This window comes from Haliotis cracherodii, unplaced genomic scaffold (assembly GCF_022045235.1).
Source record: "Haliotis cracherodii isolate W230 unplaced genomic scaffold, xgHalCrac1.p SCAF_22, whole genome shotgun sequence".
Classification (NCBI taxonomy): domain Eukaryota; kingdom Metazoa; phylum Mollusca; class Gastropoda; order Lepetellida; family Haliotidae; genus Haliotis; species Haliotis cracherodii.
Window position 1 is genome coordinate 1,459,847 of NW_027266278.1, and position 54,004 is coordinate 1,513,850.

The 54,004-nt window shown below is 42.5% G+C and overlaps 3 protein-coding genes across 3 annotated transcripts; all 3 read left to right on the forward strand.

The window, feature by feature from the left end:
* The first annotated feature begins 648 nt into the window (after positions 1-648).
* On the forward strand, positions 649-4,433 carry LOC139471359 (carbohydrate sulfotransferase 11-like). Its single transcript, XM_071253679.1, has 4 exons — positions 649-689; positions 1,344-1,441; positions 2,651-2,706; positions 3,162-4,433. Exons 1-4 carry the CDS (start codon positions 658-660, stop codon positions 4,326-4,328), a joined length of 1,353 nt encoding a protein of 450 aa, XP_071109780.1. The 5' UTR covers positions 649-657; the 3' UTR covers positions 4,329-4,433.
* Positions 4,434-8,360: 3,927 nt separating this feature from the next.
* LOC139471425 (carbohydrate sulfotransferase 10-like) lies at positions 8,361-21,143 on the forward strand. Its single transcript, XM_071253789.1, has 4 exons — positions 8,361-8,602; positions 9,664-9,774; positions 17,315-17,352; positions 20,034-21,143. Exons 1-4 carry the CDS (start codon positions 8,593-8,595, stop codon positions 21,141-21,143), a joined length of 1,269 nt encoding a protein of 422 aa, XP_071109890.1. The 5' UTR covers positions 8,361-8,592.
* An 8,894-nt stretch (positions 21,144-30,037) lies between these two features.
* LOC139471426 (ras-related protein Rap-2a-like) lies at positions 30,038-30,661 on the forward strand. The gene has a single exon (XM_071253790.1). It carries the CDS (start codon positions 30,038-30,040, stop codon positions 30,659-30,661), a length of 624 nt encoding a protein of 207 aa, XP_071109891.1.
* Positions 30,662-54,004: the final 23,343 nt, after the last annotated feature.

A 54,004-nucleotide genomic window follows, 5' to 3' on the forward strand; every position in this document is an offset into this window, starting at 1 on the left:
CTACACTAACGACGCCATGAAGACTGACGACAACTCTGTCACAGCTGGTTCCTTGTGTACGTTGTATCGTTGTATCGATACTATGGATCATTCTACTGGACGTTGTGACACGAACCCATCTGATATACATGCAGGTATGCGATCAAACCTCTTGATAACAGATCTGACAATTTTGCAAAAACAGTAATGTATAACTTTCTTTTAACATCCGTCGATCCCCATTTTCACAACATTAATATTGAAAATATTTATTTAAGAAATGCATTTCTCGAATCGTTACAGCTAACCATTTCAGTGTAGATATTATAAGCGGTCCACACGGAAGGGAAGTAACTCTTTGACTCGTCATTCAAACAAATGAACAAAACAATCTTCTTTTATTTCTGTTTCTTTTTTCATATTTCATGCCACCGGTCATTATGTTAAGAAAGCGCAGAAATATGATCCACAAGATATTTTTACAAGAAATCCACAAACTAAATTAGGTGACAACTAATGAAACAGCTTTGTCCTTCTAGCTGATTCGGTTAATAAATCACCAGCCACACGTCAAAAAGGCACCTAATAGGGCATGTGTACCAGGATTCGATATCAGCTTTAGTCGGCAACAGCTTCAGGTCATTGATCCCCAGCCTGAGGCCCCGGATGGCCAACTTCATGTCTACACTAGGGTGTCCTGTTCACTCCAGGTAAGTAAGAATGGGTGTGTTAGAGAAACGTCAAATCAAGCAAGCATCTCTTCATCAGCAAGCATCTGTTCATCAGCTGTATGGGGGTTTGCATCATATGAATGTAGGTATAAACAGGCTGTACAGGAACTAATGACAACTGTGAAATTTGGTGGTTTGATCATTATGTTTTTGTTTGATCATTGTGAATCCATGTTTCTGTTAAGAACGCCTCGAACACAGCCATGTGTATATCACTCTCCGGTCCAGGAGACGGCGGGGGTATTTCATCATGCCTTCATTGTTTATAATCAACTGTTCTCTACTGGTCGACCCGTCAGATTTATTTGTTTGTTTGTTGTATTAACGCTGCACTCAGCAATATTCCAGCTATGTGACGTCGGTATGTAAATAATCGAATCTGGACCAGACAATCAAGTGATTGACGCAATTGGGATACGATGACATGCATCAACCATGTCAGCGAGCCTGACCACCCGATCGGCTGGTCAGGCTCGCTGACTTGGTTGATGCATGTCATCGTATCCCAATTGCGTAGATCGATGCTCTTCATGTCAATCACTGGATTGTCTGGTCCAGACTCGATTATTTACAGATCGCCTTCAATAGCTGGAAATATAACTCATATATTGTTGCCCTATGATGTCCCCACAGAATGAGACGAGGTCGAAGGTTACAGCGTCTTTCCCAACTCATCATCTTCCTCTGCTTCATCTCCTCCATGACTGTAGTCTACGTCGCCATGACAACAAGTAAGAAGTAACCTTAAACCTCATACAAGCGCGGACAGAGCCTTTTGGAAAAAAAGGGATGGGTGCATTTTTTTTGCATCAATTAGTCACAAGTGCTAGATATTAATCAGCGAGTTTGCATTAGCCGTGTTAATTGTGTTGACTCATCACAAAATGAGTAAGATGCAGTTTTGTTATATTGTTACACTTAGTAAACCGGAACCCCTTTAAAATATCCAAAGGCAGAAACGACAAGAAGGTATAGAAAAGAGTGTTGGTCTTACAGTCCCTGAACAATGTCCCTTCTGGCCAAGCCTTTCTGTTGTGCAAATCCCTAAACGAAGCAGGTCTGAATCACCAATTTCACCGAGGCTCCTTTTCAGTTTAAATCGAGCTCTACCGGGATCATTCCACTCGTGACGAACCCATACTGTAACTGGCCAATCATACCGGAACTAACCAATCATACTGTAACCGACCAATCATACTGTAACTGATCAATCATACTGTAACCGACCAATCATACTGTAACCGACCAATCATACCGGAACTGACCAACCATACTGTAACTGACCAATCATACTGTAACCGACCAATCATACTGTAACGGACCAATCATACTGCAACTGACCAATCATACTGTAACCGACCAATCATACTGTAACTGACCATCCATACCGGAACTGACCAATCATACTGTAACCGACCAATCATACTGCAACTGACCAATCATACTGGGACTGACCAATCATACCGGAACTGACCAATCATACTGGGACTGACCAATCATACTGGTACTGACCAATCATACCGGAACTGACCAATCATACCGGAACTGACCAATCATACCGGAACCGACCAATCATACTGGGACTGACCAATCATACTGGAACTGAACATCCATACTTGAACTGACCAATCATAATGGTACTCACCGATCATACCGGAACTGACCAATCATACCGGAACTGACCAATCATACTGGAACTGACCAATCATACTGGACTGACCATCCATACTGGACTGACCATCCATACCTGAACTGACCAATCATATTGTAACTGACCAATCATTCTGTAACTGACCTATCATACCGGAACTGACCAATCATAGTGGAACCAACCAATCACCACTCGAATCTTTCCGTAACCGGATTGGCATGAGTTGGTCCCGAAAATAATGTTTGTTTTTAACAATATATTTTTACTTCTATTTTGTTTTCATCTTCAGATTACCAGGCCCGGTGGGCCCATGTTATTCACAGGGACATCCGTCAATTACTAAAGGTACATTTACTCACACATACTCAGTTCCCTGATCAGGGAGCCTGATGAGGGAGATGTCCATTCTCGTGTAGATAAATGCACAAAAAGCCCTTTCCATAATCAAAAGTAATCTCTGCTAAAAGCAGAGTCCATTGTACGATTCCGACAAAATCAAAAGCATGTGGTTACGAATTGTTTTGAAAAAATACCAGGTATTCACGAAAAGTGAGAATATCCCGACCCATCGATGGCCCCAGTTAATCTAGTGGTTAACGCGTTCGCCCGTTACACGAAGACCCGGGTTCGATTCCTCACATGGGAATATTGCCAAAAGGGGCGTAAAACAATACTCACTCACTATATACTTTTCTGAAGAATGGTAGAATAACATTTTCTGGTTAGTTGTGATTGACTGTAGTCCTGAATTCAACCAATTTTGAAAAGAAATCCTTTCTGTAACCATTTGGTACTTGCAGGACCATGAAGCTGTCCATTACAACCAGAGCGGCTTGGAACCAGAAGTGATGAACACTCTGGAACGACGGTTTGCCGGCAGAAGGAAGATATATGACAGGGCATGCGCAAAGGCAGGGTCTCTCCTTCGTGGTGTTGCCATGCCAACAAACGTCAAACACGATGGACGGAAGACCTACATTCAACATAATGTAACAATGTGTTTTGTTGAAAAGGTGGGCTCCATGTTTTGGGGTCGCTATTTCAATGCATTTGAACAATCAACAGTAGGTAATACCCAGCCAAGTGTCGAAACGTGGAAACTGTCGGAGGAAGAATATGGCGCAACTTTGAAAATAACGTTTGTCAGAAACCCATACTCAAGACTCCTATCTGGATACGTTGATAAGATCTTCTCGACCAATCCGGACTATATGCGCATCATGGGTAGACATATCATACAGGATATCCGGTTCAAAGGGCAGAAACGACCGAATATTCAGTGCGGGATAGATGCAACTTTCGCTGAATTTGTGGAGTATATTTTATATCAATATGAAAGTAAACAGAGCATTAACAATCATTTCAAACCCATCCACCATAGATGTGCGTTTTGTCGCATGAAGTATGATTACATTGGGAAAATGGAAACGTTTCTTGAGGATATGATGTTCGTGAGTAAACGGATCGGAGCGCTGAAACACAACCGAACAAGTGACGTCATCCGGAAAGAGGGATTCCATGGCATCGAGGAAATGATGTACAGAAATTCTTACAATATTTTTACAAGTAGATTAAAGGGTATCTTAGGCTGTGGGGTCTCGTTACGAGAGGCCCTAAAGCTGACTTGGAGACGATGGAAGATCAGAGGGTTTCTTGAAACCAAGTTTGAGTTTCCGTTCCGTGATGACGATAGGGACATGACCTCGGAACGGCTTCATGCATATGCTGTCATGGCGCGGGCGTCGTCAGATCCCAAGACGTTGGCAAAGGCAAAGAAAGCGGCGCTACGAGAGGCCTACAGCACTTTGACTCTTCAAACGAAATTGAAACTTAAAAGTATGTTTGAGCCTCAGTTTGAAATGTTTGGATACGAAGCTATGCCTGAAAGTGTATTTGGTAGTTTTGACCAATCAGAGCCTGATTTTAGATTCTTTGATGTGAGAGGTATTTTTGAAAAAAAATCATGAATCCGGATATGCGGCTGCTCTGAAGGCGAGGGTTGTATGTGTAAACAATTGTCTGGATGCCAGTATTTCAATATGCGTAGGATGCCAGTATTTCAATATGCGTATGTCAAGGTGCAAAACTGTGAATGCATGCCAATATGCTTATGTCAAGGTGCAAAACTGTGAATGCATGCCAATGTGCGCATGTCTAGGTGCAAAACTGTAAATGCATGCCAATACGCCTATGCCTAGATGCAAAGCTGTGAATGCATGACAATATGCGTATGTCAATGTGCAAAACTGTGAATGCATGACAATATATGTATGTCAAGGTGCAAAGCTGTGAATGCATACCAATATGCGAAAGTCAATGTGCAAAGCTGTGAATGCATGCCAACACGCGTATGTCAAGGTGCAAAGCTGTGAATGCATGACAATATGCGTATGTCAATGTGCAAAACTGTGAATGCATGCCAATATGCGAAAGTCAATGTGCAAAGCTGTGAATACATGCACATATGCGTATGTCAAGGTGCAAAACTGTGAATGCATGCCAACATGCGTATGTCAAGGTGCAAAGCTGTGAATGCATGACAATATGTGTATGTCAATGTGCAAAACTATGAATGCATGCCAATATGCGTATGTCAATGTGCATAGTTGTGAATGCATGCCAACATGCGTATGTCAAGGTGCAGAGCTGTGAATGCATGACAATATGCGTATGTCAAGGTGCAGAGCTGTGAATGCATGACAATATGCGTATGTCAATGTGCAAAACTGTGAATGCATGCACATATGCGTATGTCAAGGTGCAAAACTGTGAATGCATGCCAACATGCGTATGTCAAGGTGCAAAGCTGTGAATGCATGACAATATGTGTATGTCAATGTGCAAAACTATGAATGCATGCCAATATGCGTATGTCAATGTGCATAGTTGTGAATGCATGCCAACATGCGTATGTCAAGGTGCAGAGCTGTGAATGCATGACAATATGCGTATGTCAATGTGCAAAACTGTGAATGCATGCAAATATGCGTATGTCAAGGTGCAAAGATGTGAATGCATGTCAATATGCGAAAATCAATGTGCAAAGCTGTGAATGCATGCCAACATGCGTATGTCAAGGTCCAAAGATGTGAATACATGACAATATGTATATGTCAAGGTGCAAAACTGTGAATGAATGCCAATATGCGTATGTCAATGTGCATAGTTGTGAATGCATGCCAATATACTTAGGTCAAGGTGCAAAGATGTGAATGCATGACAATATGCGTATGTCAAGGTGCAAACCCGTGAAAACTTATCAATATCCGTATGTCAAGGTGCAAAGCTGTGAATACATGCACAAATGCGTATGTCAAGTTGCAAAGATGTGAATGCATTCCAATATGCGTATGTCAAGGTGCAAAGCTGTGAATACATGACAATATGCGTATGTCAAGGTGCAAAGCTGTGAATACAAGACAATATGCGTATGTAAAGGTGCAAAGATGTGAATACATGACAATATGCGTATGTCAAGGTGCAAAGCTGTGAAGGCCTGCCAATATGCGTATGTCAAGGTGCAAAGGTGTGAATGTATGCACATATGCCCTTGTCACGGTACAAAGCTGTGAATGCATGACAGTATGCGTATGTCAAGGTGCAGATCTGTGAAGGCCTGCCAATATGCGTGGGGCAGATACATAGACTGATGTTTGACTGTATTTATTACGTTCTGATATTACACGTATATTAGTGTTATTGTTTCATATGCAATGTAATTATAGAATATATGAAGAAATAAAGAGTATTCCCGTTCATGCTTAATGTCCCACTGGTAATGCACAGATATTCAAACTCACCTCACATCTACAGAAGGTTCATATGTAGGTGTTATCACATGACGCGTTTTTCATCGTAAGAACAGATTTCAAATATGGCCGACTTGGCAGCCATTTTTGTACGCAAACAACTCAATATTGATTTGGGTGTGGGAATTTATTGTGCATATTTTACACAAATACAGAGTTTATCTGGAGTTAGATGGCAGTAACGTATCTAAAAATAATTCAAGAACGATTTTAAATATGGTTGCTGTGGTAAACCATTTTACTTGGACATTTTATTTGTGCATGTACGTGTAATTTGATATTGCAGCTTTTTTAACTACATTATTTTAATAATTTACTGTGAAACCACTCTTTTTGCATGTCTTTCGCACAGTAAATGGAAACGATTTTCCAGTGTACATTTTAACTTTAACGTGGCTTCACGTTTATTGCAACGTGTGTGGGTGGAGGGGGGGGGGGGTAACAATCTCTGGGGAATACAATAGTCTGAGGCGCTTAGCCAACGTGTGTTCCTAGACATGGGGTTAACACGGATAATAAAACAAACTACTACATCCATACTGAAGATGTGAGTATCTAAATGAAGTGAACATAAGCTCTCCAACACTATCATTAAAGAATTACAACAAGCTGTGTACAATTATTCGTGAGGCAAATATGATCATAAATACATGAGAAATATTTGAGTGCCCATATAATTTCCACTAGTGCTTGAAAACATTTTCAATACAAGGTGTCGAGGTGAAATTGGGTTTAACATTGCGTCCAAGATTATTGCACTTATAAAGCGGCTTGCATGCGTGTGTCGATTCATTGTCCACTGAGATACCATGTCGCAGTTTAACATTAATACCCCACTCATACAGAATACTGACTCCGAGCCGACCAATCCTTGTTTTAACCCCTGAATGCCGAGTGCCTGACAGGGTAACAACAAGTACCATCTTTCAAAGTCTTTTGGTATGACGCGGCCGGGGATCGAACCCCGGACGTTCTGCTCTCCGGGCGGACGCTCTACCACTAGACCACGGGATAACATACATCGAGCCAATACATGGCACGAGAGTACCATTAAATCACAAGAGAATGAAATAGTCGGGCCACGAATTCCCTCTAACACAGAATGTAATGACACTGTTAAATGACGACAGCCGGTGTCGGAAATAAAGCCGGGGAGCAGAGAGGTCACTAGACCGTGACATGGGTATATTCGTTAACGGTGACACAATCCAATGATTGATATTGCGAGCAACGATCTTACGATGCCACACAATCAACCGAGTCACCCAACCTGATCAGACTGTCTCTCAGTGCCTAATGGGGTAGCCGGTCGGGTAGCCTGGTGGTTAAAGCGTTAGCTCGTCACGCCGAATCCCCGGGTTCGATTCCCGACATAGGTACAATGTGTGAAGCCCATTTCTGGTGTCCCCCGCCGTGATATTGCTGGAATATTGCTAAAAGTGGCGTAAAGCCATACTCACTTACTCACTCACTGCCTAATGTTGTAAATAATCACAACACGAGCGTGTGTGCCGTGGTGGACTTGCGCTACAAAAACGCTCACCCTCTTTCACTGGGAGGCCGCCTCCGTGGTCTTGTGGTAGAGCGTCCGCCCGGAGAGCGGAAGGTCTGGGGTTCGACCCCCGGCCAAGTCATACTAAAAGACGTTAAAAGATAGTACTTGTTGTTACCCTGTCTGGCGCTCGGCATTAAGGGGCTAAAACAAGGACTGGTCGGTTCGGAAAAGGTTGCTTGCCGTAAATGGTGAATATGATTGTCCTAAGAGCCTACTAACAGCATTGGGTGGTCAGGCCCGCTGACTTGGTTGATGCATGTCATCGATCCAAGTTGCGTGGATCACTGGATTGTCTGGTCCAGACTCGAGTATTTACAGACCGCCGTCATATAGCTGCAATATTGCTGAGGCGGCAAACAACAAACAACAAACCAACCAAATCATACACCTGTGGTCTATATACAATGGATATAGCCCACAGACAAATAAATAACTGCGATGTATTGAAGAACAATACCAAACCTATAATCAGCTGTACCGTTAGCTTGCATGCGTGCACGAGAGACGGAGAGTCGAACAATCAAACCCGCCTCACCAATCATCCTGCAGCCAGCTGTGTCGACTATCGACATGTCGTAAACTTGCTCTTGGCTTTTGTAGATTTCATGTGTCAACAACAGAAATAGTTACTTGGACGTGAAGTCGAAAATTTTAATGTCGCCTAGTTGCATAACAGTCGAGACCTGTTATAACTCAGGTATTTGTGTAATATCGCAGGTAACGGCTCATACGGTCGAGTCTTCAGTCCACATCACAGTGTACGAGCGCATACGTGTATACGAGGCTATCGACTCGGGTATTGACAAACATATTTAATTGCCGTCGCCATCTTGGATCAGGCACCTTCGTTTCCTTGATGTCGTAAACATGGTTTTGGGTAAGAAATGTGTATTTTTTACCTTTTTCTTTAATAACTTTCTGAGCAGTTATTTTGACAATTGTCGATACGTAGTACCAGTGATGACATATTCTAATTCATGTACACAGTACATTCGCTGTTGCATGAAAAGTATTCGGACTTGTGAAGACGTCACCTTAGAGTGTCTTGTGTAGGATTTAGTATTAATTTGTTAGTTATTTGGTCATATAAATAACGCTGACTGGTGTTTTCAAACGCGCGAGATCCGTTTGATTGTAATTATACACCATGTACCTCTATGATCGGTGGTACAAAGGTACAGGCTGTGCGAGAGGCTGGTTGAAACGGAAGAGCTGTACAGACAGGCGGGCATTCAGTGTATTGATGAATTAGGATGATCACTTTGACGCTATTGTTAACGCCAGTGTAACATGATTCCGTCAAATCCAGCTACATGAAGGCGACGGTGGGAGAGCATGGTGGGTAAAGCGTTGGCTTGTCATGCAGCAGTCTGGGTTCGATTTCTGGTGTACATGCACCATGATCCGCGGCGTAAACAATACTTACTCACTTATCTATGAGGTGGGTAAATGTTGTCTCACGCCGTCGGCAGATTTATTACAGCAATGTCCCCGCCACCATATGTTCTTCAAGGCACGGGGGTGGTCGGGTAGCCTAGTGGTTAAGGCGTTCCCTCGTCACGCCGAAGAACCGGGTTCGATTCCCCACATGGGTACAATTTGTGAAGCCCATTTCTGGTGTCCCCCGCCGTGATATTGCTGAAATATTGCTAAAAGCGGCGTAAAACTATACTCACTCATTGACTCGTCAAAGCACGCCAGTGGCTGCAATAATCCGCGTCTGGGTACGATGGGATACACTTTGATCACATCATCAGTCGACTCCTACGATAAGCATGCGGTGCTGGGGACCTTTTCTCGCCAACCGGAATTTATGTAACTATGGAATACTGTAAGGGTCACTTTCTCCTTTTGGCCAACATCTCTCGTTCACGCGATTTCGCCTTCTCGCATATGTGGCTTGTGTCCGCTCCCTAATTACCACGTTTGTGCTCCTAGTCCGATGGTTGTGCGCCCGGCCGCGTGCCTTCAGACGCCTCCGACGGGCTGTCGTCCTGGCTGTGGCTGTAATCATCTTCATCACCGTCATGTATCCCCAGGAGAATACAGGTGAGTGGGTGAGTGAGTGAATGCTGCTTAACGCCGTATCAGAAATTTGCGTTCTGTCATAGTTGTCCGTCCAATCTCACTAATGAACTGACTGAGGTTTACACCATAGAGTGTTAATAGAAATACCTGGGAGCCTTGCTTGTTGTTTTACGCCGCACTCAGCAGTATTCCTGCCATATAACGGCGGTTTGTAAATAATCTTGACCAGACAACAAGTGATTGACATCATGAGCATCGATTTCCACAAATACATACAATGAACCATCAACGAGCCTGACCACCCGATCCATTATATTCGACCTATATGTGAACCCCTCTACCCCCCCCCCCCCCTTGAAACAGGGAACCTATTCGTCGATATTCATACTTCCAATGCAGTTACGTGCTAAAACCTCCAGACAAGCCTTCCATACAGCCCCCTTAGGGAATCTTGAATCGTGGGTTCGAATCCCGATTCGCCCCGATTTTGATCCTACCCGTGAAGACCCGGGTTAGATTAGACCTTCAACAACCCATGCTTGCTCTAAAAGGCAACTAGGGGGCACGGGTGACCCAGTCGTCTAAGGCGCCACGATTCGCTGTGCAGAGTTGCGCCCCTTAGGCACGCCAGAAACCTATGATTGTGGTCTCGAATCCCGGTTCGCCCCGATTATGTTTCTAGGTTTGTCAGCACCATACCCATGCTCGTGGGTTTCACCGAAGTGGTAAACGTCAGACCTGCATCACTTCGGGCTTTCCATCCACATTAAGCTGACGCAACGTGTTATAACTGTAATACTGTTAAAAGGGGCGTTAAACCTAACTCACTCACTCACTCACTCTAAAAGGCGATGTTACGACGTAAATTGTAATAAAAAGTTAAATTGTAATACGTGCAGCAATTTGTAATAGTTTTGACGTAAATTGTAATAACAACGTAAATTGTAATAATATTTGACGTAAATTGTAATACGCAAATTGTAATAAAAATTGACGTTAATTGTAATAATCTCTACTTGCGGTAAAATGTAATAAATTCTTACGTAAATTGTAATAACCTTACAACCGTTTCCAATTGACTAGAAATGATCTTTGTCAGTTGAGCTTGCGTTTCACATGTACAATTCGAGAAATACTGTGTATGACGACAAACGTACAAAACTGTTTAGTTAGGGATGGTTGGTATAGGCTTTATCGTACAATCGTCATTGAAGGGTGGTGTCAACATCGTGAAAAACATTTATTGGAAGTGATGTGATGTTTGTGGCATGCTATCATCTACGTAGAAAATACTACCATCTACGTCATAGTGTTTGTGTGGGGTTGTTTTTGTATGGGTATGTAGTGTGTGCAACACGTGTTGGTGTGGGTGGGTGGGTGGGTGGTCGTGTGTGTGTGTGTGTGTGTATGAGTGTGAAAGTATGTGTGTGTTTGTGTATGTTTGTGTGTCTATGCTGATGAGGCCCAAGTATCGCAGCAACAGTATGATTTGGTTTCTTAGATAGTTACTAGTCTTTTCATCAGAATTTTAACAACGTATGTTGTAATTTTATTACAGTGCTTGTTGTTTGTTGGAATTGCTTTAATCCCCTTAAACCCCCAGAGGAGGTTATGCTTTCAGGGGATTTTTGTCCGTCTCAAATTAGTGATAAAAAATGAAAAACGTATTATCTACGAAGAATAAACTTATGTCTTCGTTGGACATACTTTTATCTGCGTAGAAGATACGTTTATCTAATGTATTTGCTTCATTCTAATTCGTATATCTACAGGTTTGTGTTTCTATTTTATCTTTTAAAATATCTTACTTTGTTCATTTGTTACATTTTGTATAACCTTTAATTGCTCATATCAGCATTTTTGTGGGACCTCTCACAAAGTAGTGTCACTCATCTTTCACTCGGAACTATATGTAGAAGTGCAGTCATAGATCTGATACCAATACATATAGAGGTTGTATTTACTGGCACACACACACACACACACACACACACACACACACACACACACACACACACACGCATGCATGCATGCATACATACATACATAAACACACACAAACACACACATACATACATACCTATGTGTGTATGTGTTTGTATGTATGTATGTGTGTGTGTTTTTGTCCGTATATACACTCTCTCAAAAAAGAAACGCAACCCCTATATTTTCAAGATGTTTACCTCAATATTCAAGTTATTATAACACATTTATTATTGAAGACAACAATATGCAATTTGGCATGGGGGAAGTACAGTTATGCAAGTTTAAGTCCAGACTTCGACAGTTCTCTGACTAAGATTTACTTGACGCAAGGGGGCACCTTTCTCTGTACCTCGTATGAGCGCCACGAGCTGCGATCACAGCATTACGCCTCCTAGGAACAGAACGGATTAGACGCCGGATTCTTTCATGAGGGATTGCTCTCCACTCCTCCTGCAGTGCAACGGCTAGTGCATCCAACGTCTGCGGCGACGATGTACGTGCACGTACTCGTCGGTCCAGATAATCCCAAAGATGTTCGATTGGGTTGATGTCTGGTGATCAGGAGGGCCATGGTTACACGTTGACGTTAGAATTCTGGAGAAAATTTCACTGTTGCATGAGCAGTGTGCGGCCGGGCGTTGTCGTGTTGATAGAGCTCTCTCTGTTAGTCGATAATCGGCAGAAGATGAGGCTGTAAGGCATCATTGATACAGCGCTGGGCTGTCAAACTGCCACGAATGATCACTAAGTCTGATATTTGGTTGTAAGACATGGCTCCCCACACCATGACGCTCCCTCCTCCTATTCTGTCGACCTGTCGAACACAGTTCGGGGGCAAAACGTTCGTTTCCTCTTCTATAGACACGCTGTCTTCCGTCACGGCGTTGTAAGAGAAAACGTGATTCGTCACTAGACCAGACGCGCCTCCAGTTTCTGAGGGTCCATATCCGAACGTTGGTGCACCACCCGAGTCGTTGGCGTCGATGTTGGTGGCGTAAAACAGGTCCAATAAGTGGTCTTCTTGCATGTGGACCGGCCTCTCGTAGACGGTTTCTTATTGTTTGTGCGGACACTCTTCTCAAACCTGGCACCTGTGTTGCAGTGACGGTGGATGTGGCTAGCCGATTACGTAGGTGGGTGACCCGGATGAATCGATCCTGAGGTGGTGTGGTAACCCTTGGCCTACCACTTCTGGGGCGATCTTCAGTTGCATGAGACTGGGTGTATCGGCTCCAAAGTCGGGAAATCGTTGTTTTATGAACATTGAGGTGCCGGGCAACGTTTCCAAAGCTTTGCCCGGCCTCAATACGAGCAATGGCGATATTTCGACCGTGGCAAATTCGACCTTGTCTTTCGGGGAAAATGATAGAGTGAATCGCTAATTAACACGTGCTTTTATAAACCCATACTTCTACTGCTCTTGAATTGCACGTGCATGAGGCTTTTGGCAGTTTGCTCTTTATGATAGAAGTAACAATAAAATGCCCTTGTGCACGAAAACTGGTGTGTTTGGGCGCTTACGTTAATAAACAGTGCATATCAGAAAAATTGTATTTACAATCAATATTTTTCTTCCTGGGGTTTTCTCACATTTTCATACTGGGGTTGCGTTTCTTTTTTTAGAGAGTGTATCACAAATTAGTGATAACTTATGAAAAACGTAATTATCTGTTTCGAGAATTATGTACCGCATAATACCTGAGGTACCAAATTTGGTATCAAGGTTGCTTGGCGCAATCCACCAACGATTGCCGAGTTTAATGATCTTGGAATACTCTTCGTATAAAAGGTCAAAGAGAATATTTACGTTAGTGACAAAACCCTTTTCATTATAGATTTTCCATCCTTTCAATTTTGATCAAAACAGATATATTTCAGCAATAATTGATTGCGACAAATTTATTATACATTCTGATGCTCTTTGAAACTCAACAAGACATGCCCAAAGATACCGGATATTATTTGTGTATGCTTTGAATTATGATTTCGTGCCGTTATCATGATGGATTCTGTTTTTGTTGTTGGGGCAAGGAGTTATTATCGCAGCAAAAGTTGTCAGTAAGTTGTTGTTAGTTCTTCATGCAATATGAAAGGAATCCAGACAGTTACATTTATTCATTTATTTCATTAAATATACTTCTTCCTATGAAAGGAAATATTTTATATTATATTAATGATCCATATGTTAATCATACATTGCTCCAAATATTGCATAAGTTAACATGGTTTGCATTTATTAGTTATTATGCCCCCGTTTACGAAGTAAGTCGGGGATATATAGCGTTCCTTCCGTCCGTCCTTCCGTCCGTCCTTCCTTCCGGCCGAGCTTTTGTACGGCCCATAACTTTTTTAACCAGGCATCCTAGCCTCACCAAACTTGCTACACACATTTACCACAACGAGCACTTGAGCCCTTTGCTCGTTCGAAGATTCTGAACTTTTTAATTTTTGCCGTTTCCATGGACACATTAAGAAACTTAAACTTTTAGGGTGGGTGTTTTGTACGGCCCATATCTTTTTAACTGTGCATCCTAGCTTCATCAAGCTTGCTACACACATTTAGCACAATGAGTACTTGTGCCTTTTGCTAGTTTAAAGATTCTGATTTTTTTTTATTTTTGCCGTTTTCTTGGAATCATGGAGAAACATAAATTTCCATGTTTACAATATTATGTATCCTAGCTTCAGCAAACTTGCTACATTAACCACTATGATTGGTTTTGTTTATATCTTTTATAAGATTCTGAAAGTTTTCTCTTTTGCTGTTTTCATGGAAACATGATGGAATTTAGAAATTTTGATGACTGGTTTTGTGTAGCTAATATATTTTCCAAAATTGTTTCCACTCATGTAGATCATCATAAATATCTGTGCCTTGTGTTAGTTGACAACCATAGAAATGAAATTCCAATGCGTTTATATATACATATAATTATACAACAATGTACGATAACGACCTCAATCTTCCCCCACACCCATACTTTAATGACGATTGTACTATAAACCCTGTACCAACCCTGACAAGGATAGGTTCTAGTCATTTAACGCCTTTGACACTAAACTTATAAGGTTATTACAATTTACGTAAAAAGTTATTACACTTAAAAGCAAGTTGAGATTATTACAATTTACGTCATTTTATATTACAATTTGCGTATTACAATTTACGTCAAATTTTATTACAATTTACGTTGTTATTACAATTTACGTCAACATTATTACAATTTGCTGCAAGTATTACAATTTACCTTTTTATTACAAGAAGCGACTATGCTTGTTGTAAGAGGCAACAGTCGGGTGGTCAGACTTGGTTGATGCATATCATCGTATCCCAATTGTGTGGATCGATGCTCATGATGTCAATCACTAGATTTTCTGGTCCAGACTCGATTATTTACAGACCACCGTCATATGGTTGGAGTATTACTGAGTGCGACGTTAAACAACAAACAAACAAACAAACAAACAAACAAACACATGATTGTGATCCTTGATTGATCAGCGCCATACCCGCGCTTGTGGGTTTCACCAAATTGATGAACGTCTTAGACTTTTGACTTTTTTCCAACATGGAGCTGACACGCCGTGATATGTTATACCCCCATCACACCAAACTAGTTCTCAATACGTTCGTGAAAATGTTGTCGAACGGGCTCCAACTGTGTATGAACGCAGTGGACGTAGTAGCAACTATTGACAGTCTTTTTACGAACTTCATGGACGGGCTCGGACATGGAGGGTGCTCTGGAACTTTAAGTCTGCTCAAAATTTTATCCCGTCCATCCCGTTCTGCATTTAGTTGGATTGACGTATTACGAACGGAATTGCCGAACTTCGAACCTACTAGGGACGTGTTACGAGGTGGTCGGACATGAATTTCAGTACGTGTGCACACCGACCGGGTTTGTTTATCCCTTTCGGTGACAGACCCAATTTGACCGCATTACGTTCTCAGTCAGTCTTTATTCCGTGCAAATACTTTTCGAACCAAATATAAAGTTCTGAAGCAGTTGGAAACACGTCTCTACATGGTTCTGAAAGTTCCCAGTAGGTTCTCGTTACGTTCTCCCAGTTTTGAGTATGTTTATGTGGTTCTCACGCAGTTCTTACTACAACCACCCCGTCTGAAGTACCATAGGACAAGCTAGGGTATAAATTCCGCTAGGGTTTCAGGTTCAACAGATGGGCTTGAGATTTCGGGCAGTGCACATCGTTTCCTGACGTGAAGATCTTCAAGATTCGTGACCAGGACCATGAATAACATTGCATACATTAACATGTTGAATGTTGGGTTTATCCAATTTATGCTGGAAGCAGAAGAGTGAGTGAGTTGGGTTTAACGCCGCTTTTAACAGTATTCCAGTTATATCACGGCGTGTCAGCTTAATCCGGGAGGAAAGCCCGAAGTGATGCAGGTCTCAGACGTTTACCACTTCGGTGAAACCCACGAGCACGGGTATGGTGCTGACAAACCTAGAAATATAATTGGGGCGAACCGGGATTCGAACCCACAATCATAGGTTTCTGGCGTGCCCAAGGGACGCAACTCTGCACAGCGAATCGCGGCGCCTAAGACGACTGGGCCACCCGTGCCCCCGGAAGCAGAAGAAGAGAACAATGTGATGGTAGTGGAAGAATGAAGGGGACAAGTAAGAAGCTGTTGGGTTAGGGAGTGACTCGACCTGTCTTTATGAATCGACTTCTCTTTGGAGGCATGATGTGTACACCTCGGAGCCCTGAACTTGAAGACTGGCTACAACGCGCTCGATAGCCATAGGAATGAGTGAGTGAGTAAGTATAGTTTTACGCCGTTTTTAGCAATATTCCAGCAATATCACGGCGGGGGACACCAAAAATGGGCTTCACACATGGTTCCCATGTCGGGAATCGAACCTGGGTCTTCGGTGTGGCGAGCAAACACTTTAACCACTAGGCTACCCGACCCACCCGGACGGGCCAGGACGCGAATACACACGCACTAGGGACGAGATGAGGACGTACTGCGAACGAGTTGGTCGGCTGAAGAATTAGTTAGAACTGACTTGGACGTATTCTGAACTGGATACAAACGGACTGCAGACTGGCTAAGAACGAGATAGACGTATTGAGGACTGCTTATGAACGAACTAGCATCGTATTTTACGCCAAACTACGCGTTCTACTGTAATCACAGCCCTTTCTAGTATTATTTTTAGAACGGGATAGAACTACTTTGGTGTGATGGTATCGTTACTATTCAAAGCGGCGTTAAGCCCAACCCACTGACATGCTGACACTATGTGCTGGTGTCAGCATTACATGGTGACACCCCGCGGGTACTGCGGGTAACAAGTCCCCAGACAGCCTACGTTAGTCACACCAGGCGGCTAAATAGGGGGGTCAGACTTGGTCAGTTGGTTGATTGCTCCGGAATCATTGAACGTTGCTCGTCACTGGATTGTCTGGTCGATTATCAACAAGCCACCGTCAAACAGCTGAGTGTGGCGTAGACAAACACGCATGGGGTCACATTAATGGTAATTTCAGATAAAGTCCCTGAGTTTGTATGTTGTACCTGGATTACGTATATTTTCAGATTCACTTCATGTACAAGGAATGAAGCCTTTGAAAAGAGTAAGTTCACCTTTATCTACACACGGCACTTTACATCCATGATTTGAGTCGAGGGGAATGTCCGAGTTACTCCCCATTCCTTAAAATAATCGAGCAGAGACCAATTATTTTGAAGGAATGGAGAGTTACAAGGATATTCCCCAACTTAAAACTCATCCCTACTTTTACACTTTGACAAAATATTTTTTCTTGTGGAAAATATTTGAAAAATAAACGAGAACTTTTTTCTAGACTATATTTATACTGCGTGGGTCGCCCTTGCGTGATGCACGAGGAATATGTTCCTGCAGCTGTTTCACGTGCACCAAGCATCGTCGCGAGCTGATATTTACAATGCATGGTACACGGCTCTTCATAATTTCGTGAGGTCCCAGACGAGTATTTTATCAATCGCTTGCACATTGTAAATATACATGCTGACGGGGATTATAGGAAATATCGAGCCGAGAGCAAGGATATATATATGTTTACCTGAAGGTTGATCTAATTACTATGAATATGAACATTGCATATTACTTTAGGATTTTTAAGCATTATGCAAAATTATGAAAATATTAAATAGTTTAAACAATACAATGACGTCACAGATGTGTTTTAAGCCCGGGTATAAAGTACGTGTAATGCGGACAAAGGTGGTATATTTTGTAATAAGCCATGGAAAAGATGGGATAGCTGATTACTGAGCTTGATCCTCATTGGGTCGCAGCGTCCATTCCAAGACTCTATTATTTACAGACCGCCGTCATATAGCTGGAATATTGCTGAGTGCGGCGTAAAACAACAAACAAACAAACAAAATCCAACTCATGTTGTGAAAGGGAACACCATGCTACAAAGAATAGAGACACTAATCTCAACGTCAACTGAAGAGATATATACTCAACGTCAAAAGAAACGCGAACCACAGAAACATATAGAGAAGAATGTACGTTAAGAAGAGATGTTTCCAATGTGTACCACATAATGAAAAAACTAACAATCAGTCAAGTGTTACCACAGTGTGACTTCATTCTTATCACGAAATGCTGCACGTGATTTCCAAACTTTAGATGCTAATCCTGCACGAGAAAAATGGTGCATCTCGAGTCATGGATATATGACGTCACAAGTGATGCGTCTAGCATGTTCGTTTGTGCATCGAACCAATCAAATATCTCTTGAATATGAGTAAGTCTTCATATATTAACCAACATGTATGGTATTCGCGTTTCCTTTGGCGGTGAGTATAGCGTGTATGTGTCGTCTGTGTGTCTAGACACTTCAGCAGTCAGCAGACCACGTGTCAGTCATTTAAATCCTCTGTCCTCATGCTTTTCAATTGATTTTTAAAAAAATGAAGAATTATTTCTTTATGACAGAGTTTGACATACACAGTGTTCTCCAGTGTAGATTGATTTGTGTAGGCAAATTAGTAATTTCAGCGTGTCCATGTCACAGCGACAGAATTTCAGGACTATTACGACGGCAGTCCTGATCGGAATAGTAATTACTTTTGTTTGCTGACGAAGTGTCTAAGGCGCCGCAATTCGCATTGCAGACCTGCGACCAATAGGACTGACAGATACTTCAGATCGTTGGTTCGAATCGCTGCATCACCTGCTTGTGGGTTTCACCTGCATCATTCCGAGCTGACACGCCCTAATACTCTTGAAAGCGGCGTTAAACTCACTCAATCACTCACTCACTCTCCAAAAAGCCCATCCACCCACTCACCCACTCACCCACTCACTCGCTCACTCGCTCACTCACTTACTTACGGCAAAGCAGGACATTATAAGGATTAGTGTCACATAATCATGGATTTACGAAATCGGTATGAAATTCATCAAATGTGTTCATATGAAATTCACCCTGATCATTTTGGCTGACCATGTTATGTCAACACAATGCCATTTAGAAAGTGGTCAAATGTAACAAATCTTATATTTAGGATAAACACTTTCCTTTTAGGTTGGGTCCCATCCGGGATTTCAACCCACACTGATAGAGAACCCCAAAAACAGTATTAGAGTCTGTACTTTACTAAGAGTGAGTGAGTGAGTTGGGTTTAACGCCGCTTTTAACAGTATTCCAGTCATATCACGGCGTGTCAGCTTAATGTGGGAGAAAAGCCCGAAGTGATGCAGGTCTCAGACGTTTACCACTTCGGTGAAACCCAAGAGCACGGGTATGGAGCTGACAAACCTAGAAACACAATCATAGGTTTCTGGCGTGCCCAAGGGACGCAATTCTGCACAGTGAATCGCGGCGCCTTAGACGACTGGGCCACCCGTGCCCTCTACTTTACTAAGAAAGTGTTATAATAATATAAAAGTTGTTATGGTGCAGACCCGTGAAGATCCGTGGTAGAATAGTTCTTCAACGACCCATGCATGCCGTAAAAGGCGACTATGCTTGTCGTAAGAGGCGACTAACGGAATCGGGTGGTCAGGCTCGCTGACTTGGTTGATGCATGTCATCGCATCCCAATTGCGTGGGTCGATGCTCATGATATCAATCACTGGGTTGTCTGGTCCAGATTTGATTTTTTACAGACCGCCGTCATATAGCTGGAAGATTGCTGAGTGCGGCGTTAAACAACACATAACGGAGATGTTAAGGTGCAACATCGCATGGTTACGTTCCATGGGATACGATTTAGACACGGAACCATTCAGTGCCATGATGCTTATATATTCCAGACCAATCACGATCATCCGTCTCCTGCACAACGGTTCGAGGAACGGCGTCAGCGTCTTGAACGCGCCTGCAGACTCCGCATCAACCTCCGGCCTGGACTGCAACCATTTTTAAACTACACTGAACAAATGATCGTAAATATAAAGAGCAACATTTCATTATGTGAAATTCCGAAAGTTGGTTCTATGTTTTGGCGATCGGTTCTGAGCGTTTTAGCAGGAAAAACGGACAGTTTCCATTCCGCGTTTGACAAAAACTGGCTGACCTATCTCTCAAGCCTACCGAGCAACCAGATAGCACAGTATACAACCACGAACAAGATAGTGTTTGTCAGGAACCCCTTTTCCAGACTTTTATCAGCATACGTCGACAAACTGTTCGGACCAAACCCATTTTATTGGAATTTGGTTGGAAAAAACATTGTGCAAACAGTCCGACAAAATCCATCTGCAGACAGTCTAAGATGTGGCCATGACGTCACATTTCCGGAACTTGTTCGTTACCTGATCATTATGGACAGCAAAGGAGTGAAATTTGACAGTCATTTTGTGCCAGTAAGTAAGCACTGTTCGTTTTGTGATACGCGCTACGATTTTATCGGCCACGTCGAGACGTTCCGAGAAGACGTGGTCCGTATTGTTAACGCCGTCTCCCAACTAAAGGAACAGGTCAACCTGTCTGGAATCGAAACCGGGACAGATCTTCAGCAGCTGGAACGAAACACGTATAATGTTTTCGGAATGAGAAAAGAAAGGATACTCAAATGCATGACATTTCATGAAGCTCTACTTCGACTCTGGCGACGGTGGCAGATGCGAGGTATTTTGCATAAATCAGAAACGTTTCCTGTGAAGAAGGACCAATCGAATTCAGTTACGTTTAACGAATTTCACAAGATGGCAGTCGCAGCATGGAATCGTTCCGGAAGCGGAAGTTGGAAGTCAACCAATAGAAAAGAGGCTCTGATAGAAGCTTTTAGCGACCTTGACCCTGGTGATTTAGAACAGCTGAAGGCAATGTTTGAAAATGACTTTTTACTTTTCGGATATAGTCGTGACATGGATGTTTACGGCGTAAAGGAAGCGGATTTTAAATACTTTAAACTTGATTAAAATTTTGTTTTTAAAATTATGTATTTGTGTTAAACGTATAATTGACAGATTTTATTAATATTGTGGTTTGAACTTAAGCAACTCCCAATACCTTGCAAAACTAAAACATCTGGAACGAGTTAAATTGCCAAGCCGCTTTGGGTACGTGGGATTCGGGGGTCTATTTAGGGTTTATTCGGGACTCGGCAGCGTTGCACGTGGGACGCAAATAAAAAAATGACTTTTGGAATGCAGATTCAACTTTTTATAAAAATAATGATATTGGTAATTAATTCCTTATGTATTATGTTGTTTTCGATATTCATTCAGTAATTTCACCCTATATCGCATCTTTTTCTTTCTGCTTTAGAGATATTAAGAAGTACTAGGGTTCATGGTTAAGCAGTGAGACTCGGAGTGAAAAATTAGATGGTACTCGGGAATCAGGAAGGGGGGGGGGGGGGGGTAGTTTGGCACCCTCATTACTCAGTACTCCTAGGTGGCATCTTTATAATCGATTCACGATTAGTGAGTGAGTTGGGTTGCACCCCGCATTGATCAATATTCCGCTAATTTCACGACGGGGGACACCAGATATAGGCTTCACACATTGTATCCATGTTGGGAATCAAACCCGGGCCTTGCGAACGACACTGTAACCACGAGGCCACCCCACCGGCCCTGAGTCACGATTAAGCCAGGCACCCAATAAACCCAATAAACCAAGTCACCAAGCCCTACCAACCGATCCATTCAGTCTCTTTGTAACCCGGAATCTCCACAGCTGACTCTATTGGTTTTGACAAGAGTGAAAATTGTCAGATCACATCAAAAGCCAAATGCTGTATTCTTGTTTTTTCTTACAGATCCAAATCTGAAAACCCTATTGACTTCCATATAGTGTAGTTTCGGCCTCGTGTTCTTCACTCAAACAACATCGTGAAGATCCGGGTTAAATAAGGTCGTCAGCAACCCATGCATGCTTGCCGTGAGAGGCGACTATGCTTGTCGTAAGAGGCGACTAATAGGATCGGGTGGTCAGGCTCGCTGACTTGATTTGATGCATGTCATCGTATCCCAATTGCGTGGATCGATGCTCATGACACCAATCACTGGATTGTCTGGTCCAGACTCGATTATTTACAGACCGCCGTCATATAGCTGGAATATTGCTGAGTGAGACGTTAAACAACAACAACAACAACAAACTCAAGCAAAATGTCTGAAAGTAGTTTTCAGTTAAACATAGTAAGTCATTACAAATTAATACTATTCAGAATTAGTACTCCTTTATCAACATTCACAATACCTGTCAACTGCCATCATGTTTATACACTCCCTTATATCCCACCACGAAGAAAACAGGCTCACGTGGATTTCTGAGCCGGAAAAAATATCTTGCATCCCGCTACAGAGCAACAGCTGCAAGTGGTTTAGGAGTCAATGAAGTCACGTGACTAGTTAATACCCCGAGGGATACTTCTCCAACTTACAATGTCATGTGTGAAAACAAGGCCGACCAAACCGGATGTACACTACGGTTATAACGAACTCAGAAGGACTGCTAATTTTAGTTCGTTATAACCGTAGTTCGTTATAAGCATATACACAGCATAACTACAGCAAATAGTCGGGACCAAAAAGTAAGTTCGTTATAACCGTCAGTTCGTTATAAGCATGTTCGTTTTAACCGTAGTCTACTGTACTTGCTTCCGGCCTTTCTGTTTGTTGTTTATCAGTTGGTGGTTGTAACTGGCAACGTTTTATATAGACCATCTCGGCCACGACTGAGAGTAGTCCATAGTGGAACTTGTTTCAGCAGGTCACGTGACTAGAATACTACCCAACACACTTTCCCCGCAGTCGTGACCCTAACATTTATAATTTATTTACATTAATGTTGTTAATTAAAAGACTAACGAGTCTATGCATGGTCCAATCGAAATCGCGTAACGAAATCGACATCCGGTTCGTAAATTTCCGTGCATATTTCGGTGAATTGCAGGATTTGCAAAGCAAGTGTGCCGTCAACTCAGCGTCAAGAGATTTTTTCCATATCTGTTCTTGTAGCATCCAGTAGCTCACGTGTTTTGATGCACTTTGGGAAGTAAAACCCGTTTTGTTAAAATACAGATCTTGATTATCATCCAGACCGTCTTCACTTGACGACGCCATTTTGTTTGAAACAAATGCATACGATATGAGAGAGGGAATCTGATTGGTTTAGAAGGGTTATACCTCGTAATAGCCACTGGTGGCGCTACGATCTAGCCCAGCCTAGTTCGGCATGGGTGGAAACTGGACTTTTACAGTCAGTTACCTCCCTTTGCCTCGGGAAGATGTGAACTGAAATACTGTTAAAAGCGGCGTTAAACTCACTCACTCACTCACTCACTCACTCACTCACTCATTCACTCTTTCAATCACCAAAACACCCTCTTACCCGTTAACTCACTCATATTCTTTCGGCAACGGAGAGGACAAAATAACGAGTAGTATTATATGTTAAGAGATTGACGAAAGCCGTATGAAAGTTATCAAACGTGTTCATATGAGTGAAACAATGATATTTCCCTTCATCAATTTGGCCGAGGTTGCATTGTCATTGTGTAAAAGTCGCATGATAATGTTCCAGATGGTACGATTTGGACACCAAACATTCAGTGATATGATCTACATTTCAGTCCAATCACGACCGTTCATTGTCTTCTGCATGTCGCCTCGAGGAACGGCGTCAGCATCTTTACCGTGGACCATCTTCCTGTGGGATTCACCTGCATCGTTTCGATACATAACTGAATAAGTTCAAAGAGGCGTTAAACTCACTCGCTCTCTCAGAAAAAAAAGCGTTCACTCACTCAAGAACGAACGAACGAACGAACGAACGAACGAACGAACTCGGGAACAAATCTTAAATTTCCTAATTTCCTCTCTCAGAATGGTGCATATCCAAAGTTTAATATACTGAACCGCAAAAGAAACGCCATCCCAAGAAACATTGCATGAAAAGTTGTCATTTAAATATTTAAGTTTCTAAAATTTAACATTACCTTGTCCGGAAAAATTATATTTGAAAAACAAAGCAGATGACAATAAAACCGATCGCCCAAACGCATCCCGACAACAGCCATGGTTACCCGATGCACGTGAGTTTCGTGCAAATTGAAATGCACACGCGTTCCCCCATTTCTTGCCCTATACAAATCCACCAAGATCGGATAACATTCATTCGTTATTGAATCGCTACCACATGCCAAGATTGACAAGAAATCAGCGACACCAAGCCCTTGGACGATTGCAAACCGCCCGGCAAATAGCCAATGCATTTCAAGTCCACGTAAGGACCATACACAGGCTCCAACAACGGTACCAGACCACCAACACTACAGATGAGCGACAAGGGTCACCACCCGACGTCAGGATCGTCAGATTGTGCGACAGCATCTTCAAGATCGCTTTGTTACTGCTGCGGAAACTACTCGACAGACCATAGGGGCACACCAGCGACACATTAGTGCGGACACCGTGCGTCGACGATTGACACCTCCACTGTCACAGGCCACACCGGGGACCCATTCTGACACCACGTCATCGCCAGAACCGTCCTCAGTGGGCAACACAGCACCAGAATTGGTGCCACCAGCAGTGGAGAAAAGTCCACTTCTCAGACAAGAGCCGCAACTGTATCTCAACAACAGATGGCAGAGAGAGTCTGGCGACGCCGTGGGGAACGTTATTCGGATGCTTGTGTTGTTGAGAGAGACTCGTGGGGTGCTCCGAGCATCATGGTGTGGGGTGATATTGGTCTTGCCTGTGGTCTTTCAGAACATCGGTCCAGGGAGAGGCAATGGTGTCACAGCAGCTCGGTACATTGATCAAGTCTTACGCCATACCTCATTTTGCACCTCGCCGCAACCACGAGTTTCAGCATGATAACACCCGTGCCCACACTGCGAGAGCAACAAGAGACTTCCTCCAGCAGAATGGCATCAGAACCATGCAGTGGCCTGCCCTCAGTCCCGATTTAAATCCCATTGAGCACCTGTGGGACGAGATTCAAAGACGGCCGAAAGACGTCCGACCAAGGCCGACAACTGCAGGTGAACTGCGTCAGGCGTTCCTCAGACTGTGGGGTCAAGTGCCTATGGCCTTCATCAACCGCCTCATCTATTCCATGTATCGACGTGGCACGGCAGGACACACGAGATACTGTCTTGTGATGCCATTTTCGCAGCGACTAGTGTTGTGTTTCACTTTAAGAACATTTGACACTTTAATTCCAACCTTGATGATCAGTTCTGCCAAGTTATATTTTTTTAATATGTCTTAAAGTATGTTTACAGTGTTTGGACAAATAAGGTTTCTCATATATCTATCCATGGGGACGTTTCTTTTGCGGTTCAGTATATTTGTCTTTAGGTTCAGACGCACAAATTAGATTTATAGATGTCGTGGTAGCCAGGGAGTATGTCATCAATTACATAGAGATGCAAATTGAACAACGAACCCAGGTCCTCCGTGTATCCATGAACCGCTTTAACCACAGGCCTAGTATTGATTCACCTTAAATACTTTCTGTGAATATAGGAAAGACGGATGGCAATTTGTTAGAATTTGTCTTCAGCAAACTCTGCTTCCCGTAAAAGGCGACTATGCTTGTCCTAAGAGGCGACTAACGGGATCGGGTGGTCTGGCTCGCTGACTTGGTTGATGCATGTCATCGTATCCCAAATGCAAAGATCGATGCTGGATTATTTACAGACCGCCGTCACATTGCTGGAAAGTTGCTGAGTGCGGCGTTAAACGACAAACAAATAAAACCATAGAAACAGTATCTACGTTAAGAAGCGATGTTTCCAAGAAGTTATCAAATCTTCGAGTTGGTCAGACCAAGCGGAAACGTATATACGTATGCAGACATTGTGTGAGACCACTACATCTGGTGTTTGTTTTAAAGTGTTTGTAGTTAACAGCTGTCAGAAACATACCATTATTGGAATGGCCTGGTAATTCCCCTGACATGAGCCCTATTGAGACTCTCTGGGACATTATTGGAAAGACAGTTGCTAGGGAAATGCCTACATCAAGCCAGGAGCTCTGGAATTTGGTAAAGAAATATTGGTATTCTGTCTCTTGGAATCGATGCCTAAACGAATAAAGGCACTACGAAAAGCAAAAGGGGGTAATACTCCTTATTGAATGTACTTTCTTCTGATACCAAATAGCGCTACAATAAAAGTATTAATAACCTTGTAATATGTGTATAAAGACTTCATAGCCATGTAAACATAGCAATGTAACAAACTTTTGTTCAGCAGCTGTACGTTGTGGGAGACCACTGCATCTGGTGGTGTTTGTTTTAAAGTGTTTGTAGTTAACAGATATACTTTCTAACACTGGTTCGCGCGTCATAGGCGGATTGTACGATGGCCCATAAGGGACATGGAGTCTGTTTTTCAATATTTTGATGTTTCACTTACTTTTATCGTAACCTTTTGCAAAATAACACAATTTGTCAAACAAATATGTGATAAATCATGTATAATAACAACCGAAAACATGGAAAATGTACTTTCAAGTAGCTATTGAGTCGCTGAAATGTGAACCGAAAATTTTGATGCATGTCATCGTATCCCAATTGCAAAGATCGATGCTCGATTATTTACAGACCGCCGTCACATTGCTGGAATATTGCTGAGTGCGGCGTTAAACGACAAACAAATAAAACCATAGAAACAGTATCTACGTTAAGAAGCGATGTTTCCAAGAAGTTATCAAATCTTCGAGTTGGTCAGACCCCGCGGAAACGTATATACGTATGCATATATTGTGGGAGACCACTATATCTGGTGTTTGTTTTAAAGTGTTTGTAGTTAACAGTTATACTTTCTAACACTGGTTCGCGCGTCATAGGCGGAGTCTGTTTTTCAATATTTTGATGTTTCACTTACTTTTATCGTAACCTTTTGCAAAATAACACAATTTGTCAAACAAATATGTGATAAATCATGTATAATAACAACCGAAAACATGAAAAATGTACTTTCAAGTAGCTATTGAGTCGCTGAAATGTGAACCGAAAATGTTGATGCATGTCATCGTATCCCAATTGCAAAGATCGATGCTCGATTATTTACAGACCGCCGTCACATTGCTGGAATATTGCTGAGTGCGGCGTTAAACGACAAACAAATAAAAATATTGAAACAGTATCTACGTTAAGAAGAGGGATGTTTCTAAGAAGTTATCAAATCTTCGAGTTGGTCCGACCAAGCGGAAACGTATATACCTATGCATACAGCTGCTGAACAAAAGTTTGTTACATTCACAAATTTCATAACAGTTGTTGCATTCGTTTCCCCAAAAAGTATTAAAGATGGTCTTTTCTTGTCAAAATAAGATAGTCCACACATTTCACATGCAAATAAGGCAACACAAATGTTGGTATTATGCAGAACATTAAGTTAGATTATGGATCCTTAACAATTTCTGCTGAAGTTGCGGAGGTACTCTCTACAGGTATCGCCAGTCTGTCTCGGTGAGTACATTCATTTTGAACATGTACTGTCTAATGATTATGATACAACTAAACTGCATATTTCTTCGAATCATTAATTGCTTTCGAATGTAATATACTCTTATTGGAATCTAATATAAAGATACTTACGAAATTCCTGCACTGTACTGAGGGTTTCATGACTTGATGTCCGGTGCCATTTAAAATTGGCATTACCAAAAATGAATTTATCTGTTTTCTTTTGCAGAATTGTCTTAGATAACGGATTTTTTCAATATCTGCTGCCGCAAATATGACAAAGCAAAGAAATTTAACTTTTAGTGAAAGAACCCGGATTGTCACCCTCAGGCACACTGGACTGAAATGGAAGGAAATTCAGAAAGTGATGGCCGAAAAATACAATTGCAGTATCGCAATACATGGTATGGTAAAGTTGATGAAACATTTTAATGCCACAGGAGATGTTATTGATGCACCCAGGTCTGGCAGACCAAGATGCACAACAGAAAGAGAAGACAGATTGATACGCAAACTGTGTATGATAAACAGATTCTCAACTCTCAACATTTTGAGGGGTATTGTGCGGAAAAGTGTTGGTTTGCGGATCAGTCACATGGCAATCTCAAGACCTCTACAACAATTTGGGTTGAAATGTTACGTCCCTTGTAGAAAACCCCTTCTGAATGCAAGGCAGAGAAAACTGAGACGGGACTGGGCAAGAGCACACGCACATTTCAGAGTGGCAGATTGGAACCTGTACTTTTCTCCGATGAATCTATTTTCAGATGTTTTAGTAATAGGCGTAGGATGAAAGTAAGGCGTCTCCAAAATGTGAGATACCGCAGTTATTGTTCACAGGTGACCGTAAAACACCCACCCCAGGTTCACGTTTGGGGACTCATGTCAGCAAATGGTACCGGTATTCTTAAAAAGGTGCATGGTACTCTTAATTCCCAGAAATATCAGACTGAGATCATCAATGACCTCAAAACACAGTGTGATTGTCTTGTATTTCCGAGTAAAACATTCCTATTTCAGCAAGATAAAGCCCCTGCCCAAGAGCATTCGTGTGTTTTTGGCTGTCAGAAACATACCATTATGGGAATGGCCTGGTAATTCCCCTGACATGAGCCCTATTGAGACTCTCTGGGACATTATTGGCAAGAGAGTTGCTAGGGAAATGCCTACATCAAGCCAGGAGCTCCGGAAATATTGGTATTCTGTCTCAAAAGATACCTGTCGTAGTCTCTTGGAATCGATGCCTAAACGAATATAGGCACTACGAAAAGCAAAAGGGGGTAATACTCCTTATTGAATGTACTTTCTTCTGATACCAAATAGCGCTACAATAAAAGTATTAATAACCTTGTAATATGTGTATAAAGTCTTCATAGCCATGTAAACATAGCAATGTAACAAACTTTTGTTCAGCAGCTGTACGTTGTGGGAGACCACTACATCTGGTGGTGTTTGTTTTAAAGTGTTTGTAGTTAACAGATATACTTTCTAACACTGGTTCGCGCGTCATAGGCGGATTGTACGGTGGCCCATAAGGGACATGGAGTCTGTTTTTCAATATTTTGATGTTTCACTTACTTTTATCGTAACCTTTTGCAAAATAACACAATTTGTCAAACAAATATGTGATAAATCACGTATAATAACAACCGAAAACATGGAAAATGTACTTTCAAGTAGCTATTGAGTCGCTGAAATGTGAACCGAAAATGTCTTAAACTAAAATGGAAATGTCAAAAACCAAAACAAAAATGACAAAAACGAAAATGAAACAACAGAAAACTATTTCCATCGTGGAAATAGTTTTCACCGCGGAGGAAATATTATCACAGCGGTTGGAATAGTATCACCTCGGTGGAAATAGTTTTCTGTATTTTCCTTTTAGTTTTTGTCATTTTCGTTTTGGTTTTTGACATTTCCATTTTAGTTTAAGACATTTTCGTTTCACTTTTCAGTGATTCAATATCTTCTTTACACATGATTTATCACATATTTGTAAGACAAATTGTGTTAATTTGCAAAAGTGAAATATCAAAATTTTGAAAAACAGACTCCATGTCCCTTATGGGCCACCATAGGATTGTGAGCAACGACGGAGATCAAACCCGGGTCTTCGGCGTCATGAGCGAACAATGACGTGTGAATACACATTTCATACTAATTGTTTTCTTGATACAACACCTTCTTTCAATTAACACGATTCTAGTACACAACGTCAACTGATTCATAAATCTAATTCAGCAATCATATAAAAGCTGTTTGAAAGCATACTGTCTCATGTATTCCGACTGGCTTGCACCACCTACACTTCCTTTTTAATCAGCACTTCACACAGACTGTAGACCAACTGTGTAGAGTCGTCAAAACAACAACAGCAGGCATGTCAGCAACTAATACCATCCAAAGTTTCAGGATCGTTGTCCTGGGAGCTCCTGGGGTTGGGAAGAGTTGCATCATCTCCCAGTTCCTCCATCACAAGTTTCTCGAAAGCAGTGGCTTCACCATCGAGCTGGAACAACAAACGACTGTTCTTGCTGACAAAAAGCAACAAATTTCCCTGGACATCGTGGACACTCCAGGGGGATATTGCTTCCAGGAAAGAAGACGGATGGCAATGGCCACAGGAGATGCATTTATTCTTGTTTTCTCCCTGGGCAACGAATGCTCCTTTGAAACTGTGGCCATGCTGAGAGATGAAATTGTTCGCATCAAAAAGACGACAAAAGTTCCCATTCTCTTGGTAGGGAACAAGAGTGACATAGATGATGAAAAGAGAATTACCTCATGTAAAGGAGCAAAACTGTTTGCCAGGAAAGAGTGGAAAACCAAGTACGTTGAGGCTTGCGCCATGGACCACAACAGTGTCACAGAGGTGTTTAGGAAAGTCCTGAAACTTGCCAAGGTAAAGGTCCAACTGAGTTCCCATGCCTACGATTTAGTACAGTTCCCAAAAGGAGCCAGATGGCTGACATCCGGTTTAGGAACGTGTTCTGCGCCAAGATAATATTTGAACACAAACACTTCTGGTTAATTAATGTGTTATGAATATATTTCTTGTTACAATTACAATAGCTGAAAATATTATTTTGTCCTTGTATGAATTGACATTTTATAAAAGCCTTTGGCTTATTATCTAATGTATATACTTAAAAATGTTATTTATAAACATTTATAGAAGTGCTTTAATAAAACATTGTTCAAATCAAATCAGTCTGTCGTTTAGATAAACAGTTGGGGTGATGGCTCGGTACACCGATATACTTGGAATTGCGGGTGCTACCGGTAGGGCAGGAAATTGCCTACCCATTTCTGGAACACCTGCTGTCATCACTGATGTCCAGAGACCCATTCATAATTTTCACAGCTATTTTTCCCTTTACTCTCTTGCAATGACATTCAATATATGCTCCCGATCAGCGGAGCAGGGGTATTGAATTTCCTTTCTCACATTATGGCTACTCCAACACTCACTGGTTCTCGAAACAAAAACAGTGTGAAAGAAAACAAATGGTACACAATCAACAATTGTATTATACAATTAACTAGGTTTACAAATTACTGCACAGCAATTACAATGGCAGTATGTAATGGAGATGTAGTACGATATTCAATGGCAGTATCAAATACAAAATATGATGGCAGAGGTGATGGCAAAAGTTCAGTGATAATAATTGAGACCAATCCGCAACTGTGGTCAAGCTTCCGAGACAGGCCTAGGCTGGGAATCCGTGGTGATAAGTGAACTTCATACAACTGCTGGTCTTGATGTAATGTGAAATGTGAGATGACTGGCACACGCCCACTCCACTTATATGGTCGAACTAGCTTCAGGCACTTTCCACACAGTGCTCGACCAGTCATGTGTCACAAGAACATCACAGAATACTCCAAATGTTTCTATAAGGCTTGACATATATCCATGCTATTCCGAAAGTTTACAGATAATTCGAGCGTTTTAATGATATAACTTCCTCACCACTGCTTACATTCAATTGTACTACATTCCTGACAACTACTCATTGTCCAAATACAATGTAATGAACTTCTACTGAATCTCAACAAAAACAATGTAATACAGTTACAATCATTGTTTAACAATGAATCACAATGCCATATAACCCTACAACAAAATGAAAATGAGGAAGCTGTTACATGCACTGTTGGAAAAATAAAGAAACATCAAATGAAATTGCTGCTGACTGTGAACAATTCCTTGATCTGTTTTCCACGGAATTTGATAATAGGGTCCCCAGGAAACAGATTCACAAGGGTAATAGCCGAAGACATAAGTTGAACATTTGAACCCAAGACAAGTGGGACGAAGATACAGGGCCTGGAAGAATGGGTTAAATAAAAAGGATCTAATCCAGTGAAAAACAGTTAAGTTCGCGGAAATCAGAAAATGTATTCTGACACGTGATGCATTGCAATCGTCAGTGCAGGCTTTTCGTTCGTTGGAGCAGGACACACTTTAACGTCGTAGACCAATAATCGTGGTCTTCATAGAAAATAGTTGTCATTGGACCAATATTCGTGGTCTTTAGAGAAACTGAATGGAACTATATTCGTGGTCCTGAGAAACGTCAAGAGTGTACTTGCTCCTATAGTTAGTTAATCATTCATTCCTACATTCGTGGTCATGGACCTTCCATAGTTTCTTTATTTTCACGTTCAGTTCCCTATATATCATAGGAAGAGAATCACGTTTACTTCCCCATATGTCATAGGAAGAGAATCACGTTTACTTCCCCATTTATCGTATTATTTCAAGTGGAGTCAAAAAGACGAAAGGTAGACACATGAACATCGCCTTCCACTGTGCAACAATGGCCCTGACGATAATTTTGACCTCATCACACTTATCCTGTGTGAAATCTGAACTGCATTGGATGAAATCAAATTGCATCACTGATTTAGAAAATGATTGTTTAAATATCCTGATAACTCTAAGCGACGTTGAGCAAGCTGTGAGCAGGGCAAAGAATCACAAGGCTGCAGGTTTCAATGAGATTCCAGTGGAGGAGCTTAAAATCATGAAATAACGTCACCACCGAGGCAGTAAAGAGGCCGTATCTCTCCCATTGTGGGGCACGGGTGGCCCAGTCGCCTAAGGCGTCGCGATTCACTGAGTTGAGTTGTGTCCCTTGGACAAGCCAGAAACCTATGATTGTGGGTTTCGAATCACGGTTTGCCCCCATTTTTTTTCTAGGTTTGTCCGCACCTTACTCGTGCTCGTGGGTTTCACCGAAGTGATAAACGTCTGAGACGTGCATCACTTCAGGCTGTCCTCCCACATTAAGTTGACACCCAGCGATATAAATTGAATACTGATAAAAGCGGCGTTAAACCCAACACAACTCACTCACTCACTCTCTTCGATTGTACAGACTGGCTGCACCAACACCAGACAACCATCTACATACAGAGGAATAATTGAAATCAGAGTTTAACAAAGTGGCTCAAAGATAACAACAAACTCATTGAGGAAAAGAATAGTTATGGAAGACAGCGAAACAGCTTGGAACATATCTTTGCCTTGTATACCTTTGTTAATAATTGAAAAAAGTACCTTTGCAGGGATCATTGATGTGAGAAAAGCCTTCGACAAGTTTGATCATGACTGTGGGGGTCATGTTACAGAAGGTGGGCGTACGTGGCAAAATACTCTCCATTAAATCTCTCCATGATGAAGTTGACTGCAGTGTAAAAGTTAATAATTGTTTGACAATACCTTTTAGCATCAACACTCGTGAAGAGCAACCTCCCCGTGGTGAGTGCTGGGTAACGCAAATAGCCCTTCTCCCGTGTGGACCCGGGGTAGAAGATATCCTCAGTATCCCATTGCTGGTCATAAAAGGCGACCAAATAGGGCAACCCGTTTGCCTTGGGTTGCGCCCCTATGTTGGTGGAGGAGGGGAGTCTGGTAGTTGAGGGCACTGGTTCCAGGAACAGTGTTCCTTTGCCCAACACACTACTTTGACCCTAACTTCACCTAAACGGGTGGTAGAATGGGCCCGGTTCTATCAATCGGCTGGTCATGTCAAGCCCTATGCTGGTAACTTGTTTGTCTAATTTACTACATCATATTGTATTTGGGCTTTGAATGTAAAACCTTATGTGAATATGTTTGCCTAGAGTCCCATGCCAGAAGGCGGTGGCTCAAGGGCCAATCTGGTAATGTCGACTTCAGAGTTCTATATGTCTCCAGTGTCTTGTTATGAGCCGAACCAGCCTAACATTTTATTTGGTAGACAAATATAGCTATTCATGCTGGAGTATATCACCGTTGTATCCCTAGTGTTTGCATGCTTGATCTCCGCTGCAGTGAAACACTGTCCTTGTTGACACTCCATGGTGGGTGGGAAAGCGGGGGTGCTGAATCTTACTACCTACATCATGTCGCTTACAAGTTCTGGTTCTGTTAGAAATGACAAGAAAAGGCGTTTAGGGGCTGGTCATCTCTCATATCATGAAGATGTTTCAGTTTCAAAACAAGAAACTTGGGCCAGGTTTATTGTCATTGAATCAACAAATGGAGATCCTCTTAAGATCAATCTGTTTGTTTTCTCAAAGATGATTCAATCTATCTTTGGTGAAGGTAAGAACGTTTCACGTTTCCGAGGTGGTTTGCTCCTTGTTGAGTGTACTAGACGTCAACAATCTATCAATTTGTTAAAACAACATCACTTTGCAAATATCAGTGTCGCTGTTTCAGCGCACAAAAGACTCAACTCTAGTAGAGGCATTGTTAGAGACAGTCCGTTGTCTGGCGGACATGTCTGAGGAGGAGATAGTTACCGAATTTTAAAGATCAAAATGTCACTTCTGTAAAACGCTTCACTGTCAAGAAACAAGGTGGTAGAATCGAACCCATCCATACCTACCTGTTTACATTTGCTTTGTCTACTGTGTCCAAATCCATAAAGCTGGTTATTTCAATATTGGAGTGGAGGTGTATATCGCCTCTCCACTCCGATGTTATACATGTTAAAAGTTTGGGCACGGCTCCAAATCCTGCCGTTACTCTCAGCGTTGTCATTGCTGTAGTGAGGATCATCAGGACTCTGATTGCACTAAAGATCCTAAATGTGCAAACTTCAGTGGTGACCATCTGTCATCTTGCAAATCTTGCCCTGAGTGGCAGATTCAAACAAAAATCCTAAAATTAAAATACGAAACCAATATTCCTTTCCATGAATCTAAACAACACATTCTAAGCCAGACTCCAACAACATCATCTCCTTCTGTCTCCTACTCAGCTGCTGTCTCAAACAAAACAAAACCTGTTTGGATTTCGTGCCAAACCGATTTGACTTGGGTTACATCTGAAAAACTAGTGCAAACAGACACTATGCAAACTCACTCTCAGACTGTGACAACATCTTCCTCTCAGACTGTGACTGGGTCACAAGCTGAGGTTGATCAACATACTGTTGACATACCTGTCGAAATGTCACAAAAGCAACGAAAACGACCCAATCGTAAACAACCATCACAGACCCCTCTACTTTAGAGGTACCTGTAACTGTTGAGGTTCATAACTCATTTGTCCCTCTGGAGATGGAGGTGACTCCAATGGACCATAGACATAGGAGTCCATCTTCCTCACGTGCACGTAGGACCACCATAACTCAATCTCAAAATATAATTCAGTGGAATTGCAGAGGACTTAGGAATATTTTTAATGAAGTACAGTTATTAGCACAAGATTATAAACCATCAGCATTTAGTTTGCAGGAAACTTATCTTAAGAATACTGATAAATTTGAAATGCGTCAGTACGAGTCATATCATTCTTTTTCCCCACCAGGTGATAAAGCAACTGGGGGTGCTTCGATGTTGGTGAGGCAGGGCATTATCCACATCCCTGTTTCTCTTAACTGTCATCTTCAGGCTGTTGCTGTCCGTCTTACCTTACAATATCCTTCACACTTTGTTCCTTATATATACTCAACAACAAAAGTTCCTGTGACACCAATATTTTAGTGTATTTTTCAAACAAGTAAAGATTGGTTTTCAGTATTGTAGTACATGTATGGAATCAAGTCACAAAAACGCAACTGCTACAGAAAAGCATGCATTCCATGCAAAAGTTGACTTTTATGCAAGCCCCATGCATTTCACTACCCAAGAACGGGTATAAAAACATGTGCGTTAACGGGATTTCATATGCATTGTTTAGCATCGTGCTGACAACAACCACTCAGAAAAACAACAAAATTATGCAATTATTCCACATTTCTAAATACCACGCCTGTCCGAAAATGAGCGTCTGCGAGCCATGGGTATGCTTGAAGCAGGATCGAGTCAACGTGATTTTGCAAGACAATTTAACGTCCACAGAAACACCATTTGGTGTTTATGGCAACGTTGGCAACAGACGAATGCAGTCAGAGACCATCCTCGGAGTGGCAGGCCACACCTAACCAATAATCGACAAGACAACTGGATTCGAACAACACACCTATGAAATCAATTCCAGCTAGCAACAGTGACTGCAAGAAACATCCCTGGCCTTTGACGAATATCTTCAAAAGTGCAGGGATTGTCACCAGAAGACCCGCCAGACGTCCCATTTTGACACGAAACCACCATCAGTGTCTACAGTGGTGCAGACAGCGTCTACGCTGGACGGCCATGCAGTGGGGACAAGTTCTATTCACTGACGAGTCTCGTTTTCACCTCAGCAACAGCGATGGACGGATTCGAGGGTAGCGACGTCGAGGTGAACGTTACGTCAATCATTGTGTCATGGAAAAAGATCGGTTCGGGGGCGGCAGCGTTATGGTATGGAATGGCATTACAAAAAGACAGAGGACCCGTTTGATAGTGGTAGAGGGAAATCTCAATGGACAGCGCTACCGTGATGAGATCGTCGGCCCTGTTGTTCTAGCGTTTTTGCGTCGTCATGGCCCAGGCATTACCTTTTAACATGACAAAGCCCAGCCTCATATTGCTCGACTTGTTCAATATTCTCTTCAACAAAACAACGTGAACATCATCCACTGCCCGGCTCACTCCCCTGATCTCTCACCAATCGAGCACATGTGAGATGAGATGGATCGTCGCCTTCGACGTCAACCACGTGTTCCACAGACACTCCAGGAACTTCGAAACATGCTCCAGCAGATATGGACAGATATCCCACAGGACTTTGTGCGACGCCTGGTCCATTCCATGAGACGAAGATGTGTTGCATGCATCGCAACCAGAGGTGGATACACACGCTATTGAATAGTAAATTGACATTTTGGCATGTTCATGTCTTTTTATGAAATCACGCATTTTCTGAAGTCAGTATGACAAATTAAACCATTTGAACACTTACAGGAGTCTTTTATCTGTTGCAAACCGAAATTGTTTCAGATTTGGTAAAAAAGCATAACTTTGCAATAAATCTTATTCAATGTCACAGGAACTTTTGTTGTTCAGTATAATTCTCCATCCTCAAATCTTCAGCAGTCTCATCTGCAGGACTTATTTGACCAGCTCCCTAAGCCCTGTATCATCATGGGTGATCTCACTGGACATAACCCTCCATGGGGTAGTTCTCTTACTAACAATATAGGGAAACTTCTTGAAGATTTCATTGCAAATAATAATTTATGCATATTCAACGATGGCTTTAACACATATTTACATCCTGCAACCTGAACATACTCTGCTTTAGATCTGTCAATCACAGATTCAAATATATACAATGAATTTGAATGGTCAGTCCACGATGACCTTTATGACAGTGACCATTTTCCAAGAGTATTTACAGCCCACTGATGATCCACCAAAAACACGATGGAATTTTTCCAAGGTCAATTGGCCATTATTTCAGACCATCTGTACTGAGAAATTGCAACAAAACCTTTTTATTCATGTTCCTGACCTGATTCAGTTGTTCTCCGATCAACTCTGTGAACCCAGATATTCGTTAACCATGGTTTAATGACGAATGCAAACAAGCTAGGAAGCATAGGAAGAAGGCAGAGAAATACTTTCGACGCCATCCTACTGTTCATAATTTAAATAATGTAAATGTCAATTATGCCAAGGTTCGACGAATTTTTAAACATACCAAACGGCAAACTTAAAATAAATTCCCACACGCCAATGTCAAAAGTATGGAACATGATCCAGAAAATCAAAGGCAAAGGTTCCAAATCTAGTATATATCATCTCAAAGATGACAATACTTAATTGACTGAAAAATCTGAAATTGCAAATAAGTTGGGTGAAACTTTAGCTCAACACTCTTCTTCGTCAAATTATAATTCAAATTTTCAGAAGTATCAAAAGCGACAAGAGAGGGAAAAAGTTAATTTTAATTCTGGCAATGGTGAGGATTATAATAAAGTATTTTCAATACATGAGCTACACACTGCTTTAGCACAAGCTCATGATACTGCAACTGGTGCTGATGATATCCATTATCAGCTTCTAAAACACTTGCCTGAATCTTGTCTCACACCACTACGGAATATTTTCGATGATATTTGGACAACGGGACATTTTCCTCCTTCGTGGTGAAATGCCATAGTCGTACCCATACCAAAGCCTGGCAGGGATCATACAGATCCATCAAATTACCGACCTTTTTCATTAACTAGCTGGGTCTGTAAAACCATGAAACGTATGGTAAACAATAGATTGGTTTGGTACTTGGAAAACAACAATTTAATCACTAAAATTCAATGTGGTTTCCGAAAAAACAGAAGTACCATCGGTCATTTAGTACGTTTGGATTCGTTTATAAAAAATGCAATTGTAAATAAACAGCATGCAGTATCAATCTTTTTTGACTTGGAAAAGGCATATGATACCACATGGAAACATGGTATTTTAAATGATTTACATGACTTTGGTTTGGGAGGCCGTTTGCCTCAATTTGTATCTCAGTTTTTAACTGACAGGCAATTTTAAGTCCGCGTGGGCTCTACCCTGTCTGATCATTATAATCAGGATCAGGGTGTCCAACGGGGCAGTATATTGTCTGTCACTTTGTTTAGTATTAAGATTAACAGTTTGGCAACTGTATTAAATGACCAAATTGATGGGTCATTATTTGTTGATGATTTTAACATTTCGTGTATTGAAAGACAATTGCAGCTTTGCTAAAATAAAATTCAAAATTGGTGTGAAAAAAATGGTTTCAAATTTTCAAAATCCAAGACAAATTGTATTCATTTTTGTCGAAGTTATAAACCCCATAAAGATCCTGAATTGTTTCTTGACGGTACTCCCATTAAGGTTGTTGAGGAGGCCAAATTTGTGGGACTTGTTTTTGACAATCATTTGACCTATTTGCCGCATATTAAGTATCTGATTAAATAAATGCCAGAAGGCTTTAGATTTATTAACCCTCCTCCACTTATACAGATCACTTATTCGCTCAAAATTAGACTATGCCTCGATTGTATATGGTGGTGCCTGTAAGAGTAATCTAGAAAAAATTAGATACCGTCCACCATCAAGGCCTGAGACTGTCTTGGCGCCTTTAGGACATCTCCAATTGATAGCCTTTATGTCGATGCTGATCAGCCTTCTCTTCAACAACGCCGTATCAAATTGTCTCTTCATTATATTATAAAACTACGTTCAAATCTATCAAATCCTGCTTATGATACAGTTTTTCATCCACAATATGAAGAACTGTTGCAGAGGAAACCTAAACATATTCCACCTCAACAGGATTATATACAGTTAAGGAGCACTTATGATTCTCACCGTTCTATTTTCACTGACGGATCCAAGGATGGTGGCAATGTGTCGAGTGCCACTGTCATTGGATCTAAAACTATCTCTTCCCGATTACCAGACAACAGCTCTATATTCACAGCCGAATATAAGGCAATACTCACAGCTTTGGAATACATTCAACAGCAGTCAATCCACAACCAATTTATAATATTTTCTGATTCACTGTCCTGTCTTCAGGCGTTTAAAAACATGTCTTCGGGTCATCCATTCATCTTGGATATATTGGAAATGTACAATAATCTTGCCACTGGCCAAAACGACATTGTCTTCTGTTGGTTGCCCAGTCATGTCGGCATAGTGGGTAACACAATGGCTGATGCTGCTGAAAAGGCAGCACTCAACAAACCACTTCTTATCCCATACAGTGATATTAAACCTGTTATTAGATGTTACATCCGAGATCTAATGCAGATGTAGTGGGACACCCAAGTAGGTGTAAATAAGCTACATGCAATAAAACAAACCATCGGTTACACTCACTTGGGTTGTCCGTCCAGATTTGAAGAGGTCATTATGCGACGATGTCGTATTGGCCATTCTCGTTATACACACGAATATTTGTTAAAAGCTGAAGATCCTCCATTCTGCATCCCTTGTGATGAGAGAATCACAGTCAAGCATGTTTTGCTTGACTGTGTAGATTTTTCTCTCACAATAGATAAATATTATCATTGATCTTCTTTAAAGGATCTTTTTAATAATGTCAGTACTCCTTTAATTCTTGAATTTTTAAGAGAAATAGAACCAATAGATAAATTTTGAATAGTTGATATACATTTTAAATAAGTTACATATTAGCTTCAACTGAGATTATTGAAGGTGGTGCCACTCGTGTGGTAAAAGTAGCATAAAAATATTGTCCTCCTGCTAGTGACACGTAAATCCATTCTTGATCAAGGTAAGTAATATTGACTTGTGTTTTAGAACTTAGTTTATATTGTCTTTTTTTATATTGGGTATTGGTATTCTTGTCAAACTGCGGCATGGTATCTCAGTGGGCTAGCACTATAAATCGGCATCAGTCGGACTAGCACAAGCAGCCACATTCGTCAACACTCGTCCCTTTCCGTAACCTGCAAGAAGATTGTCCCGGAATATTACGAGTTGGTCACGAATGAAGCAGCCACACACGCACGTGCATGCACGTCGCTATATAAGTGCAATAATCTTGGACGCGACGTTAAACCACATTTCACCTCACCTCATGTTCGGATCCTCCATCAGGGGCCTGAATTAATTCAGTGTCCTAAACTCGAGTCCAAAGACACACCACACATTGTGCGGTTAACGGGGAAATGGGTTGGAAGGGTTGCCTCCCTTAACAGAGCATTGGAGTTTTCAGACTTTATTCAAGAATGATTTAATATTCGTTGTGTTCATTGTAATTCTCGCATTCTGATTAGCTGAATTGGTAACCTGTTATTACATCGTTTACCAATGAATGTAACAAATTAAGCCACGCTCATCGAAGCGGAAACCCATGAAGATCCGGGTGAGAATAGGTGTTCAGCAGCCCATGCTTGTCGTAAGAGAAGACTAACGGGATCGGGTGGTCAAGGCTCGCTGACTTGGTTGATGCATGTCATCGTGCCCCAGTGACGTAGATCTTCATTATGTCAATCACAGGACTCTCTGGTGGGTAGGTGAGTGTGTAAGTGTTTTTGGGTCAGTGAGTGAAGTGATGGCGGATGAGTGAGTGAAGTGATGGTGGATGAGTGAGTGAGTGAGGTGTTGGTGGGTGAGTGAGTGAAGTGTTGATGGGTGAGTGAGTGAAGTATTGGTAGCTGAGTGAGTGAAGGGTTGGTGGGTGAGTGAGTGAAGTGATGGTGGATGAGTGAGTGAGTGAAGTGTTGATGGGTGAGTGAGTGAACTATTGGTAGGTGAGTGAGTGAAGGGTTGGTGGGTGAGTGAGTGAAGTGTTGGTGGGTGAGTGAGTGAAGTGTTGGTGGGTGAGTGAGTGAAGTGTTGGTGGGTGAGTGAGTGAAGTGTTGGTGGGTGAGTGAGTGAAGTGTTGGTGGGTGAGTGAGTGAAGTGTTGGTAGGTGAGTGAGTGAAGTGTTGGTGGGTGAGTGAGTGAAGTGTTGGTGTGTGAGTGAGTGAAGTGTTGGTGGGTGAGTGAGTGAAGGGTAAGTAGGTGAGTGAGTGAAGTGTTGATGGGTGAGTGAGTGAAGTGTTGGTGGGTGAGTGAGTGAGTGAAGTGTTGGTTTGTGAGTTAGTGAAGGGTTGGTAGGTGGGTGAGTGAAGTGTTGGTAAGTGAGTGAGTGAAGTGTTGGTGTATGAGTGAGTGAAGGGTTGGTGTGTGAGTGAGTGAAGTGTTGGAGGATGAGTGAGTGAAGTGTTGGTGGGTGAGTGAGTGAAGTGTTGGTTGGTGAGTGAGTGAAGTGTTGGTAGGTGAGTGAGTGAAGTGTTGGTGTATGAGTGAGTGAAGTGTTGGTGGGTGAGTGAGTGAAGTGTTGGTGGGTGAGTGAGTGAAGTGTTGGTAGGTGAGTGAGTGAAGTGTTGGTGTATGAGTGAGTGAGGTGTTGGTGGGTGAGTGAGTGAAGTGTTGGTGGGTGAGTGAGTAAAGTGTTGGTGGGTGAGTGAGTGAAGTGTTGGTGGGTGAGTGAGTGAAGTGTTGGTGTATGAGTGAGTGAAGTGTTGGTGGGTGAGTGAGTGAGGTGTTGGTGGGTGAGTGAAGTGTTGGTGGGTGGATGAGTGAAGTGTTGGTGGGTGAGTGAGTGAAGTGTTGGTGGGTGAGTGAGTGAAGTGTTGGTGTGTGAGTGAGTGAGGTGTTGGTGGGTGAGTGAGTGAAGTGTTGATCGGTGAGTGAGTGAAGTGTTGGTATCTCATGACATTAACTATGTAATGTTAGTATCATACATTGTGTAAAGACCAATACATGTTCTGATTCCTGGGTACTTGAAGACTTGACCATATTAAGGCTAAAAATATAATAGTCTTGGGTGGGTGAGTGAGTGAACTGTTGGTAGGTGAGTGAGTGAAGTGTTGGTGGGTGAGTGAGTGAAGTGTTGGTAGGTGAGTGAGTGAAGTGTTGGTGGGTGAGTGAGTGAAGTGTTGGTAGGTGAGTGAGTGAAGTGTTGGTGGGTGAGTGAGTGAAGTGTTGGTAGGTGAGTGAGTGAAGTGTTGGTGGGTGAGTGAGTGAAGTGTTGGTAGGTGAGTGAGTGAAGTGTTGGTAGGTGAGTGAGTGAAGTGTTGGTGGGTGAGTGAGTGAAGTGTTGGTGTATGAGTGAGTGAGGTGTTGGTGGGTGAGTGAGTGAAGTGTTGGTGTATGAGTGAGTGAGGTGTTGGTGGGTGAGTGAGTGAAGTGTTGGTGTATGAGTGAGTGAAGTGTTGGTGGGTGAGTGAGTGAAGTGTTGGTGTATGAGTGAGTGAGGTGTTGGTGGGTGAGTGAGTGAAGTGTTGGTGGGTGAGTGAGTGAAGTGTTGGTAGGTGAGTGAGTGAAGGGTTGGTGGGTGAGTGAGTGAAGTTTCGCTTATCCTAGCATTATCATTTCTCAACAGCAACTGTAGACTACTCCAATGTGAGCCTGTTCCGATTGTCGTGAACATTCAGCGAGTATGCGCAAAGTCTTTTCTAACTGTTTTAAGTAACGCCTTCTGACCGCTAATTCTAGGAACTATTACATCTGTGTTTGTCATTAATTGACCAAGCAATGTAATCAAGTCATGTGTGTCTTTCTGGACTCGAAGAAAGTCGTTAATATCAAGACATGGTTAAGAGAAAGGGGCAATAACTCGTCCTGGCATGTGTCCCGATCACCATATATTGCAGTTTGGTCCTCATGAAATACAACATTCCCAAAACATGTTTTATCAACAACCTTTGTGTATGTTTGTAAATGACATTGTTTGTTTGTGTATTTCTTGCTAGTTAAACGACGCACTATTCCAATGGCAGTCAGAGACTCTCCCTGGCAGATGTAGACATGGGTCACGGACCCAGGCAGAAATCTTCTACAGCTTACAACCAATCGTGGGTTCGAATTCTTGGTTTGTCTGGACCATACCCGAAATGATGGGATTTCCAAACATGGTAAACGTGTAAGACACGCATCGCTTCAGGCTTTCCGACCCCAACAAGCTGACACGCCGTGATACAACTGATAAACTGTTCGAAGCGGCGTTAAACCAAACCCCATGATCACACTAGCCAAGGTTTGTATTTCACCTGCGTTCATGGATTTCAGCAAAGGGCTTTATTTGGTTATATACAAATATATACAGCCCGCGGACCTGGCCAGGCTGTGGAAGGTGGTGAGGAGTGGGTGAGTAAGGTTTTACGCCGCTTTAAGCAATATTCCAGCAATATCACGGCGAGGAGCAGAAATGGGCTTCACACATTGTACCCATGTGGGGAATCGAACCGGGTCTTCGGCGTGACGAGCGAACGCTTTAACCACTAGGCTACCCGACCGCCCCAAACCTAAAAGCGATGGATGGTCTTTCAAAGAGCTGGGTTCGACTCCCCATTGACGCAAGTCATGCAGTCAATATTGTATGTCCCCTGTGACATTGCTGGAATACTGATACATGCGGCATAAAACCCTATTCACTCAGTAGTTATTCTGTAGATGGATGTTCACAACATTAACCACCTGTTTGTGTGGTCCCGACAACACTGAGCAGGCCGTTCGTGTTTCTGTCGACTAGCCCCGCCAACAGTAGTGAGTTCTGTGATGTCGTTGTCGACAAAAACTACGTCGGAGTGTAAAAGCAGAATCACACGTAGATGAAAATATGGTAGAACCCCTGTGCCCGCCCGCCATCTGAGTCAGGTTCGATTCTCACAATGGCTAAACTTAGTAGTACGAGGGCTGGTCAAAAAGTTCTCAGTCTGACTAACTTTCAACAAACACTATGTCGGAGTGACACATGACTTTAACATGAACAAGCAGGAAATCACACGTAGGTGGAAATATGGCAGAACTCATCCCCAAAGTGCGGGTATGAATTTACTACATCAGAATCGGCTATGGTTCATAACAAAGTGAACTAGTCAATGTAGTACATTGTTTGAGTAGTTCATTGCAAGTGTATTTGGTCTGTTGAGGCCGTTTGTATATTTGTGACAGCCAGTTGAATGTGATAGGGGTCCAAATGGACACAGAAAAGAACGAGTACCGAGCAGTCATCAAGTTTTTTGAGAAAAGTACTCCCCAAGAAATTCATGACCACATGTCACACGTGTATGGGGATAAGTGTCCTAGTTATTCCATTGTTAAACGTTGGGCAGCTATGTTCAGGCTGGGAGAACAAGCCTTGATGATGACCCTAGGTCTGGACGTCCCTCAGCTTCATTCAATGAAGATTCAATCAAGGAGATAGAAAAAACTTATACTGTCAGATAGACGTTTTACCATTGATGGACTTGAGGAAGACAGAGGTCTATACCATGGTTCCATGAAACTATTACTCATGAACATTTACAGATGAATAAAATATCTGCTCGTTGGCTGCCAAAGTTTCTAAGTTCTGATCTTAAGGAAAAAAGAACGGACATTGCCAGAGTACATTTAGAGCCAATTGAGGATTTCGTCAAATTATTTATAAAGTTATGACCCCTGTATTTTGGGATGCAAAGGGTGTGATCCTTGTTGATTACTTAGAAAGTCAGAAGACGATTACCGGTGACTACTAAGCTGATTTGCTTCGCCGCCTGAGAGATTCTATCAAAGAAAAGCGGCGAGTAATGCTGATTGCTGGAGTTCTACTACTTCATGGCAATGCCTCATCTCCCTCCTCTCGACTTGAAAAGCTGCGCGGCAATGTGGGTTCGAAGAGCTTCCTAACCCTCCATACTCGCCAGACCTGCCACCAAGTGATTTCCACCAGTTTCCTAAACTGAAAAAAACCACTTTGACGCCAACTGCGACCTCAAAGCTGCCGTGAATGAGTTTTTCAAGGTGGCTTCAGAAAACTTCTCCCTGACTGGAATTGAAAAGCTTCACTATCAATATATGAAGTGTATTGAAAAGCAGAGAGATTATGTTGAAAAATATAAGTAAAAACACTTTTACAATTGTTGGTTTTGTTTGTTAGGCTTCTAACTTTTTGACCAGCCGTCGAACTTACTCAGTGGCCGGGGAGTCGGGTAGCCTAGTTGTTAATGCGTTTAATAGTCACGCCACAGACTCAGGTTCGGTCCCACTAAGTTAACCCCTCTTTGAGATTCCAGGTAAGAGTAAGTCCCAAGTAACCCATGTTGACATACTAAACGACTAAATGATGGTCACTCAGTGATATGGTCGACTGAGAGTCATTGTACCCGACGGCGCGGGATGTTGCTCATTTTGATCACTGGTTTGTCTGGTCCAAGCCCGCTTATTTCCAGGCTACCTTAATAATATATAATAGCTGAAATATTGCTGAGTGTTCAAAAACAACAACCAAATTGGTACGGTATGTGAAACCCCTTTCATGGCACTGCTGGAATGGTGCTACAGGAAGACTGTTCCTATTGGCATCCCGAGTTCGAATTGGTCCGCAGCAACCTAACCTGGTCGGTTGGCTGGTTTGTTGTTTAACGCCGCACTCAGCAATATTCCAGCTATATGAAGGCGGTCTGTAAATAATCGAGTCTGGACCAGACAATCTAATGATTAATATCATGAGCATCGATCCACGCAATTGGGATACGATGACATACATCAACCAAATCAGCGAGCCTGACCACCCGATCCCGTTAGTCGCCTTTTACGACAAGCACAGTCACCTTTTACGGCAAGCATGCTAACCTGGTCGCAAGAGGCAACCAAAGGGATCGGCTGGTCAGGATCGGTGACATGGTCGATAGCGTGTCATAGTACCCGGACGGAGTGTATCGCTGTTCAGAAATTCAATCACTGGATTGTCTGGTCCAGACTCGATTATTTACAGACCGCCGTCATTTAGCTGGAATATTGCTGACTGCGGCATTAAACAACAAACACATTCGTACAATATGTGTAACACACTGCATGAATTTGTGACCGAGATTTGGTTGGAATGTTGCAACAAGAGGCGTGATTCTCCTTCGCTGGGAACGCTATGGTGTATAAAACAGAAAAAAGTACACAAAGCAGCGTTAAACTCAATTCGCCCACTTCACATCAGACACAAGTGCTCCGGACGCCGTGGCGTACATACATGAAGCTTGGGAATTCTCGGCAAATTCCGATCATAAATATATATCCGTAATTGCAAACACATCAGTACCGTCACAGTGAATGTACGTGTTTGAGGTCGGGGTCGGCAACGGCGTCGCGGGGACCACGTGGCGCGGGATCTATACCACTTGGGTCAGTCGCCCAGATGTTGCGTTTGGGCGTCGGGACGTTGAGAACGTGATGTGTACTGTGAACGTGCTATTATCTCCTGCAGACGCCAAGGAATCTATTTTGGCAGAACTAACGTCCTGTGTTTCAACGTGACATAACTGTAGTCTTATATTCGCATTCAGTTCATTTTCACTCAGGAATGTTTGTCATCGACCTTATCACAGAGCAACAGCGTCAGTGTTATGTATAGCCAGTGTGCTGCAAGCAGAGCCCCCTAGGGCCCCGTTACACAAAGCGATCGCAGCGCTACGCCTGGCGTAACTCTCAAAGTTTAACACAAACTTACAACAGTCGCAGATTTACGACTGGAGTTACTCTCAGTTTAACACAGACTTACAACAGTCGCAGCGCTACGAGTAGCGTAACTCTAATAGTTTAACACACCTGTCAGCAATATTCTCGTAATATCAAGGCAGGGGACACCAGAAATGGGTTGCACTCATTGTACCCATGTGGGGAATCGAACCCGGGTCTTTAGGGTGACGAGCGAACACTTTAACCACGAGGCTACCCCATCGCCGCTTGTCGTAAGAGCAGACATAATATGGGTATTGGGTTTTTACAACATGTGACTTCGCGTACAGCGTCATTTGACGACACAGACCTTGGTTCTTGCTATCAACCACTGGTCTGTCCGGCGGAGACTCGATTATCCATACAGAGTACAGAACACCGTGACAGCCGAAATAACTGTTTGTGGCATTGACCAGCATTCAGAATCTCACTATCCCGCTATTCACTCCACAGTCAACCGAAGATCTCAGACGTTCATCTTCCCGAGGCAAGGGAGTTAACTGACTCTAAAGTCAGATAACTCCCTTGTCTGGGAAGGTGTAAGACGTTAAGTTCAGTTATCTGTGGAAACAAAACTGTCGAATGAACGTCAGATTTATAGTCAGGGAGTGAGTATGGTTTTACGCAACTTTCAGCAATACTCCAGCAAAATCACGTCGGGAGACATCAGAAATGGGCTTCACACATTGCACCAATGTCGGGAATTGAACCCGGGTCTTCGGCGCGACGAGCGAACGCTTTAACCACTAGGCCACCCCACCGCCCCGTCGCCCCGTCAGAATTATGAACATTCATTAAATTTAGTGTAAGATATTCAAATTATATAGAATTAAGAATTTGTCTTTAAAAAGTTATTTGTGTGGGCTGGTAAAATCAGATATATAAATGACCAGGTGATTTGAATTTAAAGTTAAATGAAATGCTAAAATTTCCCTTCACTGTGCCAGTTCCTCACTTATCGTTTATTTGATGTGGAACATTGTATATACTGAACAAAATTTAGAGAATATGAATTATTTTTATAAGTGAAATATGAAATTGTTTTCCCAGTCTTCACAACAGAATATCACCATAAATATTAATGATTCCTTACATTTTGTGTTCAGCATACATACATACATACATACATACATACATACATACATACTTGCATGCATGCATGCATGCACGCACCCACGCTTATTTACCCGTTTTTGACGGAGTGCTGTTGTGCTAATTAAGGTACTTGCAGATCAGCCTGTTTCCCAGTGTAGAGACAGCGCAGCATACCCAGGAAACCAGTCTGCTTGCAGGTGTATGGGAGGTGTCAACAATAGTTTATCACTTTTGGGATTGTAGGATTACGCGTTACCATGGTAACGGAAATAATTAAGTCGCACCTTTAGCGTGATTAAGTACAAATGTATTTCGGAATTTTAAGCCCAGTAGGCTGGTCAAAGTGAACTCGCGACCTCACGTCAGGCAAACAGGTGGTACGGATCGCATTGTCTACTTACTTTCACAAGTATAATGGCCGTTGCTCTATTGTTGACCAGGAGTCCAGAGGCGTTTAATGGACTTTCATGTACAAGTATTGCCATTCTGAGGTTGACGGCCAGCGGCCATTTCTCGCCTCGTGAAGGCCATGGATGTCAAATGAATGGCTAAATCTAGCTATTGTACACATTTATTTTTATTTAAAGCGGATATTATGTAGATATTATTGCATCAGTTTGTTTGTTTGTTGTTTAACGCCGCACTCACCAATATTCCAGCTATATGACGGCGGTCTGTAAATAATAGTCTGGACCAGAAAATCCAGCAATTGACATCATGAGCATCGATTTACACAATTGGGATACGATGACATGCATCAATCAAGTCAGCGAGCCTGACCACCCGTTCCCGTTAGTCGGCTCTTACAACAAGCATAGTCGCCTTTTACGGTAAGCATGGGTTGCTGAAGACATATCCTACCCCGGGTCGTTTTACTACATGAAATGTAGGTATTATACACCGGTATACCAAGAATATCGGGGGAAGTGCTCATTTTGGTAAAACAATATGACGTCATTAACGATATGCTATGACGTCCTTACATGTTGCGTCAACAATAATAAGTACTGACGTGCACCTTGAATGGGTTCATTATTGGAGTGAGTGAGTGACTGTCGTTTTTGAAGAATGTGTTTCACAAATTAGGTGTAAAAACAAAAGCAACACGGAAACAATTTGAACGATAGCATTTGGATTGGATTCCGAAACAAAAATTCCAGATATACACGACCCAATCTCAGGACAATTTGAGGGTTTTAAATATGAAGCAATTTTACTCCAAGTATTTTCGAAAACATTTTATTTTCAAGATGATCCCAAATGAACCAAATCTAATAGTTTTAACAAAAATACCGTTACCTATGTTTACAAATCACGTGACTAACCTATCTGGCGACACTGGCGCAAAGGAAATGTCCTAGTTAGTTTTCCGGTCCCCCCTCCCCCTCCTTCCAGTGCCCCTCCCTCAAACCATTGTTCAGAACCAGGCAATGACGTCAGGTTCCCAATGAGTCACATATGGCCGAACACACGGTGCTTACAGTAACGGCTTATCCCGGCGTACAGGTCTCCGTGTTGCGGCCAGTGGCCAGCAGTCAGTTATACATTGTTGTACATGTGTCGCCCACAATTTCATAACTTCGTTCACCCCATTCTCAACACTAGCACCCCATTCTCAACACTAGCACCCATTCTCCATTCTCAGCACTAGCATCCCATTCTCAACACTAGCATCCCATTCTCAGCACTAGCACCCCATTCTCAACACTAGCACCCATTCTCCATTCTCAGCACTAGCATCCCATTCTCAACACTTGCATCCCATTCTTAACACTAGCATCCCATTCTCAACACTAGCATCCCATTCTTAACACTAGCATCCCATTCTTAACACTAGCATCCCATTCTCAACACTAGCATCCCATTCTCAACACTAGCATCCCATTCTTAACACTAGCATCCCATTCTCAACACTAGCATCCCATTCTTAACACAAGCATCCCATTCTCAACACTAGCACCCCATTCTCAACACTAGCACCCCATTCTCAACACTAGCACCCCATTCTCAACACTAGCACCCCATTCTCAACACTAGCGCCCCATTTTCAACACTAGCACCCCATTCTCAACACTAGCACCCCATTCTCAGCACTAGCACCCCATTCTCAACACTAGCACCCCATTCACAACACTAGCATCCCATTCTCCCCCCTCACATCCCAGTCTCATCATTAGCCTTCCATTGTCACCCCTCGCATCCCATCGTCAACAATAGCATCTCGCCCCTCGCGACCCGTGAACATCCAGATTAGAATTGGTCTTCAGCAACCCATGTTTGTCGTAATAGACGCCTCACGGGATCAGGTGGTCAGGCTTGACTTGGTTGGTGCATGTCATCGTATCCCAATTGAATAGATTGGTGCGCATGATGTCAATCACTGGATTGTCTGGTAAGGCTTGATTATTTACGGACCACCGTTCATCGATTGCTAGGTTACTCTTGTCTCGTAGCTACCACAGTCGACCTCACAATCCCCACTTCATAACCAACCCGATCCACATTTTATAATCCACTCGATCCACATTCTATAATCCACTCGATCCACATTCTATAATCCACTCGATCCACATTCTATAATCCATCCGATCCACATTCTATAATCCACCCGATCCACATTCTATAATCCACCCGATCCGCATTCTATAATCCACTCGATCCACATTCTATAATCCACCCGATCCACATTCTTTAATCCACTCGATCCATGTGTTGGTCTATATTCTGATATATATGTACACAATTTGGATTATTTGTCTCAAACAAGCACACCGTCTATTGATGTAACGCTACACCCACCAGCTGCAAGGGATATAAGCTCTGTGTATTGACTGAGATGTATCTTGTAGCCATACTCCCCCTGAGACGTGCCGAGGAATACGGTTAAGAGTCTTAACGTCAAACCTGCCTGGGTTTGATACAGGGTCTCAACGTACCATGTTGATCAGTTGAACTTGACACATGCGGACACTGCGATTTGAACAAAGATGGCGGCGGTGCTTTCGGGGTGACCTGTGCCAGATTGATGCAAATAACTCACCCCTTCAACCCTCCCTGGGTACTGGTATATGCATAGCAGGAAAATTGCCTTCATCCTCGTTTACCCAGGGAAAAATATCTCAATTTTATTATGATAAGTAACCATGGACCCATTCGCCACCATAGCCTCGTTTTGAGCTCGATTTGCTGAAAAGCCACCACATCTGTTCTTTGTTTGTTTGTTCGTTTGTTTGACGATCCACGCAATTGGGATACGATGACATGCATCAACCAAGTCAGCGAGCCTGACCACCCGATCCCTTTAGTCGCCTCTTACGACAATCACAATCAGTTCTTACTATCACGAGGGCAAGAGCTACTGCTGGTGGTGTCACATCCAAAACGAGGCTATGATGGATCCTGGATGTTTATCATGATAGACTGGAGATATAATACCCAGAATTATTCAGGATGAACTGACTTAAGTGAGTAAGTGATTGAATGAATACAGTTTAATTGCAGTCAGCAATAAATACTCGAGTTTGTGCTTTTCAAACCGGTGGTTGATAGTATTAACAAGTGCAACAATCTGTGGCTAAAATGTTGAAAACTGTTTGTGTGTCAACACTTCTATCAACTGATCGCAAGTATGCGTCATATCCTTGACAATCCAACTCAGATTAGGTCTTCAGCAACCCATGCCTGCCGTAAAAGGCGACGATGTTTGAGTTAAGAGGCGACAAACGGGATCGGGTGGCCAGGCTCGCTGACTTGGTCGATGCAAGAATCCTAATTGCGTAGATCAATGTACATGATGTCAATCACTGGATTGTCTGGTCCAGACTGGATTATTTACAGGCCGCCATAATATAGTTGGAATAGTGCGGAGTTCCGTGTTTAACATCGAACAAACACGAAGCTTGGGCCAAGGCTTGAGGCTGAGCTAATGGGAGTACCCGGCCGGGTCGGGAGAGTGTTTAGTGTGTGTTGTCATTTCAGGTAAAATTAGGCGCACACACGCGCACACGCACGCATACAGCTACACACTTGTGGAGAAGGTATATGAGGTAAAGGCGTAACTGCAATTCTTCTTGTAGCTAGATTTCGAGGCACATCACAACAGCCTCCAGAGTTGAATCGGGTGGTTGATCAGTCTGAATGTATGTCATTGTCGGAGGTCGGGCGCGGCTCACGCAATCAACCACTGTATCTGGAATATTCACATTCCGCCTTAATATAGCTGCAATATTACTTACCTTGGTAGACATCATTAACTCACTCACTCACACTGATGTTTTGTTTGTTTGTTTAACGCCGCACTCAGCAATATTCCAGCTATATGACAGTGGTCTGTAAATAATAAAGTCTGGACCAGATAATCCAGTGATTGACATCATGAGCACCCAAGAAAATCAAGAAACGATGACATGCATCAACTAAGTCAGCGAGCCTGACCACCCGATCCCGTTAGTCGCCTCCTACGATAAGCATAGTTGCCTTTTACGGCAAACATAGTCGCCTTTTACGACAAGCATAGTCGCCTTTTACGACAAGCATAGTTGCCTTTTACAACAAGCATAGTTGCCTTTAACGACAAGCATAGTCGCCTTTTACGACAAGCATAGTCGCCTTTTACGGCAAGCATGGGTTGCCTATTCTACCCCGGATACTCCCGGGACATCTTGATATGACCAGATGCATATTCCTCGTGCAATCAGGGGGCAACTCGGTGTACATTGTCACATCCCTTCCTTCCCACACCTGTGGCTTGCTGTGTGCACAATGCCCCTATTAGGCCGCGTTGTACCAGAAGCCACGTCCCTGTGTAATGCGAGTTAATCCCGTGTAGTGATATATGGGGATGCATATTTACAGTCTGACTAATAACGGTAAACACCTGAACAGGCCATGAATCTTTGAGTATGACAAAGCTCATCAGTCTGTTCAGGCCAAACCTGCGTGGCATAATAAGTTTCATCACCCAAACAGAACGCCCTGTTTAAGTCAATGATTAGAAAATGTCATCTCTTATTTCTGGAAAATGATGTTATAAATCCACACATCTGTATAAAGGTTTTGGAACACCAGAATACTTCCCTGCCTCCGAGAAGATTTTGAACCAAAAATGTCCTGAAATAATATTTTTGGACTGGCTCGCTACCACACATGCAAACACCTGCACGTGCTTCTCACGTGCAACCGTAACACGTGCAATCCGTGGACATCACTCGTTCACACACAAAAATGATTGAAAAATCCGTCTGTGAACAATAAATTCTTCACAAGTAATATATTGTTTTTGTTTGTTTGTTGTTTTACGCCGAACTCGGCAATATTCCAACTATATGACGGCGGTCTGTAAATAATCGAGTCTGGAGCATCATGAGCATCGACCCACGCAATTGGGATCATGATGACAGGCATCTACCAAGTCAGCGAGCCTGACCACCCGATCCCGTAGTCGCCTCTTACGACAAGCATATTCGCCTTTTACAGCCAAAATGGGTTGCTGAAGACCTATTCTAAGTCGGAATCTTCAGGGGTATCGTGAAGTGAAGTAAGTGGGTCCATCACAGCTGTCTACCGCGAATAGGTAGCACATCATTGGTATGAGGAATGCTGGGTTGTCACGGAGACAAAATGGCGGTCAGGTTGGCCATCACCCGTCCAGAATCAGGCAGATAAGAAACCATCACCACACACATGACGTGAAGGTGAGGTGAGGTGAAGTTTAACGTTGCGTCCAAGATTATTGTGCATGTAAGTGTGTGTGTTTGTGTGGCTGCTTGTACTAGTCCGGACTGATGCCGATTTATAGTGCTACCATGCCGCAGTTTAACATGAATACCCCGCTCAGACACAGTATACTGACTCCGAGCCGACCAGTCCTTGTTTTAGCCCCTTAATGCCGAGC

Coding starts and splice junctions, on each gene's coding strand:
- LOC139471359 (XM_071253679.1), top strand. CDS start 658: ATGTCTACACTAGGGTGTCCTGTTCACTCCAG. Junction 1,442..2,650: donor CTACGTCGCCATGACAACAA/GTAAGAAGTAAC, acceptor TTTCATCTTCAG/ATTACCAGGCCCGGTGGGCC. Junction 2,707..3,161: donor ACATCCGTCAATTACTAAAG/GTACATTTACTC, acceptor TGGTACTTGCAG/GACCATGAAGCTGTCCATTA.
- LOC139471425 (XM_071253789.1), top strand. Junction 9,775..17,314: donor GTATCCCCAGGAGAATACAG/GTGAGTGGGTGA, acceptor GTATATTTTCAG/ATTCACTTCATGTACAAGGA. Junction 17,353..20,033: donor GAATGAAGCCTTTGAAAAGA/GTAAGTTCACCT, acceptor TATATATTCCAG/ACCAATCACGATCATCCGTC.
- LOC139471426 (XM_071253790.1), top strand. CDS start 30,038: ATGTCAGCAACTAATACCATCCAAAGTTTCAGGATCGTTGTCCTGGGA.